The sequence below is a fragment of the Rhododendron vialii genome, chromosome 6a (assembly GCF_030253575.1).
Source record: "Rhododendron vialii isolate Sample 1 chromosome 6a, ASM3025357v1".
NCBI classification, from domain to species: Eukaryota; Viridiplantae; Streptophyta; class Magnoliopsida; order Ericales; family Ericaceae; genus Rhododendron; species Rhododendron vialii.
Window position 1 is genome coordinate 12,269,711 of NC_080562.1, and position 71,641 is coordinate 12,341,351.

The following is a 71,641-nucleotide window of genomic DNA, read 5'->3' on the forward strand; positions in this document are numbered from 1 at the left end:
AACCAAACTGGTGCCTTCGGCCATTTAAAGGAAAGTTCCAAGCCAAGCACAAAAAAGAGAACAAATTTAAAGTTATTACAAGCCCAAGTCAAAAGAAGGAAGTTAGTTCTTAGAAATCAAGACCTACAGAAGGCCTCCAAGACTGTTTTTGAGACTCTCCCAAGAAGTGTCAAGGCTAGCCAGTTGAGTTTCAAGTGTGTCCCGTTGTCCACGGAGACTTGGCATTTCTTCAACCAACAGGTTCAGTTTCATCTTCTGGCTTTTGGATCCAGCTTTCAGATCATTATGGTGTTGGGCCAGAGTTTTGGATTTCGTCCGAAGACAGTCCAGATGACCTTCAGCTTGTGCCAATTTGCTCTTGAGGTCTTGGATCTCTGTGGAGGTAGTAGTGATGTTTGCTTCGTTGGTCTTGATATCCTCCTTCAGCTGGATCCATTCAGTGATGAACCTGGTAAGCTCCGCGTCAACAGCCTCTAGCTCTGACAGCTTGGAATTTATCTTGCTAAGCTCATGGGTAAAGGAATCGTAGGACTTGACCATGCCAAGGAACTCTTTTTGAAAGTGTTGGAGTGATGCCGCTTCTATCCCTAAGGCTTGGGACTTTACCAGCACGTCCATGGCCTTCTTAACATTGGAGGTTTTGGCGGGATGAGCTATTGCTTTAAAGTTCTGAAGTAAGGCCATTCTGAGGGCTGTCTTGGCCTAAGAAACTTCCTCCGAGGAGAATTGGGATTGAGAGGTCGAACCAAGCCCACTGCCTGAGGTGCCAGAGGTAGCTGCTTTCAACAGATCTTGGGCAGATTTGAATAGAGAATCCAGGTCTTCATCCTCATCTTCCTCTACCACATTGACAAGCTCAGGCTCAACAGGAGGGTTGATTGATGGAACGGACTGGATGATTGGGGATCTAGGCTTCTCTGGAGTCCTCGAGGATGCTTCATGCTCAGGTTCTTGGTCGGACAGTTCGAGTTTCTTCTCTTCTGCCTCTACTTCTTCTTCAAAGTAGTCGTCAAGTTCCTGGGGATCGAAAACAAGGGGAAGTTGATGATAATACGGAGCCATAAACATTTGGGATTTCATGTCACATGACATCCTTACGATTGGGTTATGTTCAGTGGCAGACGTGGCGTTCTCAGAATCGATTGGTGTCGAAACTTTCTTTCTCAACTTTTTCTTCTTGGAGGGAGCTGATTCTGCTTGCCCTTCTTCACCAATGGAGGTGGCTTGTGAGAAAGAAGGTTAGAAGAACATTTAAATAGAGTACAAGGGGAAGAGCCAAAGAAAGCTCAGACCTTGCCCGAAGGATTGGTTTCGGGAGAACTGGTCTTAGCACTACTTCTTGTCCTGCCAGCAACTACTGTTTCAGAGGCCTACAAAAGAGATCAAGGCATGATTGCCTTATTCTGAAGGACCAGGCAAGGGGCTAAAGAGTTCATACCTTTGGCCATTGTCTCTTGGCTGTGGTCTTCACCTTTTTTGACTTCTGAGTAGGAGGGTTCACAGAGGCTTCCTTTGGATCATCTTCTGAGCCTGTCAGCAAGGGAGGAAATTAATTCAGATTTTGGGAGGATTAGAGAAATTAACGTGTAAGTAGACCTAATGTTACCTTTTCTCTTGACGCTTGAGACCAGAGCAGGACGGAGTTGTTGCAAAGGGACAGTTATGCCAGGTTCAGGGACTCCAGTTGGGTGCGGCAAAATATTTATGAGAACATCTAGATATGGAGTGGAAAAGTGCATCTTGGTGTAACCTCCCCACCAGCTATCAAATTTTGCTCCCTTATCGGTACGCTCAACATAGCGATGAAGGGCAAAGGTCTTTCTGAGCTCAAGAAGGGCGTTTCTAACTTTTTCCAGGTCCCTGGGCTGGACCACGGGCCTATCAGTAAAGTCCTCATTCAAGGACTGATATGGAGGCACAGGGGTGAGTTGACACAATCCAAACTGCCTGGCGAATTGGGCTGCATTGTAATACTCGACTCCGCATTTATAATTTGTTGGGGCAAAAGCCATTCCATACATAAGGTCTCTGGAGATCAAGAAGCTTGTCCAGATCTCCATGTGGTCATCAAAGTCGTCCCCCGGGTCTGACGCACCTCTTTTTAACCACCAAGGCACGGTGTCTCTCACAAAAGGCATCCAATTTTTTCCCATACTCACAAGTTCGTGATAGAAAAACTTAAAGTAGACACTGAAGGCATGTCTAGGGCCACGGGCATCAACATAGTGAAGTCCGTAGCAGGTGTTTTCTGAGGTCTTGTTCATGGGTGGGGCGAGTTTGGGAAAATAGGACCACAACCACAAGGTGATGATCCACAATGGATCGGGAGCAAAAATGAACTTGTTACTTATCAACTCTTTCATTCCACGATAAAGATGTGCCAAGACTAGAGGGCCTAGTGCCAGTTTCTGCCCTAAAGCTAGGGCACAGGCCAGATCAATGAAGTCCTTGGTAACCCTATTGGCAGAGACACAAAACACAAATTTGTTCAACCAGTAAAGAAGGAAAGCGACGTGTTCGCTATCCTCAACAGGACCCTTTTGGGCATAATGATTGATGAAAGGGGAGAACGACAGGGGCTCCTTGTACTCAAAGTAGGGGGTTTTTTGGGACAGAAAGTAGTTGGCCTCAACCCCGTGAGGACGGAGGCCTCTTAGAAAAGCAATGTCCTGAAGCGTAGGACTCATAAGCCCTACCTTGAAGTGAAAGGAATTGGTGGTTACTGACCAAAATTGAGAAGCAGCAAGAAACAGGCTCTTGTCCATGTCGATCAAGGATCTACTGAGCAGAATAGCGTCCCTAATTCCAATCTGCCTCCATAGATTTCCCTTAGCTTCCATCACTCGATCAAGCCACTCCACGTATTTGGCATCAGGTCTGTGCCAGAGTCGATTGGGAATATCCGTAGAAAAGCGAGTCCAATCGAGACATGGAGACTCGAATGGTAGGGTTTCCTCTGCCAGAGGATACATTGGGGCAAGTTGGGAAGGGAATCCTAGTTGGAAGGCTGGGCCAAGACCGACTCGATCAGCATAAGCAATTACCAAAGTGTCGTTGGTGATTGCTATGTGTTCGTCGGCCAAGATCTTGTGGATCTGTACGGCGAGACTGTTAAGGTTTGGAGGCGGTGTGTGAGCTTTATGGGTAGCCATTCCTGTAAAGGATCAGAGGCGAGATCAGAGGCTACGGAAGGAGAAGGTTTTTCTGGATTTCTCTCGAGCGAGCAGAAAGAAGACAGAAAGAAGGAGGAGAGAGAATGAAAAGCAAGAATGGGGTTTTGTGGGTGGCGGCACAATTGAGGCCGTTGTTTTTTCCCTTTCTCTCTCTATCTCTTTGATCGAAATTGAAAAGGCAACTCAAAGGTTGGACTCTTGATTGACGCAAAGAGTCCTGACGGTTTGGAAAGCTGCATGGCAGCCAATGCACGGCCTGGGGTGATGACACGTGTCCTTCAGGCCTAAAATGGTGATAGTTGTTGCTGCCAGCAGGACTCCTTAAGGGGTTATTTATCTCGAAAATTGTTGAGATTCAAAATGAAGGGATCCAAACCCAATTAAGGAGATATACTTTGGAACTCGAAAAGTTGTTAGGCTTATTATGGCCTGATTATCTTTTTAAGTGTAACCATTTGAACTTTTGAAAAATTCTTAGGCTAAATAAGCCTGATTATTTTTTTTCAAATCTAGCGATAAGGACTCGTTTGGTTATGCCAAAAACTGTACTATGTCCTAATCTACACGCCTAGATCTTGAACAAGATCAAGGCATGAGGGGGCATTGTTTACACCCGTTTTTGGCACCCAGTCCTGGGCAAGCGTTGGAATGCCATTTAATTATCTTTTAATTAAATTGAGCCAAAAATAAAGAGGTATTGGGTTAAAATTAATGGGCCAAGACAATATTTATTGGGCCCGATTAATTTTAATTTAATTCGGCCATGGGCTTAGTGTTTTTAGGCCTATTGGCAAGAAAGAATTAGTTGGCCCATGACCCATGGAAGTTAATTAGGTGTTTTTGTGGGTTAAACATATAAATAGGCCATTTAATTTAATTAAATGGGCCATTACCCAAGAGTCCCATAAAAAGTGGAAGGCGGGTAAATGCTTAGTGCCTTGCAAATAGTCGCTCCTGTTGATCCACAGAAGAAAAGGAAACAAGTTGGTGGGAATACTTGCCACATGGCCATTTGACTTGGTCAAATGGCCCACTACTCTTTGATACCCACGAAAAGAGGAAAGAGGGTGGCCCATTACTCTTGTTTAACTTCCAGTAACTTCTCACGGTAAAAGGAAACATGTGGGTTTTTCTTTTAAACCTCCAATAACCACCCATGATCCCACTAAATATGTTAATGGGTAGTTATTTTGGACACTTGGCAACATCTAGAGCCAACTCGGGACACATGTCAGCTCATGGTGAAGGCGGAAAACTTGGCTCAGATCTGGACCAGTGCACTATTTGCCCATGATCTTTTGTAACTTCCAATAACTGCCCATTATCCCATGATCTCATGAAGGGGAAGTTACAAAGGACACATGGCGTTACGAGGAGAAGCCAACAAATCCGTTTGCATGCAAAATCGAAGACCCTTGGCCTATAAATACTAGAAGACAAGAAGAAAAAAGGGTTCCCACACCAATCAAGCTCAACGCTTAAAACCAAAGCCTTCCCAGTGAAGCAACTATCTCTATTTTCTCACCCTCACTCAATTACTTCACCAAGTAATTCGGGTTTCTATCTCTCTTGTACCCCAACTTTATTATTACGAAACATAATAAAGTTATTCATATCTCTCTTCATCCCTTACTTTATTATTACGATATAGTAAAGTAATTCTACGTTGTTACTTTCTTTCCTACACGGTTAGGAAATTATTAAGTCCTTGCACGAAGAGGCAAAACCATGGACCTTCACTGCAATCCAGCCCTTAGGTTGCAGCACTATCGCCCTCTCAGATCTAGAAGTCAGAACAGGGACGCTCAGCCCTTTACGTTAGACGCGACAAGTCTTGGCACGCCCGCTCAGTCCTTGAGCCATTTCGGAGCCAAACAGTTGTCCAAAACACGTTTGGACGGTTGGGATCACTAACGAGTACCACAACGTGGTAACCGCTCGGCACCCAAAAATTTCTCGCACGTGTGACCACAATGACGACCAGGGGACGGCTCTCTCATTTAGGGGCTGTTTGATAAAACTGAAAACTGAAACTGAAAGCTAAAAAATTAAATACTGGAAACTGAATGCTGAAATTTTTAAGCTGAAAAGTTGTTTGATAAATATATTAAGCACTAAATTAAAAAAATAATGAAGTAATTTTGTTCCAATTCTCTCTGAATTTTCTAACAGTCACAATATACTTCTGGTAATGGTAGAAGAGTGGTAGGAGTGGTGGTGGTGAAGTAGTGGTGGTGGTGGTGGTGGAGTGGTGGAGGTGGTGGTGGTGGTGGTGGTGGTGGAGTGGTGGAGGTGGTAGAGTGCTGGTAGTGGTGGTGGTGGAGAAGTGGTATGGTGTGGTGGAGGTGGTGTAGTGATGGTAGTGGTGGTGAGGAGTGGCGGTGGAGTGGCGTTGGTGGTGGAGGTGGTGAAGTGGTGGTAGGAGCGGTGGTGGTGGTGTAGTGATGGTGGTGGTGGTGGTGGTGGTGGAGTTGTGGTAGTGGTGGTAGTAGTGGAGGAAGTGGTGGTGGAGAAGTAGTGGTGGTAGTAGAGGTGGTGGTGGTGGTGGAGTGGTGGAGGCGGTGGTAGTGGTGGTGGTGGTGGTGGTGGAGTGGTGGAGGTGTTGGTGGGAGTGATTGTGGTGATGATATGGTGGTTGAATGTAAGTACATAAAAATTTAGCTAGAATTAAGTAGTTCAAAACTACTTAATTTTTTTCAACTTTTTAGCCTATTTTTTTAATTGGTACTTAATTTGTTAAGTAATGTAAAATGTGATTTTCAAACCTACTGAATCACGTATTACTTAATTAATTCAATTTTAAGTACTGAATTTAAATTATCAAACAAGCCCTTACTCTTGGTCTAATTAGTAAGTATGGCCATATTGGCCGATTCGACCCCACCCGCTCTGAATGGGTAGTGGATTCTGGGATTTATTTGGAGATCGGATAGGATTGAGAGGTGATTTTTTAAAAATTCGGGAAACGGGTGGGGAATGGAAAATTGACCTATAGAATTACTTTAAAAGATTGCAATGTAATGTTCCAGCGGAAGGAATTTCAAATAAGGAAGATTATCCATTCCGACTACATAGTAACATCCCAAAACTTTAGGTGAGTTCAACATATGCCTTCAGAACAAAGCCGTCAGAAACCGATTGATATCTCTCTACCATTGCAACCAAAAGAAGAGGCAATAAGCACACAGTCATACGCATTTGCATATAACAAAACAAAAACATGTAGATATAGCGGCACAACGGTAACAAATCATATCAACAATAGGTCAAGGACATACATTCATTAACCCACCTAAAGGAGCATGCGTCATATATTCTACGGAACGCCGTTCTTGCCAAGGTTGTATGTCGTCATATGAAGAACAAAAATTCGAGTGTCTCAGCTCTCCCTTATCCTCAAGAAAACTAGGCAGGTAATTATGCTTTCGCGCTGAACCACCATGATTAACTTAAGAATTCTATTTTCAGGGGCTGGGGGGAATCATCATCAACACTAAACTAGACTTGTAATGAATGAGTATTTGCAAAAGCAACTCTTATCAGTACATTTTTGCCCTTTAGATCATACTGGTAAATCCAGTTTTTGCAGTCAGAAAATAGGTAGCACATAGAAACCTAAGGTTTGTTTAATCTGAAATAACTGTTTGGATACGTTTACCTAAGTTAAAATGGAAGAATCAACATGTTGCCATGCTGATGGGCCTAAATTTTCCAACTGAATGCCTATAACAGGGGTTCAAATTCAGCTACAAAGGAGATTTATAGTTACTCTAACCTAGGTTAGCGAGCTACGTCAAACACCCCAAGGGAATTGGAACCAAGCCATCATGTGTACAATATTTAGTCAAGAGGATCGTAAGGAAACTTCAAGTATCAACTTGTCCGGAGGCACTCTGTGAGTGTGAACGGCCATTACTTGGTGAAGCCATGTTACTTCTTTGCCTCTCTTCTAGCATCATCAATCCACCAACTGTACTCATCCTAAACCCTCCTCTTCTTCATTCTCTCCATCTAAGTCTCTCTGGAAGAAAATTTGGAGCCTTCTCTATATTCCGAAGGTGAAGAATTTTATGTGGCACGTGATAAAGAATGTGGCTACTTCTATGGAAAATCTTTTGAAGAGAAAGTGCACTAAAGCCTATGAGCCAATGTGCAAAGATTTGTGTACTGAAGTACAATCGATTGAACATGTATGTAGTTGTGACGGTCCCTTTCTCGTAAGACTCAGGGAAAGTGGCTTTCACAGTGGTCCAAGGGGCTCCAATCTCCACAACTTTGACAGAATTTGGGTTTCCTCAGCTCTTGCTCTATGGCAAAACTTGCTCTTTGGTGATATGGTATTGTTGTGGAACTTCCCATCATGGATTATAGAGTCAGACTCAGAGCGGTTGGTTTATCTGAATATCCGATTAAAGCTTAGACACATTCAGGCCTTCCAAGATGATGTAATTCAGTTTTCTCAAGATTTCAATGCCAGTTACAGTTTGTGAAGTTCCAATGTCAAAAAAAAAAAATTCACTTGGTGTAGCATTTGGAAAGCACATGGATTTGCCATTTGTTGACTCGTAAAGCCATGTGAAATTCCCTTCCCACACCACCCCTAGTTTCTTTTCCTCCGACCAGCAGCGGCTCGGCTTGACCCTTTGATAAGGGTAGTCACTTGAAACCCTAAATTTTTTTTTCATAGAATCAATGTAATATTTTTAGTTTTATTTTAGTTTAGTTTAGACTAACCACCCCCAATAAAAAATAAAAAAAAAATCATAGAATAACTGTAATATTTTTAGCTTAGAGCCTTAGACCTTCTTGAACACCTTACCCAAAAACATTTGAACACTCCATTGAAAAATCAGCCCAATAATTAATTAAATGTATACAACCCAAGTACTAGATAAACTTGTGTTTATATATAGTTGGGGTTTGTAGGGACAGTGGAAATTTCTGAACACCTTTACTCAAAATTTCTGGCCGCCACTGCCTCCGACAATTTCAAGAGCAAAAAGGAAAGAAAAATCAATGACTACCTGAGAAAATTCCATGGAGCTGCCAGGGGAAATTATCAATCTAATTTTTAGATACTCTATTTTGGAAAAGAAGAAAACGTTTGAAGTTATAGAATGTTCTAGAGGAAGGGATTCCAGAGAAGAAAGAGAAACAACTCTGGCTTTAAAACCCCTACACCTTAGGAGTTGAATGTATGCCACTAGAACAAAGCCGTCAAGAAATCGATCGCTAGATCTCAGACTCTTGCAGCCGAAAGAAGAGGCAATAACTAATACTACTGTACATTAAAAACAAACACAGGAGTAAATAAATAAAGGTAAATCAGACTGGTCATTTACCAGTTACGAGGAGGATATCTCTTGAGAGAGAGAGAGAGAGTGTGTGTGTGTGTGTGTATTCCTCCATTTTAGTAGGTTAAGTCTTTCTTCCTCACGGAGGAGGGAGGGAGGGAGGCTACTTGGCGTTTACTATTAGATTCATCTTCGTATATATAGACGGAATGGATGGGCTGAAAACCCTAGTTCCCTTGATCCGTTGGATCGGTTACAGTAAATAAAGTATGGCAACGCAAATCTCTTTGCGCGCCCCCCTGACACCACCCCCGGCCGACCCCACCCCCGGACCAAAATGCCCCCGGCAATAATTCAACCACTCAACCCACGGCATTTTTTTTTTATTTACTTAATAACTTTTATATCTTTTTTCATTTTTATTTATTTAATATTATTTAAGTGTTCCAATTTTCAATCCGGTTGAATCGATACAAAGATTTTGTTTTTTTTATCATTTTGTCTTCAATGATCATAATGAAATTTTGGCTCGAAGGCCTTTCAACAAGTACCCTAAAACTTATTATTTAGTTTCAGGTCTCTCTTAGGGTGCTCATTGAAAGGCCTTAGAGCCAAAAATTAATTGCGACCATTTAGGATGAAATGATAAGAAAAATAAGATCTTCGCACCGGTTCAAACGAATTAAAAATCGGAACACTTATTTTTTTACTCTTTATATGTATTTTTAAATTATTTAATATTATATACGTGAGTAAATTTCTTTATGTTATTGAAATTTTACTCTTATTTTTTTACCTTATTAAAATTTTATAATTCCTTTATGTTATTAAATTTATTAATTTTGTATTTATTTATATCTTTTATCTAATTTATTTCTAATCACTTATTCAGATTTTCTTTTATCTTCTTATCTTCAACTATAACCACTCATTTAGATTTTCTTTTTATTTTCAATTACAACCACACATTCAGATTTTTTTGTTATTTTCTTATTTTTAACTATAAACATTCATCCATCACCCCTTATTCTTATATATCCAGCACTATCCTTCCAAAATCACCATCTTCTTCTCATCACCTCTATCTCCCTGCTTATCCCTCCAATATCACCATCTTTCCATCATTTATCTCTCTCTCCCTTCCGCTGTCACGGTTCCTCCCTCCTTTTCCACACCGTTCGTAAAATATAGAAGAATATTATGGATAACTACAACTTGTCATTTTCAGATAGTTGGTCCGTTGAGAATGATGTTCTTAGTGGGGAGGGCGTCTCCCATAATTTTCGTGACTATACACCCGAATTCACAACTCACCAGGTTAGTTATTACTGTTGTTCTTATGCATATTAGTTATTTTATTTAAAAGTACAGAAATTATGCATATTAAATTGGATCATGTTGCACTTATACATATTCTTTTTTTCTTGCTTATAGATTTTTCAAAGTAGAGACGACATGGTAACTTGGGTGCGAAGAGTCGGTAAAGACAATGGTATTGTTATTGTTATTAAGAAATCTGCTAGTTTAATTGGTGGCAAGCTGCCAAAGTGCATTCTTAGTTGTGAAAGAAGTGGAAAGTATAGATCGGCACGGAATGCAGTTGAAGGGCAATGCTCGCAAAAGAATACTCGGACAAAAAAATGCGACTGCCCATTTGAGCTGCGAGGTATACCAATACCTCCAGCGGGTGTCATGTGGGGTGTAAGGGTTGAATGTGGTATCCATAACCATGAAACAGTAGAATATTTTGATGGGCATGAGTACCCGTCAAGGCTAACACTAGAGGAGAAAGAAATTGTGCGCGACATGGCGGACAACACAGCACCTCGTGAAATTCTTAGTGTTTTAAAGAAAAAAAATCCGTTAAACACTACATGTGCCCAAAGCATATACAACCTCAAATATACGGATAACATAGCTTCGGCGTACAACCTTGTTCTGCATACATTTGATGGGCTTCCTTCAGGTTGTTTTACTCACTTCCCATTGAGATCCCCTCCAGTTCCAGCCCAAGAGCGCATTGAAATAGCTATTGCCCATGTTGGGAACAATCACTTTGTGCAACTTTTCTTGCAGCCTCATTATCCTGTACGACCCTATCCAATATGGTGGTGGGACAATTCATCAGACGAAGCTAAAAGATGGGCTGCTCGTTATGCAACACGAATTAGTTTGTGGGAAGAAATAATGGAGACAAGACCAAGAGGGATAGGAGCAGAATTTGGTGGAAACATTGATTAGAAATTGAATTTTCATGTATTTTCACTCTTCAATGAAATTAGTACAAGTTATGTTTGGTTTGATTAATTAACATTAGTACAAGTTATGTTAGTATAAGTTATATTTTAATTATTCATTTATTAATTAAAATTATAGTAAGAAGTCTTTTAAAAGTAAAATAAAAAACTACTAAAAATAAAACAAAAAAAGCTAGTAAAAGTTTTAAAAAAAACAGTAATTAAAGTTTTTTATAAGTAAACAAAAAAATTAGGAAAAATTTAAAAAAATTAAAACAGTAATTAAAGTCTTTTAATAGTATAAAAAAATTAGTAAAAGTAAAAAAAAAAAACAATAATTTTTTACTTTTAAAAGTAAAACAAAAAAAAAACTAGTTAAAGTGAAAAAAAAAAAAAAACAGAAAAAGAAGGGGCAAGGGTGGAAAGGTAGTGGGGCCGGGGGGAAGGGGGGGTGTCGGGGGGGCGCGAGAAGAGGCTCTCATAGGCAACTATGCAAAATCTGTTTACTTCGTCCCTCATCTATCTATTTTGTTTACTTATGCTTGGATATACTATTCTACGGGGCCTACAAAATGAACGGTTCAGGTTATAACAATAAATGCTTGGTGGGACCCGTAATAGGCAATGCTTGGATATACAAAAGGTTTCCACCACAAGTGAAAAGAATTTTAACTCTTAAAAAATCTTAGCGGTCAAGACGAATTGAAAAAGTAAAAAATTATGACTTTTATTCAAATATTTTTTAAAATATCTAAGATAAAACTCAAAAAACCAAAAAAAAAAATTAAATAAGGACAAAACAAGAAAAATCTCCAAAATTCCAAGAAAAATCCTAGTGGATAGCCTAAGGATAGTATATTAAAGCAGCCCATGAAATGAACGGAAGCTATCCTATGTAAGCTGTATATCCGTGTGGGCAGAAAGAGGGCATAATTGACTTCTCATATTTTATAGAAGTGGTAAGAAACCCATCATTTTTCTCTGCCATACTATAGAAGTACTAGCGGATGAGCCTGTGTTTGAAGGCACTCCACAACAAAATCTAAACTAACAATGAATCAATTTTCCTCTCAACTAATCCAATAAGACTCCTTCCAGCCGGGATTATTTAGCCAAGTCGACTCTTGACAAATTGCATTAAATTGTGAAAAAGAAATCATATTAAGAGTCAAGACCCACCACAAAAAAATCCTACAATAGTCAAGGCTAACCAGTACTAACCACACCTATTAAAAAAAACAGTAACCACACAAATTGAGTCAAAAAATTGAAACAAATTTCAATCATACCTAAATTTACCTAAATTATCCTAACCTATTGGACAGTTAATTAGCTCTGTTCCTAAAGAATAGAACATCTATTGTGTAAGAGCTTCTAGAGAGATCTTTGATCATGTGTGAGGTTGGGGGGCTTTATATACTTGGGTGTGTCAGCAAACTATTTTCAATGGCATAAAAACACACAAAGAAATAATATTTTCATGAACCCAATCCAATTCGATGACCAGAAAAATTTTCATCAAGAAGGAACTTGATGAGTCCATCTTTTTTTAATGTAGAAGGAACTTTATGTATTTGCTTCCAGTTGCGATTTAGTTAACAACAATGCAGAGGGTATAGTAATCACAGAGCAGCGTTGGATTAATGTTGTTGTATGAGAGAGAGAGAGAGAGAGAGAGAGAGAGAGAGAGAGAGAGAGAGAATTCTTTCCAAATAATAGGACAACTTTGGACCATTGGACCAATTGGCAATAGCTTTGATACCATGTTAGAATATTATATCGTATCATATCATATCATACCATAATGAGACGATATTATATGATATGATATCATTGAATGATTTATTGTAATCATGTAATTATTCTCTTTTCCTTTTCTCTCCATTCCACCTCTTGTATAAATGGGTGGCTTGTTTATTCTTGTAAAACATAATTTATCGAATACAATATTTCTCTATTCTAACATGTATCAGAGCTATGGTTGCTCTAACCTAGCCTTCTCACCACCGTCATCCCTCTTCCGCACTCTAGTCACCATCTCTGTCAAACCCAACCAAAACTCTTAAACTTCCTAGAAACAAACAACCAAATCCCCACTGTTCCAGCCACCTTGCACCCATCCAATCCCACCGCCTAAATCAAGAAATATTTCAGGTCTGCCATCAGCCACCTCTCGGCCTCACCAACTATTTTCTGTCACCAATCGTTTTCCCTGCATCGCGCCGCCCCTTGTCGGTTCTCGCCGATTGGGCTACCTCCTCCCAGCTCGCCACCCTTACCGCGCCTTCGCCCGGCTATTTCGCTCATTACCATTTTGCCAATTGCCGTTGCTGTTTTACAGTTTGGTGAAAGTTCCCATTTGTTGCTTTTAACCAAAAAAAAATACAGTCAAGGTTATAACGAGGCCTTGACTGGTTGACCATAATCCTTGAACCATCATTACCTTATCCTACTTTTTCACCCGAACCATCTTATTGGGCTACTAATCCACACTAGCCCACTGTCCATTCAGCCTTGCCTTGTTACCAAAAGCCACTTTCTCCTTATTTCCAGTATCATGGAGCACTCGGACTTGATACCTTATGTTCGTCTGGTCTTGGAATGTCTCAAACAGTACCCTCCTTCAACTCAGATCACCAAAAGTGAACTGTCATCATTATTTGCGGATATCCTCTCCAACTCTGGTATTTTATTCCAGTCTGGCAAACATTCTACTGCTTTGTCTGCTGCCACAGGTACATCCTCATGATTCTTTGATTTAGCATGTTGTAACCATATGACATTTGATTCTGCCATTTTTTCCTCAAAATCGCATGCTCACCATACTCCAACCATCCAAACAGCTGATGGTTCTAATATACAAGTCAGTCACGTCGGTCAAGTCTCTACTCCCACCATATCTCTATCTGATACATATTTGATCCCTAAACTCAGATTGAATTTAATATATGTTGGTCAATTATGTGAACTTGGCCTTAATGTTACTTTTTTTGCTATTGAATGTCATGTGCAGGATCCTCAGACTGGAAAAACTCTTGGGATAGGCCGTAAGGTTGGATGCCTGTATGAGCTCATCAATTTACTTATTCCATCCCTGTCCTCATCTCCCAAATCTACACTTCGTCAGTGAGTCATTAACGATGTTCGGTTACGTCTAATTCTTCTAATTCTCTTGGTATTTGACATTCTCGTTTAGGTCATGCGTCTTTTGGTCGAATACGTATCCTCGTTTCAAGTGGACATTTAGGATCTGTTAAGGATGAACACATAGATTGTCTTTCTTGTCAACTTGCTAGACAACTAGCACTGCCATTTCCTCACAGTGACTCTGTTTCTTCTGCTCCTTTTGATTTAGTTCACTTTGATATCTGGAGACCTTCCCCGAACACCACTATGGGCGGATCCCGATATTTTGTTATTTTCATTGATGACTACTCTCATTTTACATGGTTATATCTCATGAAGAAAAGATCTGAATTGCCCCAAATTTATAATGATTTTTCCAAAATGGTTCAAACTAAGTTTTCACGACCCATCAAAGTTTTTCGGGCCGACAATGCCATGGAATACAAGGAAACTAATTTTTTGAAATTTTTAAGTCAAAATGAAACTTTACCTCAAAGGTCTTGTTCTGGCACATCTCAACGAAATGGTTGTGCCGAGCTTAAGCATAGACACATTCTTGATACTGTCTGTGTCCTCCTTATAGATGCCTCTTGTCCTGAGCGATTATGGGGGGAAGCTGCTCTAATCGCTGTTTATACCATGAATCGTGTTCCCTCTCCTGTCATTGGGAATCAGTCGCCCTATGAACGATTATATGATATATTGCCCACCTATAGTCTTCTCAAAGTTTTTGGATGTGCTTGTTTTCTCCTATTACAACCCCATGAGCGTACAAAGTTGGAACCCCGTGCTCGTCTTTGTTGCTTCTTGGGATATTTGATTGAGCACAAAGGATATAAATGGTGGGATCCCTCTTCCCAACATCTCTGCATTTCTCGACATGTCATTTTTTGGGAACATAAAATGTTTTCTTCTATGTCCAAGTTTCATTTACCGGCTGTGTCTACCTCATCTTTCTTCAATAATCCTTCTGTAGATATATTTCTTGATGATATTGATACAGGTTCTTCTGAGCGTCCTTCTACAGTCCATCCCGAGGCGTCGATTTTGTCGGATTATCCTACTTCTGCACCTCCTGGCCCTCTCCCAATGAGCCACCCACACCCCCTGACTCATCTCATTCGGCATCCCTCCCATCCACTTCTACCCATGATGTTCCAGGTACTACTGTCCCTCTTCGTCATTCTGATCGAGTAAAACAAACTCCGGCTTATCTTCGTGATTTCATTTGTTCTTCTACTGTTCTTTCGCGTCATGAACCTTGCTCTTATCGTGAGGCTAGTACTAATTCTCTTTGGCAGCAAGCAATGACAGCAGAATTACAAGCTTTGACTGAAACTAATACTTGGGATTTGGTTGATCTTCCACATGACAAAAAGGCTATTGGTTCTAAGTGGGTCTACAAAATTAAGACCCGCTCAGACGGGTCTATCGAGCGCTACAAAGCTCTTCTTGTGGCTAAAGGCTTTACGCAGGAGTATGGCATTGACTATGAAGAGACCTTTGCTCCTGTTGCTTGTCGTACTTCTGTTCGAAGTTTAATTGTTGTTGTTGTTCGCAAGTGGGGGTTGTATCAGATGGATGTGAAAAATGCTTTCCTCAATGGCGATCTTATTGAGGAAGTTTATATGCAACCTCCCCCAAGGTATGATCATCCTCCACACAAGGTCTACAGACTTAACTGTGCTATTTATGGTCTCAAACAAGCTCCTCGCGCTTGGTTTGCCAAGTTCAGTTCTACCATTCAGACATTCGGATTTTCCTCTAGCCCTTATGATTCAGCGCTCTTTATACATCATTCTGCACAAGGCACCATTTTGCTTCTTTTATATGTGGATGATATGATTATTACTGGTGATGACATAGCTGGTATTTTCGATCTCAAACTTTTGCTCAGCAAAAGTTTTGAGATGAAAGATTTGGGTTCCCTTAGTTACTTCTTGGGTCTTGAGATCTCTTCAGACACCATTGGATATTATCTCTCTCAGGCTAAGTACGCGTCTAACCTTTTAGCACGTGCTGGTCTCATCGATAGTAAGACGGCTTCAACCCCACTTAAGCCTAATGCTCGCCTCACTCCTTTGGATGGCACACTACTTTCTGATGCCACACTTTATCGCGAGCTCGTTGGCAGTCTTGTCTATCTTACTATTACTCAACCAGATATAGCCTATGCTGTTCATCTCGTCAGTCAGTTTTTGTCTGCCCTTCGGTCCACTCATTATGTTGTTGTACTACGCATTCTTCGTTATATCAAGGGCACCATGTTTCATGGACTTCATTACTCTACCAACTCTTCTCTTGAGTTGCATGCTTATTCAGATGCTGATTGGGCCGGTGACCCTACTGATCGTCGGTCTACTATAGGATTTTGCTTCTTTCTTGGCAATTCTCTTATTTATTGGCGTAGCAAAAAACAAACGGTTACAGCACGTTCCAGCACTAAGGCTGAATATCAAGCTCTCGCTGATACTACCCAAGAACTTCTTTGGCTCCGTTGGTTGCTTACTGATTTGGGTGTTACCCACTCGTCGGCCACAGTCCTACATTGTGATAATCGCAATGCTATTCAGATCGCTCATAATGATGTCTTCCATGATCGCACTAAACATATTGAGATTGATTGTCACTTTGTACGTCAGCATGTTGTCAGTGGCACTATTCACCTTCTCTCTCTCTGTGTCCTCTGCCGTTCAAACTGCCGACATTTTCACCAAGGCACATCCTCCCGGACGTTTTCACGACCTAGTTTCCAAACTCAAGTTGGTTTCTGCTTTACCTCCTTGAGTTTGAGGTGGGCTGTTAGAATATTATATCGTATAATATCGTATCATATCATACCATAATGATATGATATTATATGATACGATATCATTGAATGATTTATTGTAATCATGTAATTATTCTCTTTTCCTTTTCTCTCCATTCCACCTCCTGTATAAATAGGTGGCTTGTTTATTCTTGTAAGACACAATTTATCGAATACAATATTTCTCTATTCTAACAGAATTTATGTAGTACATAAGATTTAAATGCTGAGCTAACTTATTAAATAGATACAATCCGAACCAAATCTCCCTTTGGGAAAGCAAAAACGGGGGAAAACAGAGAAAAAAGGGGTAAAAAAAGAGAGGAGAAATGAAATATGATATCAACTTAATAAGAATTTACCTTTTGAGAAACCTGAACAAGCATGGGCAAAGTAGTTCCAATACCAATTCCAATAAGAAAATGGTAAGAGAATTATGACACACAAATTACTTCCCAAGGCACGATGCAAATAGGATTCCAATCACAAAATCAGAAGAATGCATTAATAGGTTTTCTCAAAATATAAATCTTTGTTATGTTATATGTTGTTACCATTATTCGTTTTTCGTTTTTCCTCTCTTTTGTACTGTTTTATCTTTTCCAAGAGAGGTTTGGTTCTGTATGTGTGTTGTGTTTAATGGCGAAAAAAAGAGAGGATGGGCTTTCCTTTATTACTACGAAGGTGAGAGGTCAATTATGCCATATTTTTTACAGTTCACACTGACATGCAGCTCACCTAAGACAGTTTTCGTTCACTTTTAGGCAAGCTATATATTGTCCTTAATTGCCTTGCCGAGGTATGCTACTAACACAACAATGTACACAACGTGCTTATATGATACTGTATCATTAGACAATAGATGAGATCATATCTTACATTGTCCATTGATACAGTGCCACATAAGCATATTGTGTTACATTGTGTAAATTTTGTTAATAGGCTTTCCCTTGCCACAAATCTTACAGTAGAAGGAAGGATTAAGCAGACAAATTTGATAGATGAGAGACAAAATAAACAAATTTTGCATAGTTGAATGGATAAAAAGTATTAAAAAGCCAGAAAAGTATGAGGAAATTTTCTTTTACAATAAACCAGAGAACTTCTGAGGTTTTTTAAATAATGCTGTCCATTTTGTATTTTTAAAACTAGGAGAGTGATTTTCACACTCCCCTTTTTTATTTCAACACTCCATTTTTTTGTTTTTTTTTTGGTGTTGAAAGTGTTTGTATTTTTTTTGCTAAAAGACAAAAAAAAAGGTCCCTTTGAAAATTAATTCCCTAAAATCATTGTAATACTTTTTTCTTTCATTACCCAACCTTAATAGGTATTGGAGAGTGATTTTTGCAAATTATTTTATAACCACAGTGTTTTTTTTTTTTTCCCGTCTTCCTATATGCAAATTCGGTCTTACTATTGTCAGCCCACTAAGGTGACGATAAGCACACTAAAAAACAAAAAAAACACATATTTTTCTCTACCTTTTATACCCTTTAATACGCATTCACACACTTAGTTTTGTCAGCCCATTGGGCTGATTTTAGAATTTTCCATGTAAATTTATATGATTAGTCTTTTTTAAGTAAATTTTGGACACTTGGAAGGATATTATTGGAGTCCATCTTTTCATTTGTTTAAGAATACAAGTTCGCCACCACTAAGATAAAATCTTGGCTCCTCCCTTGACAAGGGGCTAAATTTCTAATCTCGTTTGCCCATTGGAAGCATTAAATTTTTACTTGGGAGAAAAAAATTATTACTTATTCTTGGAGCACTGATCTTTTGCATATTGTCTGCGTCGACTTAGAGTCTCACTATTTGGTACTGCAGCTTTTCCTTTCCAGTATGAGAAAACCTCTACTAATTTTTATTATTACTTATTCTTGGAGCACTGATCTTTTGCATATTGTCTGCGTCGACTTAGAGTCTCACTATTTGGTACTGCAGCTTTTCCTTTCCAGTATGAGAAAACCTCTACTAATTTTTAGTGATGATAATCCTTACTGCTATATACTTGGAAACAATCAACTTTCTTTTTTATTTAGGAAGTCACCTTTTTCTTGTTCTTTTGAGTCCAAATCTTTCATCCAATCCTGCAAGATGCAGAGTTTTGGGCGAAAGACTATTCCCCAGGCTCACCGGATTTGATAAATCATGACACCAAAAATCTGATATTTGTTACTGACTTTTGAAGTTATCCAACGAGATTTCAGATTAATTTACTTCTGTTACTGGAAAGGAGCAAGTACGACGGATCGTGGACAGGTTCATTCGTCATGAAAAATCATTCAACTTCTGGGATTTGAGAAGAGAGAAGTTCTTACAAATGTATAAATGTACGAGTACTACAACCAAAAGGGTACAATATACTTTGGCTATGAGAGTCTCAAACACTTCAGGGGTTCGTGGCACTCATATGTAATGGAATTCAGCAACAGATGACCCCTAGAAGCACACCACAATTGACAGAATTCTCATAGAAGATTACAAAACTAGGTGGGTTTTGATAAATTCAAGCTCTGACATGTATCTCTGCGTCAATTCCTTTAGGTTGTATCTGGATATTGGATATAGGAAGGATTTGAGAGAGAAAAGAGAAGGGCAGCTTGGGCACAATAGTAAAGCTGCCCAATGTGATCTGATGGCACAGGTTAGAGTCAAGAAAACAGTAAGACAGCATAATCTAACCCTTTCTGAGACCCTGCAGTAGCAAGACTATTTTGCACTGGATAACCCATTTTGACGTTGGCAGAGAAAAGAAACTCGTGATGCAGAAAAGTTTCCAACCGCCAACAAATTCAGGAATCAGTTCCAAAGATTTGACACTAGAAAAACAGACTAAATTAAAATAAAAGTAAAAATGAGACACAATACAAACAGACTACATTAGGAATGGATATCTACACTTTCACAAGTCATTGAAACAAAGACTTTAAGGTTTTTAGTTTAACTGCAGGTCCTTAAACGGTACAGTACAACGCAAACAGACTACATTAAAGCTATGTATCAAGCGCTGAAGGGAAAATGAACGAAAAATGCGACACTATCTAAACATGATTGCAGCTATATTATTGTCTACTAAATACAAAAAGCACAAACCTGGGTTTATTAGAGGATTGCATATCTCTAAGTATGCTCCTTTCTTCCCTAAAGAAAACAACATTCACTATACAGCAGAGCTACAGATATGGTACATCAGGACACAGAAATACGACAGGGACGAGCCAGAACATATTCAAAATTTCATATTCATGGAAACCAACTGTTGGTCTGGTCACACTGATGGAGGAGTGTCATCACAATTGGCAAAGGATTAAGCTACATTGTATTATCCACCTCCCAACTTCGTTGTCCAATCTGGAAGCAGTCAATGGTTAGCAAAGATAAATGTAGAACTCCTTGAGGTATTTATACACAGCCATACTAATACTGTTAAATAATAAATATCTGGCGAGGAACATTAATATTTGTTTTTTCCTAGTTTTCGAATGTTATCATTCCCTTCGTCCCATATTGCTTGTCATGTACGCTAAACTCAACTTTTAAAGGAGCATGCCTCCGTAGAAAGTTTAAGGAACTTTCCAAAAGTATCCATTATTTGTCTATTTTTAAAACTACTTTTAATCATTTACTTATGTATGAGTGTTAGTTTGTAGGAAATCGACTTTTTCCTTTCACTTTTCAAACAGGACAATCATTCTGGAGCCAAGCAACATGGGACATAGTAAGTACTGTTTTCTTCTTTAAATTAAAAATGTGCAAGTTCCAAATTTCCAATACATAGGGGGGGGGGGGGGGGGGGGGGGGGGGGGGGGGGTGGGGGGTGGGGGGTGTGTTTGATGCAACTTAAGGTCAGCTTTAGCAATTTTTTTCCCCTTTCAGAAATTTGTGCTAGCTTGTGGCTGCAAGTTCTACTTCAGTATATAGAGCAAAAGAGAAACAGATTAAATAAGTTGGAAAAGCCAGGCAATGCAAAAGCTCCATTTAGAAGCTTTTGGCTTACACTTGTAGCAAAATCAACTTCAACCATAATCTCCGTTACAAAAAAAAAACTTCAACCACAAACTAAGTCGCAATAACCACCCACTAAGTAACCTAGTAAGTGATGTTTTGGTAAGATAAAATCCTTTTAAACTAAATTTTAGAAGAAAAAACCAAGACAAACTACTGATTGCAACAAGTCCAAAAACGTTAAGAATTGTGATTCCAAACCCAACTTACTGCGCTTCAAGAGTCATTGTGTGGTTACCCAGTTTGAGAAAGCCGTCTCCAGTTCATCAATTGGTGAGACTGTTGCTGCCTCTGCAAGTACGAAGAACTAGTTCCAATACCACTTTCTTCACCCACAAACTGCTCCGAGTAAGTAGAAGCTGAGGGAGACCATACGGGTACTATGCCTCTCCCACTACTACTACTCGAAGATTCTGCTGTTGAATCCTCACCATTTCGCATCCCTGTTGAAACGTTAAATTGTGGCAGAGTCCCATTAATCCGCCCCATTTGCATATTCCCTTGGTTCACCGCTTCTCTTCTCAGTTCTTGATTTACAGTAAGGTTTATCGGAACTTCTGCCCTACTATCCGCTGCAGAATTTTGGAGATCCAAAGACGCTTCTTCATCTTCAACCCTAAAAACTGAAGAAGCCATGCTTGGGACCATCTGATCCTCATAATGCCTAACTGTGTTAGCATTGTTCCTCTCAGGTTCATAATCAATGTCCATTTGTAAGTCATCTGGAAATGCAATTGGGATTGACTCAGAGTCTCCAAGCCCTTCATCAGATCCATTCTCAAGTGCAGCTCTAGAAGCTGCTTCCAGTTGCCACATCTCAGAAAGTGCTTCTTCCAACCGCGCTTTCGCTGCATCTATTTCTACTATTGGACGAGGGTAGTTAGAACCTAACTCGATTCCGGCGGCTTGGAGTACGGATTCTGGTGCGTTCCATGGGTGGTGTATCCATTCTGTGGGAAGTCTAGCAAGTTCAGGTAGCCAACGCCGTACGTACTCTCCGTTTGGGTCAAATTTGTAACCCTCAAACTGCAAAAAAAAACAACGGATGGAAGTGAAACTTCATCAGCTGAATCTTATAGCCTACTGAAGATCTTGGACTATTCTAAGGTTGTCTTTGTGTCCATGTATATACACATCAAATTGGATTTCATAGTCTGAACTCTTTTTTTTTAAGACAAACTTCATGTGCAGGTAGAGAAATTCTCTATCAATAGGAGAACTTGAATAGCTGTTTAATATTATTAGAGCTTGTCCTACTATTACCTCCCAAACTAATATATGAGCATGGACAGCCTCTCCATTCATAACCTGTTGGTTTTGAATTTCAATGCTTAAACATGGTGTTTGAGCAAGGCTTTTGGACAAGACTCACTTGATTGATTGCCACGCTGTTAATGCCTTAACTGGACCTTACTTCTTGTTTCCTTGTGATCTCTATGTTAGGATCTCGTTTACCTCTCCACATGCTAGGTAGGGGTCGCACACGCAGGGAGTGTTGAGCTTGTGCCACATTTATTAATTATTACCTCCCAAACTAATATATGAAAAGCCGAGTAACCTCTCCTCTCATAGTATCGGTTTTGAGTTAGATACTTAAAAAAAAATGACCTCAAAACTTTCTTTGAATGTGTAAATGTTCTTTAGCTTAGATATTTAATCATGCTCAAGGTGTGAACTTTCAGGAAACTGAAGTATGAGAAATGCGTTAAGAAAGCTATAAAAACAAGCACTTTCATAAAGCTATTATGACAGACATGTCATGATCAGTCCATCTCATTGCCCAACAAGTGAGTTTCATCTCTCAAGGACGGACTATGGGAAATGAAATAGAGTTGCGGAGGAGTGAACAAAAGGCACAGTTACAGTTTATTGTTGATTAACCATGATTGATACTAGTAAAAGTGGAAAACATATTGTGCTTCATTATACTACTATCTTACAATGACAACAAAATCTTCAGATGCATCTTGCCTCTAGATTGATGCCGTAAGAGAAAAAAGTGCAGGCCAGGGAAAATATTGCAAGAGTACACTGTAAGCCTGTGAAACCCTTGATGCTGGATATCACTGCTTTCACTTGAATCATTCACATAAATGTGGAAGGCAACAAATGGGGGAAATAAACAGAACCAAATAACATACAGAAGTCACTAAATATGATCTAGTAACATTTATCAATTATCACTAATATGATCCTCGAGTTGGAATCCAACGCCACAAATGCTGCTGGCATATCCCATTCATAGGCTAGCTCAATTACGAGAAAATCGCACACGCATGTGCGCGCGCACACACACATACTCAAATTCAATTATAGATATATTGAAAGTGTGCTTCAGCATATCCACAAGCAAAAAACAGAGCCACAACCTCAGCGTAAAGCAACCAACTTAACTACTCTAAACTAATGTGTACCTGTGGATTATCTATTCGATCAACCTCACGACCATCGGGGAGAGTGCCAGATATGTACTGCCAACCCAGAGCATCACTCTCCAAATCTGCATCCAATAAAGTATCCCAGAAATATTTCATCCCCCATCTCCATGGAAGCTGTAGAACTTTCACAAAGAAACTAGACACCACAACCCGTATACGATCGTGTAGCCACCCAGTGGCCCACAGCTCTCTCATCCCAGCATCCACTAATGGATAACCAGTTCTGCCTTGTCTCCACACCTTAAAATATCCTTCATCCACCACCCAAGGGAAAAACTTAAGGTGGCCAAGAAGAGGCCTTTCGTGGCTGTAAGGGTGATTAAAATTCATGTATCTTGAATATTCCCTCAGACCAATGGACTTGAGAAACAAATTGACACTCTCCTCCCCGGCTTTGTTTGCTTCGTTTGCCCATAGGACTTGCTTAATGCGGACAAGATGGAAAATTTTTCGCACACTTACTTCTCCGAAATGTAAATGCGGAGATAGAAATGAGGTTGCAGCACTATCGGCCTTTCTACGGTTCTTTGAGTACTCAAGTAAGGGTCCATTAAGGAAGGTAGTTAGAGCCTTGTCAGCATTGCTCCACCCAGGTGACCATGCTCGAGCAAGAAGTGCATTGCTTCCTTTCTCCGATTCATCCTCAAATACAAGTTTGTCTGAAGAGCATCTGGACACATCACCTGAAAGAGAGCATGCCACGACAAGTTTATCAAGAAGATGCAGAAGAAATGGAGTTGCGGGAAAATAGTTAATTAGATTCAACTAACTACTGTAAGTAAACAAATTGATACTAAATTACACAACTGCACATTCCTCCGCCTACATGCTTTGGACAAACCTTTTGATAATTGCTTATTATCGTCCTTAATGGACCTTTTTTTTTCCAGTTTTGGTCAAACGAGTCTTATAATCCAATTCTGTCTTGACGGGAAAATGTAAAAGTAAAAATTTGCAAATCCTATTGAATACAAGCAATTTTTTGGACTTATTTGTCTTTTCAGTGGATCTTATTCAAATTTGATTCATTAAGGTGATAAAAACCATATGAGGAAACCTATGACAACCAGTTCCACAAAAATCCTCCTCTTTTTTGTTTGATGAATGGTGTGATGGCAGATGTAGACAGCAGAAGCAACATTCACGTGATCCTTAAAGTCACTATTTGTATAAAAAAAGGTTCAGGTCTTCATGATCCTCACCAATGTCCCCTCCCCATAAATGGGACACATTTGCAGCTCTTCAATATGTTACCCGTACTTTTACAAGAGGACAAAAGATCTAACTTGTAAATTAGCAATCTCCTTCCCCTTCGCACCATAAAAAGTAGCATACCAGTTCTTTATTATCAGTAAAAATATGTACTAGAAGGGATCCTTACAACTCTTACCTTATATTTTTCTAACTGTATGTGAGGTTCTATATTTTTCTAACCGTATGTGAGGTTCTATATTTTTCAGTGGTATCATTCAGGTGCCAACTGATCAAATTCACATTTCCATTTGAAATCTTTTCACGCATAACAAAGGGCCAAAGCTATAGCTCCTGAGTTAGGGTCTATTCATATTTTATACTACGTCTATGTTTACAATTTCGAACAAACTGTTAGATTTCTTGGAGGGTTCCAACCTAAAACCAATTGGCAATAAATGGAGTAGCCTCTAGAATATATTAACCAAGCTTGGATGGCTTAAATGAACGATGTGGGACAAGTTTAACACTCCCCCTCATGTGCAACCCGGATGCACGTGGAGGTGACAAACCAAGAGACCAGGAGCTGAGCGATTGACTCGGGCGATGGAGATGACAAAGACTTTCCCACGAGAGGTGAGGCCATCCAAGACCTAGCTCTGATACCATGTTAGATTTCTTGGAGGGTTCTAACCTAAAACCAATTGGCAATAGGTGGAGTAGCTTCTAGAATATATTAACCAAGCTTGGGTGGCTTAAATGAGCGATGTAAGACAAGTCTTACACAAACATGCTCTCATCTAGTTCATTGAGATGCCATTGCTATCTATGCATTTGTAGGTTCCATTTTAGCCTTGTGCCTACGTATTCAGCCGATTTGAGTGCTCATCTAGACGGGCCTTCATTCTCCCTGAACATATCATACCACAGCCTATATTCTATTTTGTTCTCTTAGAGCAAAGAGAGTAAAATACGAATATAGACGGCCTACCCCCAAGTTTACATAGCCTTGAAAATATTACTACAATAATCCTTGGCTCCATGCACAAAATCGTGCTAACCATGATTCTTCTAGTCTTAATTACTCAACAATTTCACTAAGATTGAGTAGGAACATTGGTTAATTTCCTCAGCAAATGTCAATATAGTACGACCAAGTAGTTGAATTAAGAGAATAATTTTTAAGAAGACTTCTTGAACAAACACACCTGAGGTTATCCTCATAGGCGGGAGCAGTGGAGACTCAGGATCATAAGGCATACTAAGGCATCTCTCCCAGAAAGCTGAAAAAGCTGTGAATGGGTGACCATGGTCATCATTGACTTCCCAAGGTTCGTAGAGCAAATCTGCGTTGAAAGAATGCACTCGTATTCCTTGTGCAGTTAAAACTTCCTTTGCCCTGTGATCCCTAACAAGAGACAAGGGATCTGAAAAAATAGAAAACAACTGAGCAAAACCAACATTTTATACAAAGTTTACTAAGAAGACAATAGTTTAGAGTTTATGAAACAAGAAAAAGCTCATTTGCTAAGACGTTATGGCTTTTGTATTCCTTTAAATCCTGAAGTAAAAGAAACTTCCTTCCCTCTATTTCTGCTGAAATCCATTGTGAAATTCAAATACTTTATGTATGAATTATAGGAGGAAGGATAAATTCAGAGACTGATGACAATCGCAAAACATTATACAATCATAGTTAACAGATGTACATAGTTACTTTAATGGAGCACAATTGTGTTTGTAACTAGGCAAGGCTAGGCACCCCATGGCACGAACGGGGCATGCTATGACATGTTTTCGCGCAGGCCCGGCCCTGAGATTTTTGAGGCCCAAGGCGGGATTTGAAATGGGGCCTCTCATTTTTTAGTATATTTATTAGTTGTTCAAAGTAGGAAACAAGGTAGCCTTGTGGTTCAATGGCAAAGTGGTTGTACTACTTTTAAACTCATAGGGAGGATTCGAGACTCCAAAGCTTTGTTTCAGCAACCTTTTCGTTGTACAGATTCCAAAACTTTTATTAGATAAAAAATGAACCAGCCAGGGATCAAACTCTAGATCCCGTGCCTCATACGAGCGCGCCTTACCACCAAGCTACACTAACTTTCTTGTAAAATTGTTCAAACACATAATATTTATTATATTCTACCATTTTGGGGGGGGGCCCTATTATTTGGCCCAAAACGGGAGGCCCTAAGAAATCGCATGGTGAGTTTATGCCCAGGGCCGGCCCTGTCTTCGCGTGACAACGGGGAAGGCAATCCCAAGACAATAAAGATTCTCCCTTAAAACAACTACTCCCATAAAAGAAAGGCTTATCACCGGGCAAGACACAAGTCATGGTGTGTCACGGAGCAACGCGCAAGAAACAAACATTAAAATAAATAACCCGAACTGCCATTTAAGAATCCAAAATCTTGAATATTTAAAGCAGGCTTAAAAAAAACAAAGGCGAAAAAAGAGACCAATAAAGAAAGAAGAAATTACTACTTGAAGAGACTCCTCCATTCCACATAAGAAGCACCAGACCCAACAATCATGGAACCAACAAAACTTAAATATTATTAGATTTCCAGACAAACTGAATTAAAAATGATAAAGTAACTGAACAGAACCCTAATTACAGGAGAGGTGAACTATCGTATGATCAAAACATTATTCAAAGGACTGGAGAGACAACTGACCATATAAGTGGTTGAAGAAGAGCTGAGTTGCACCAGTAGATTTGACAACATCAAGGAGAGAAGAAACAGTATCAGTGGATCTCTTGTTGATAAGTGAGGTACCAAGGCTCCTCAAAGAGGAATCAAGTAGAGCCAAACTGTGCTTTAGCCACCACCTGGATACCCTACCGGGGTAATAGTGACCTTCTTCTTCTGGTGCCCATATGAACACAGCAACCACTGCCCCTGATCTCACCCCTGCTGCCAGTGCTGGGTTATCTTCTACCCTCAGATCTCTCCTAAACCACACTATGCTACACCCACCGCTTGACATCTCCCCAAATTTCCAAAACCCAAATCCCAAAACTCAATTGGAACTCTCTCTCTCTCTCTCTCTCTCTCTCTCAATAGAGATCTCCCAGGGGTATATAATTTTAATCTTTTTCAACTCTAGTGCCAATGTTTTTCAAATCTGTTTCGAAACTTAAAATAAGTATTCATTTTTAAAGAAAATAATTTTAAGTTAAAAAATAATATATTTATACAAATAATTTTTCTATTAATATGAATTTTATTTAATAAATTTCATCAAAATCTTTAATACGGTATAAAAAAATAAAAAAATTATTTTTTATTTATATTATTTTTAAATTTAAAAATATGGAATAAACTAATTATTTTTAAATTTAAAAATATAAAATAAGCTCCGAAACGGAGCCTCAGTCATATGAGAAAGGAACTTTCGGTTTATAGACTTATAGATTATGTAGCTATCTGTTAGTCTTTTTTCCCCATTTTTGGGTGAATCACTTTGGACTAGAATTTGGGTTTTTTAAGATCATTGGCAGCGCGGAAAGGACTCTTCACGAAAGAGAGAGAGAGAGGGAGTGGGGGCAGCAAGAAACTGACAGGCAAATTGCAGCCACAACTTTACGGGTTTTCATTGTAAGGATTTTATTTGTCCTATTTTTGTTTCTTATCCTATACAGCAGAACAAATCACACCCGCCTCTCTCCAAAAGTTTTTTTTTAATATATATATATATATATATATATAAATATATAATTAGATGTTCGGCTAAACTTGCACAATTTTAACTAATTTTGATGTCCTTAGTGAACAACCAGGACAAATCCTCCAATAACTATGAGACTTGAAAAATTTGATTTGAATACACGACTTTACAAATACAAACACTTGTTTGTTTTCTCATGCCATCCAAGTCAATGGGCTCCTCCCTCCAAAGTTTCCCACTATCTAGTGCCTTCTCTGATCCTCACCCATTTGACAGGGTGGAAAGGTTTGGAAATATATGCAACCTGGTTTGATTTCTACGAATTATTGTTATCTGAAAGGGATCGGCCTTTTTCGTGATTTTTGTTATCTATTTTTGTATTGTGCTGTGTGATGAAATGACAGTATGACACTACTATTCTCTACCAAAGCCACGGATTTCATTCTTAAAAGCAAAGGGCATATCTGGGTTTGATTACTCTTTCTGCATATGATTTTGGGAACGTTTTGCCAGTTGAGTGCTATTCGATCTTTATCGTGTCATTATATCAAGTTGCCAGGGGAAAAAATAAGAAGAAAAATGTCTAGCGAGCGATAGCTCTTAAATTATCATCATTCAATAATGTCGTGCGGAGTTTAGAACTCTGCCGCGCAAAACATCTCTGGACTACCTGTCAGGTTTTATTATCACAAAAATATCACTGAGTTACCCGCCAGTTTCAAATAACATCACTAGACTACCAGCCAGTTTCAAATCACATCACTGGACTACCCGCCAGTTTTGAATCTCTTCACACAATTCACCTGCAGGCATCTTCTAACATCTCTTTCTCCTAAATAACCATGGCCTAGTAACGTCTAAGTGAAATCCTACTTGTAAGTCACCCCATGCCTTTAGGGTCTAATCTAGCACAATGAATCAAGAGTTGGAGCAGTATACAAATAATCACAATGATAATTGAAATAAACATTAAGCGAAGAAATCACGTAACTTTTTATGAATAGGTCGTTGCTCTTAATCTTGTATGGCCACGATGTTAATAATAAAGTAAGAAATTTTTATCAAATAAAATTTTTAATAAAACAAAAAGAAATAAAAAAATTATAGGCTCTCATTAATTATTTTAAAAATATTAGATTGATTAATAACTAATTACGTACATTAAATAGGTAAAAATATTAGAATAATTAAAATGACCTTAATAGGAGTCCTAATGGTCCTACGCAACATGTTCAGGTATCAAAAGTTGGGTCCGGAGGGTCACAGGATTATTTTAAATAAAGATATTACCAAAAATTACCGAAAGTAAAATAATTAGGTAATAAATAATCTAATAAATAAAATATGTGGAGGTTAACAAGGTTTTATCCTAGGAGTGTAAAGAGTCTAAAAAAAATTATTTGGGCATTAATAACATGGTTTATAAGGTTGCAAAGTTGTTTCGATTGAAATTTTTGTAAAATAAATAATAAATAGATAATTAAATAAAAAAAATTTGATATTAACAAGATATCATCTTTGAGGTGCGAGAAGTCTAGGAAAAATAGTTCGAGTGCCAAAAATGTTGTTCGGAAGGTCGCAAAGTTGTTTCGAATCATTTTTGTTAAAAACCGAAAGGAGTTTGAGGCCGCAAGGTTTGACCCGGTCAACCTTGCGGTGGAAGCTTCCACCGCCATTTTTTCTCCGGAGCTTGCGGCCACAAGGTTGGCTCGGGAATATTTTTTGTTGTTTTGCTTTGTTTTTTGTGCATGGGACCACAGGGGAACCTTGGTTAGGCTTAAAAATATTTAAATATAATTAGATGAGAGTTGGATAGGATTTTAATACTTTGGTTTGATCAAATTGGATTGAAAATCAAAAACTTGATTTTGGGGAAGATGACTTTGGTTTTGGCAATTCAGGAACTTTGGGGCCGAATTGAATGTTGTTTTGGGATGCTTGGGGTTTTAAGAAGTGATTGGGATGGTTGGATCGGATCTTGGTTGGGTTTACGCATGAAACCCACTTTTCTCACTCTAACTTTCTCTCTCTAAAACTCCATGGATTGGAGCTTCAATTGGCCACGTTTTTCTCTCGTTTCTTACTCAGTGGGGTGTGGAGGGGGTAGCGGTGTGCTTGTGGGTTGAAGTGGTAGGGTATTTATAGAAGAATTTCGAAGAAGGTTATAAGATTGAATTTAATGAAGTTGGGTTCATGGGACTAGAAAACAAACGGATTGGGTCTGTTTTTGGGGTCAAAGTGGTGGCAGGAATTGGATAGGGTCGAATTGAATTCAGATTTTTCCTTGGTGATGAAGAAATTTTTGATTTGAGCTATGAGGGACAAATTTGGTTTTTCTTGGTTGGAAAGAAAGAGAGAGAGCAGGGCCGGTCCCGGGATAAGCCCAGCAAGCCCGTCAGCATGGGCAACCCCCCAAGCTAGGGCAACCAAAAAAAAAAATTCCATGTAAATATAAATATATATGTATGTATATATATATATATATATATATATATATATATATATATATATATATATATATATATATATATATATATTTGGACCGAAACATAGCATAAATGATTGTGCTGGTTTGTTGGTTAGTATGGCATACTTGAGGTTCCTCAAGTGTACGTATGCCCAGGTTTGCATCCCGTCCGTGTCCAGCATTGAGGTTTCTTTTTTCCAGTCTGTTCCTTCTAAATTTCTCTCTCTCTCTCTCTCTCTCTCTCTCTCTCTCTCTCTCTCTCTCTCTCTCTCCGTCCGTTCACTGCACCCACTATTCTCTAAGAGAAGGGCCATTTTGTTGTTGGTGTACATTTTTTATTTTGGAAGATACTTCTTCTACATCAACAATTAGGGTGTGTTCAACTTACTAAAATAAGTATTTATTTTTTAAATTAAAGGTGATGTATTGTGAGAGAATGACCTGTCTTATAAAACAGAAAATAAGTACTTAAAAAATAAGAACCTTAACGGAACGTGGCAAACTCCTCCAAAAAAGAAGAAGAAACAACTACTCGCATTCGCATACTCACATAGTGATGTATGCAAATATGAAAAATATACATGTATATGTATATGTATATACTGTATACACAGAACTCACCAATTTAAAAAACTTCAATAAAAAAATTAACCATTTTTAAAGTCAGGTTTGTATTTTTTCAAGTTGGTCCATAATATTTTTTTTTTTCAATTTATCATTAAACATAGAACAATGATCAAAATAAGAAAATAAAAAAAATGAAAGTTAAAATAAATAGAAACCCAACATTTTTTTTCTTTGAATCGAATCATGCTAAATCATAAAGCACCATAACCCGAATTCCATTCTAATTTTAATTTTTTGATAGAATTCAAACTAAAAGCACATTGTGACCATAATTTTTTTGCCTTGTATTTTTTTAAAATTTTTTATGACTTAATAATAAACGGGCAACCAAGCTTGAGGTTGGGTTTGGGGAACCCAAATGTCGGGACCGACACTGAGAGAGAGTTATGGCTGGAGAGAAAGGGAGCCGTGGGAGGAAGAGAAGTTGCAGGAGGGAGAGAGGGAGGTATGGGACATGCATTCATGCATGCATGTGCGTAGGGAAAAAAAATGCATGCAAGTATATATATTTGCATGAATATATATATATATTATGAAAATAATAATAATATTATGCTACTATTATTACTATTCTAAAAAAAATATGGTCGAAAATCTGGGTCGTTACACTATTCAAGCCCATCCATGGGCCGGGCCGATTGGGCCTTTGGGCGGGCTCACGGGCCGGCCCTGCAAGCGGGCCGAGTAAAAATTCATAGGCCCAAACCCGTTCATTACAAATTACAGGCTGTGCTAGCCCGCCCGTTTCACAGGCTCAGGCCGAAAAAAAGCCTGATGGGCCAGGCGGACTTTGGACGAGTCGTGGGCCTCTGCGCTAAATACTGACCCTTAGAGGTTTTTTTTTTTTTTTTTTGAAATCAGGCAATTCATTAATTCATATCCGAAGGCAAATATTACATTGCAATAACAGGATTGCACCAAATTACCTAATCCGAGACACGAGTATTGTATTAAGCACAAAGGCTACAGACTCAAGGACACCCTGCAAAAGCACCCGGCACAAATGTCGGCCTAGAAATCCCATCCAGGACTGGGCAGAGAGATACCAAAATGGGATCCCAGCACAAACCATTAAACACTAAACACAAATGTAATCACACTAACAACAGAATACAAGCGAAAACAAATATCTGCTCCCAAAGACATGCCTCAAGGGCCGTCGGCTGGAACTGGATCAGGAGACCTAATCCAGAGCTGTGGAGTCCTCAGGGGGATCCGAGGCAAACCTTCACTGACACGCAAGGCTCCGGGAGCGAAGGCCGAGGCAATGCCGATGAAGAACTCCGGCAGGCCCAACACGCCCACGGTGGCCAAAGAATAAATACTCCCTCTCGTTGAACCTGCTGTTGACCACCAACCAAAAAGAGAGAAGCAGTCAACCAAACGAACCGGAACAGATCTCGAAAAACCCTAACACAGCCACCACCTACCACCGCTGCCGTTGCTGGGAGAAACCCCAATACAATCCACAATTGCCGCCGCACCACCAAAACCCTAACCAAAATTATTCACCCACCATCCAAAAACAAAAAAAATTATTTACCCACCACCACAACCTCACCAGATCCGGGGGAGACCCGAATCGGCACACAATCGGACTGGGAAACCAGCCGGTAGAAGAGGCGGAAGACCGCCGGAAAACCAAAACCTAACTCCACAAATCTCACCTTATTGAACCCTTCTATCAACCACTAGCTACCGGATCTGAGCTTCCACCGCGAGGACGAAACGAAAAGACCAACACGCTATGGCCGGAGTCCCCGCCGGACTCAACAACTGGAAAAGCTGAAACCGGAGAAATGGAAACAACAGAAAGGAGGGGGGAGATTAGGGGGAAAAGGGGGAGGAAGGAGGGGGAAGAGGGGGGCGGCAGCCCCTCCCCCCAAACGAAACCCTCGCGAAAGAAAAGTCTAGAGCGAGAGAGGATTTAACCCTTAGGCCCTGCTTGGATGGAGTGAAAAGAGGGGAGGGGGGAAATAAGAGGGGGTAAATGGAGAGGGGCTCAGCCCTTTTCCCCCCATTTGGCATCCGAAATTGGTTCCCCTCTTATCTTTGACCCCTTCATCATTTTGGCCAGGATTAGGGATTGTCCGGTATTAAATTTGGGCTCCTCTTGAGGTGCCTAAAAATAATCCGGGTTTGGAGGGGTGATTTGTGGACGAAAATACCCCTTGTTATCCCCTTTCCCCATCCATCATTCAACCAACTTTTACTCTCCATTCTACCTAAAATCATACTTTCCATTCAAACTTATCCTAAGACTCTTTATTTAGTATATAAACTGTCTAAAAATGTTTAAAAATTAAGTGTTCCAAATTTCAATCTGTTTGAACTGGTGGAAAGATTTTTATTTTTTGATCCTTCCAAATTTCAATCTGTTTGAACTGGTAGAAAGATTTTTATTTTTTGATTAGTTTATTCTAAATGGTCATGTTTTTATTTTGACTCTTGAGCTCTCGTTAATTAGCCCTAAGAGATATTTGATTCTACGACTTTCTTAGAGTTAATCAATGAGAGCTTTATAGTCAAAATTTAATTATGACCATTTAAGATAAAATGATAAAAAAACTAAAATATTTCCACTAGTTCAAATAGATTGAAATTTGGAACACTTAATTTTTTAACCATATTTTTTAATATATAAACTATCTAAAGAGGTTGAAAAATTAAGTATTTCAAATTTCAATCCGTTTGAACCGGTGGAAAGATTTAGTTTTCTGATCATTTTATCCTAAATGGTCATAATTTAATTTTGACTCTACGGCTCTTGTTGATTAGCCTTAAGAGATATTTGATTCTATGACTTTCTTAGGGCTAATCAACGAGAGGTATAGAGTCAAAATTTAATTATGACCTTTTAGGATAAAATGATCAAAAAATTAAAATCTTTCCATCGGTTCAAATGAATTGAAATTTTGAACACTTAATTTTTTTTCCTTTTTAGACAGTTTATATTTGCAAATGTGAAAGAATAATTAAATTTGCAATTACATATAAAACGTAATACATAATTAATTTAGGGACTGCACAAGGACAAAAGGGTCATTTGATAACTTTTTATATCATCCACCTTTCCTTATACCCCTTATTAATCCTCCATCCAAATAAAGTATTATTTAATCCATATTTTTTAATACCTCATCCAAACAACATACTCCGTCGGTCCCTTTTTAAGTGTCCTGCTTCGTAACTCCAACTTATTAAAAAGACATCATCATTACACCTTTCACATCAACTTTTTCCTCCACTTTCCCTACTTACCCATCATCATTACACTTTTACTCACTAACTTTTCAAAATGAAATCTACTTTTAGGGACAAAATAGACAATGCACCAACTTTTACCTCCCTAATTTTACAAAATGGACACTTATTAAAGGACAGCCCAAAAATGGAATACTGGACACAAAAAAAGGGACGGAGGGAGTATTATTTAATCCATCCTCCATAAACATTACATCAATGTAGACCGTCTCTTATTAACTAATACCCCATACTATCTTATCCCCCTTATTAACTAATACCCCTAATTTTTCCCCCTCATCCAAATGGTCCCTTAGAGGTTGAGGAATAGGAATTGGCCTATCGTTCTGGCCAGCAAGCCTGCCATGCCTTCTGAACGTGGCTCATTCTGATTAAGTTCCGAATTCGATCTGAATAGTAGTTTGTTATGCGGAGATCGACGGTATGACAGCTCATAGAAAAATCAAGTCAAGCAGATGTCATTAGCTATATGATCAAATGAATACTTTTATGATGAGGTGCAATTTCGATTCATAATTGCCATTCAATTTTTCATGAACAAAGGACTTTGGTCACTGATTTAATGATGTCAGATAGGCCTGATTTTTTGTATCAATGTTCTAATTATCGTTGAGCTTTATATGTGCATTTTCCTTACCTTTATATGTGCATTTTCCTTACCGACTAGGTCCGGCCTCAGCATTTTCCTTACCTTTATATGTGCATTTTCCTTACCGACTAGGTCCGGCCTCATGCAAAGCACGAGAATCGTGCCCGTTGAAGAAATCGTTCTTTGCCCATTGTAGATGATGCCTTGTTTTGTTTTTTGTTTGTTTGATTTGGGGAAGGTGTGGTTGGCAATTATTTTGTATTTTTCATTATTTGGTGTTGTTGGTTGAAAGTTCTTTTGATGATAATTAAAGTAAACGGGGAGAGGAAAGATGCATGAAGTGAGAATTTAGTGTGCATCGATTTGAAATTAGAGTAGAATCAAATTGAATACTCTTCCAATCTGGTTGTCTTCTATAACAGTTCAGCAGTGAAGGCAGAGGTGGTGTAAAGATGTGACAAACCTGAATACGCATACAACAAAGAAAAGCTGACAAAGAGGATAAAAAAAGGTGTTTCTCGTTATGCAATACTCTTGGATAACAAAGAGGTTGACACTGAGATATAGCACAAGAAAAACTTTTTCTCATCATGGTTGTCAAAACAGTTTTTGCATTGAGAGAGGACCAATTAGCCTACCTTTCATAGGTCCTGAGATCTCTTAAGCTAAGAAATGGGTGCGTTTTGTTAACAGACATAAATTCAAGATATGCATATCATTATAAGCTGGCATAGGCTCAAGATATACATGTTTCATTACAAACAACAAGAGCATGCAGCAGCAGGGAAATGAAAACTTGAAATATCTGACACTGAAAAAAAGGAGTATGAGTACATGAGGTTCAGCCTAATTGATTAAGAAGGCTGTAAGAAGAAATTCTGGATTTGCGTATCTGAGGACTTCTCCAACAACCTCTTCTAGTAAACTCAAACTTGGAAGTCAGCAATGTTAGCTTTTTGGTTTCTGGCTAATACGCGCTCTTCCCTTTTGAGAAAAATTATTCTGCCATATTCATACACCACCTGGCGATCAAACAAAAAAGAAAGAGGACTGATCAGAGATCACACAGACAGAGAATTAGTGTACATTAATTAATTCCAAGAAGCATTTTACATGCCTGGGTAATTTTTTTATGGTAGTTGAAACCATGGAGATGAAATCTTACCCTGCGTTGTATTCGACTAAGTGTCCTGCCTATATCAAGATAGCCATCTGGAGTAAATGCAGCCTGCCACTTTCGCACACTAAGAGTTCTGCAAGCCTGATGAAATATTTAAAATCAGTAAAATCATTACAAAGTAAGCCATAGAAAATTAAATCAATATGAGTTTTTAGAAGTGACTCATGATACTTAAATCAAATATAGTAACTTTGTATGATCAGGAATCATTGTAAAGCTCCTATTGAAGAACTTGTCTCTACCATTTCTATTCCCCAAAGTCTAAAAGCTACACACTCGCATAGATCAGTGGCCATCTCACCACAGGTCCATAACTGACATGAGGTGCAAGTTGTGATCAGGAATTCCTTTGTTCAAAAGTTTCTACTTTTCTTTTTCGACAAGTAACCTGAAAAGTTGTCTTTGCCGAGTAAGTTTTGGGGCAATCATTCTAACCCGGGATAGAGAAAGAGTAGTCCTCATTTCCCATAATCTAATCCAAATCTCACCAAATTACTCCTAAAGCACGTTTATACTTGCAATTTCTAGAAAAGGGAACTTAAATTCCTTTCCTCTCACCTTTGCCTCATGGGGTAAAGAACAAAAAAGAAGAAGTATAACACTTATTTTTTTTGTCTATGCTGGAATTTTGGTTCTTTGTTTTAAAGGGAGCAAAGATTTATATGTCAGATACTAAGGAAATCAATTCTTTGGTTAGGAAGTGAGTTTATACTCCAAAAAGAAGGATGGGAAAGATACACAAACAAAGCAAGCTTAGGCAACCAACCAAAGAAGCACAAAATGGAAGTTGGAAGGGTTCCATTCTCTTTGATGCCACCTGTTTGCTTAAATGTCTGCAATATTCTTCAAGTGCAAAGTCTATTCCGAACAGGCAAACACTACCAAAATTTTCTGAGGAATTCAAAAATACACAACACCAATAGATATTGCCAGTTCCTAGGGATTTTTCCTCACTCAATCAACAATAATAGAGGATTCAATGAGCTATATTAACAAGTATGAGAAGAATACGATGGCACTGCAATAATGCATGGGGATAGTACTGCTTGACAACTTGACTAATCAAGAACTTGACTAATCAAGAACTTGACATGTATTCCAGTATCTAATTTTTTTTCCAAATTCTTCAGAATAGAATGTTTCCCATGTTAAGAGAGGTAAAAAGAGTGCGATTTAATAAAAAAAAATTGGAGAACAACAAATTAAATGCTTCAGTTTAATACTATACTGAGGAGCTCTCTTACCTATTTGATTTATTTCTTGGTCGGCTGATAAGAAGGAATTCTGTTGATAAGTGTTTTGCTTCCTCAATTAAACCTATCCCAACACTGGAGCTAAATCCAACTCTTGCCACCAAATTCACGTGGAAAATTTCAGCCTCTTTTAGCATATGTATCGGTCGATTGTAGAACATTGCAGAAGTTGTATCATTAACTTTACCACATTGTAGTATTGGAGACAATATACCTGTTTAGACTGGCACATTGTGGCAAATTCACCCATCACTGGCATAACAAATGCTTTTGCTCGGCAACAATGCGTTTGACTATTTGCCATTAACTTGTTCTTCCTTTGCTCCCTTACTATTCCACCCAAAAACATCGTGTGTTACACGCTGTGCAAGTAAGCAGAAGTCTTGGCGCTTGATAATTGTTACGTGATTCTATGCAAGGGGTAAAAAATCAAACTGAACAGAAATAAGGGAAAACTTTTGCTTTCCTCCTCCTTTGTCCTCTGAAATTCTACTTTCCATGATCGAATAGAGCCTTAGATAACAATACCCTATCGACTAATAACTGTCGTACGAAACAACATTTTCATTTGATATAACAAACATTCGAGAAGTATTTGTGATCCAGTTGGTCATTATCGAGTACCATATCAGAGTGAAATGACTAACTAACAGATTCATTGGGATTGAAGTAAAACTATGGTGGTAGAATGAAAAATGCTAACCAAGAACGTGCAAGGCCACCATGGTGTCGTTCGGATGAGCCAGAGTCTCAATTGTCCGTCACAAAAGCTGCGCAGGAGGTTGAGACATTGTTTCTTGGATTCTGGTATAAAAAAAGGATATTTTCGTTTATTTTAGGCTTGTCACCATCTAAGATTGGAAGTATTCTGCTGCAATCAAGAAAGGCATAAAGAAATGCAAAGAATCCCCCATATGAATAATTTCATGATGACTAAAGGCAACTAAGTTAACCATATTGCCACAAATAAGGAGTACCAATCTTCATCAACTCATTTCCATTTTGCAAGACTGAAAACAAGATATGCTCCAACATTGATGACCCTTAGATAACATAGATTAAATAATCCAGTCTACATAGATTAAATAATCTAGTCTTGGCATTCTCACTACACGCAATCTTATTTGCAAAAGTTACTTTCCTTTGGAACTCACCTTGGTTGGATCAATTATTCCGGCAGCCATTAAATCCTCGTATTCTCCCGTTCCAGCATTGGATCGAAATTTTGGGTTATCATTGGAAAGGAACCTGCCAAAAATACATAGAATGTTATCCCACAAATACAACACGACAGCACATACACATGTTAAGTACTGATGTAGTTAACTACCTTCTCACTAACACCACTTCCATCAACACCAGCATTCTTGCAATCAAGTTCAGGGGGTAACCCAAAGCTCACTTAACTATATCTGCTCCAACCTGCAGCCCTGTTGAGATTAGTTAGCAAGAATCACACTCTAACCATAAATATTGCAGTCAAACTTGTGTCTGACTTTCTAACTGTATTCTATTATTGGCAATTCGTTCCTCATTGTTTCATTCAATTTGACCTCTATTTTGATTCCAATCTATTGCATGTAACTCAGATGATGAGACATCAATGATATCATGATGATTTTATCCAAATTGTATCAGGATATCGGAATTCAAAAGCATTAAAATTGCACACCCATAACTGCTAGAAAAAGTTATAGCATGAAATTACCTTTTCCTCGTCATTCTCAAGGCTATCCTTGATGGCATCAACTTTTGATACAAGCCTAAGTATGGTGCATCCACCACCACGAACAATACCTTCCTCAACAGCTGCATCAATATCAGTTTTACAGTCAAATGCTAACAAATCTGACAAGGAACTACTATCTCTATAAAACAGAAATCAGAGTCCCATGAAATGCTTACCTTCGTTGCATTGAAAGCATCCTCTACTCTCAACTTCTTTTCTTTTAGCTCTGTATCAGTTTATCCTTCATCCTTTAAAATTTCATCACGTTTAGTATGATATTGAGACCATAAATAATAAGTCAATTTCATATACCACCAAGCTATATTGTATAGTTATATGATGCAAGGTAACCTGAAATCAAAAGGTTCTAACTTTTAGATTGTTGGGAATAAGTTCATATTCATAATCTGTTTCACCTTTAGAAAATGCAGGCACCATATAAACATGATGCCAAATGTACTCTGTTAGCGAGTGTGGTACCAGAGTTCAAGTCTTACTATTAAAACATGTCGCATGGATTAAAGAAAAGAAAAGAAAGATAAACTCGCAAACACATTTATCATTTGAGAAAATCAAGATTATTTTCCAATATTTACATTTCTTCCAAAAACTAACTAATTCATCATCATCCATTGCTTCAGAAAGGTAACAGCATGCCAAACAATTAAGTCAAATCATCACCGTTCGACAAGGCCACAGTAGTACAACAAAAATCCCTCCAAAAGATAATATTCACCAATGGGGGGAAGGGAAAATAAATATAACCGTGAAAAAATACTCAGTAAGCCAACAAACAGGGCCTATGGATCACTTGTTTTCTTTTCGTCTGTTTCCCTAATGCACAATCACGCAAGGGTACCTCGCAAAAGTTTTCCGTCCAACGCTGTGTTGAATCTTAGGTACAACGAAACAGGCGTACCACACCATTTTCCTCCGAATGCCGCATCCAACAGTTTAAATTGTGCGTGTGGCTCTAGGACCAACAATCTGAATTGTGTGTGTGGCTGACTAACAGTCAATTGCTCAGGCAGAACCTAAATCTGTATTTGTATGTGGATACTATAACGGACTAACAGTCTATTGCTTTTAACCAAAACAAGCAGTTTGTGTAAACGCACACCCACATTTATTTATTCTTAGAACAACAACACACATGCACAAATAGATTCAATCAACCCACACCAAAAAAAAGAAGAAGACAAACTTGTCTGAGTAAAGTGGATATTTACCAACCATCTGAACCTCATGCATCCCACTTCCATCGCTGAAGGGTCAGAAAACACGGGAAGATTCAAGTGAATGGAAGAAAGTCCGGAACAGAAGCGAACTCAGCGGTAGCGAGGCCCAAAAAACCGTCGGGCCGTGTAGAGATTGGAATCTGAAACCCTAATCTGCTTCTGGACTGTGTCCGGGTCGAGTCCCAACCGAGCCGTGGGGCCAAGAACCAAATCCGTCGGCGGCAGCCTCAGTTCCTCGTCTTGCTTCAGGATCTGTCCCATGACGGTGTTTTCTGGCCTCAAATCTCGCGACCGAAGCCGCCCTATGTTCCCGTGTACTGCACCAATCGCGGTTTATGCTTTCAATCGTTTAATGGTGTTGAGAGAGAGAAAAGAGAGAGAGGTGAGAGAGCGCTGCCTACTGAAGAAGAATGGCAGTAGACAGGCGGTGAGAATTTTCGGGAGGGAGGGAGAGTGCAGCAAAGTAAAGTAGGAAAAATACTTGGATGGGAGAAAACCACGTGTACTCCCACAGGAATGATAAAAAGGCAGCGTCTCAATCGCCCCCCAAAACACTCCTAATTACGAAGATAGAACCCAACGAATTGACCAAACCACCCACGGGCTAACCACGCGGCCGGGAGGTTGGGAGGGACCCAATTGGAAAATTGGGACCAAAATTGGACACCGAAAGCCTCCCCTTATTATTCACGGTAGGAGATTGTGTACGTGAACCATGGGACGAATGTTGGGATTAGGGCTGCAAACGATCCGAGCCGCTCGCGAGCGGCTCGGAGCTCGGCTCGATAACGGCTCGGCTCGGCTCGGTTCAAGACAAAAACGAGCCGAGCTCGAGCTCGAGTCCTGAGCTCGTTTCATAAACGAGCCGAGCTCGAGCTAGTCGAAACTCGGCTCGAATTGGCTCGCGAGCTCGATTATATAATATATTTATATATATATTTATATATATATATATATTTTTACATATTTATATTTATTTATATATATATTTATATATATTTGTTTCATAAACGAGCCGAACGAGCCGAGCTCGAGCTCCGAAAATACCAATCGAGCCGAGCTCGAGCTCGAGTTCTGCAGCTCGTCACGAGCTCGAGCCGAGCTCGAGCTCATTGTTTTTGAGGCGAGCCGAGCCCGAACATGCCGAAACTCGGCTCGGCTCAGCTCGATTGCACCCCTAGTTGGGATCCATGTTGCTAGTGTTTTTAAAATTAGTTAATCATGAGCAATTAATATTAATATTTAAACTCTTGAAGGCTTCACACTAAAATATTTTCGGTTATGCGATGGCCATTGATGCTCCATTCTCGTAAAAAAAAAAAATTTATTTTTTTATTTTGTGTGTTTTGTTCGTCTTTTTTAATTTTTCGTTAGATTCAGATCATATTTTTTAGATTAATTATCCATTTTGACGAAAAAAATTTGAAACTAAAAAATTATTACCAAAAGGCAAAAGCAAAACAACAGTTCACTAAAGATGAAAGAATATCAAACAACTGTTTTTTTTTTTTTGTCTAAGGTGTTGTTTTATATGAACTTTTTTCAACATCCATCAATATTTTTATACTTTTCTGGTTCCTCTTGTCGAAACAAATGATTAATCCCAAAAATTACGCCGAAAAACTCAACAAAAAGTTGCTAAAAGTAAAAAATATCAAAAAAAAAGAGACAAAAAAAAAAAAAAAATACACGAAATACACAGTGACCCACCAACACTGCCATCAAACATCCACCTCTTGCCCTTTTTTGCCGATCAAAAAGCATCCACCTCAATGTAATCATATTCTTCATCACCCCAGATTGAGTTGATAATCCCTTTCCCACAAAGATTTATGTTTTGTTTCTCGCAATACCAATTCTGTTTGGAAAGGAAAGGAAAATAAAGGAAAAGAAAAAAGAAATGAGAGAAAAAATTTACTATTTATTAAATTTAAAATTTTTATTTTTTTTCTTCCAACCAAATAATACTAGAAAGAAATTTTTTTAATTTAATTTAATTTTCTTTTCAAACAGAGAAAGTCCACCCCTCTTTTTCTTCGTTTCCAATCCAAACCTGTAGCATTTGAACTCGAGAAAGATCTTCATTGTTCTGGAATGGTAACGCCCAAACTTGTTTCAAGCAACAGATGCATGGTTCAGAGCGATACTCCACAACGCTTGACACGCCTCTTGTGAAAGATTAGGAATGGTTACGAATAATTACCAAGTTGCCGTGTTCTTATACACCCACCATTGGGTACCAGAGATCTCCCCGACGACGAATGTGGTCGAGATCGATTTCAATTATTCTTGTCCAATCCTATAATAGCATTATAAAATATAGACGTATACCTACCACAAAATATGCATGCATACACAAATACATATACTATCTCGCCGCCGTCTTCGCCTCCCAACGCTTCTTCTTCTCTTCACCGGCCGCTCCAACTCCGGCTTCGAATCATTGTCCCCGTCTTTCGTTCAATTTGTGATCGGGTTTAATTTTGGATTGGGATTTTCGACTGGGGATCGATGAATTGGTTAAATTCAAGGAAGAAGATGATTGACATATTGGATTTTTCTGCAAGGTGGATTCTGTATTATTTCCCCTAATAGGGTAAAAATGCAATTTTTTCCAAAGTACAAAGCTCAAAGTGAAAGTGAGACGGTGTATCCGGCACATCGCCTAACTAAAGGTGCTACAGGTGAAGTTTACCCTGGAAGATATATAGAGAGTAAATTATACGTATCGAACGGCGGCTTTGCGGGATTCCGAATCCAACAAGGTAACCAACACCATGGCTATTGTCACGGGGCTGTTTTTCGCCTAGAAATCTGTCCGTGATGGCATCAAGTTTGCCAACAATTTGGTCTCAGCCAACTAGTGTTTACTCACACACCCGATATGTTTGAACGTCTAGAAACACACTCAAGGGTTACGGGAACCGTCCCAACCTTTATTAAGCACCAACTTACAAAGGAATACACTCAAGAACCTAGACAGAACAACCCTCTGCCTTAGGCTACGAAAATGCTTGCCTAAATAGGCTTACAATCTTAAAAACGTGGCCACTAAGTACATGAGTGATAAGCACCCAATTGTGTAGATATTTGGTGCACCTAGCCCGTTTTACGTCATTTAACTTATGTTTATTTACTGTTTTAAGTGATATTGCGCGTAAGGTTTTCTGTTGAGCATTTCAGGCAATACGCATTAAAGGGCCATGTTTTGATGTGTTGAACAATCTTTGAGAGGAACCAAGTGGCGATGCTTATGAGCGTAGCCGTCGGCCTACGGGAATGAGCAAACGGAAGGTCGGGAAGATTAGAGGGCCATCGGGTGTTGAGTCGGGACACGAGGGGCTTGATTCTGCCAGCAAACATCTCGGTATCGATACGGTTATTGGAGTATCGATACTTCATTAGAACAGAAGGAAATCCAGCTCTCAGCGTATCGATACGGTTCCTCTTTGTGAAATTCTGGATTTCAGGCCAAACAGCACGGTATCGATACGGTTCTCTGCGTATCGATACAGTTCCTTTACGGGAAATTTTGGAATTAAAGCAAGGCTGCACGGTATCGATACGGTTTTGGAGTATCGATACGGGTGACTCACCGACATGCTGTTTGACAGATTTTAACTTTCCATTTGTGGCATGTTTCTAGTTTTTGGATATTTTCTGATATTTTTGGAAGAGAGAGAGTGCATTCTTGTATAAATAGCCATCACTCTCTCTCCCTCCATCATCATCTAGCACATTACTACTTTTAGGTTTTCCCCATTAATGTCTTCTTAAGCTTTTCAAGTTGTAATTTCTCAAGAACCATTAAGGTATTTACGTTACGTTAATTTCTCGTGTATTAAAGTTGTTCATACCGTTTGGATCCTTTATAAAATCAAGTTTATTTCCGGTTCTATTGGTTAAAAATGTTTGTCAATTCTAACATGCTTTCTAATCTTCTTAATATGCATGAGTAGTTGCTTAGGCTTGGCCACGGAGTGATTAACGTCATGTGACTTATGTTAATCTTACCTTTCTCAACTAAATACTTGAGGTTCGGTATGGGAAATGAGCGGTGTTCACTTATTAAGTAACAAAACTTGTCAATGTTAACCTCCGGTGACCATATGCTTGCACATATGGTTCCGTGAGCTATGTCTCGCCTCGTGTTTGCCAAGAGGAAAAAAAGAGCTCGCTTGTTCTCCATACTTAATTTCTCGTCTTTAATGGTTTCTTAGCAAAATCTTCCGGTTGATAGCCTATGCCGTGCGATTCAACCGTGTTTTCGTTGAGAATGGTTAGTTAGCCTAAGTTACGGGCGTTATGAACTCCAACGCCTTGCCGCTTGTTTTAATCTAGTTAAAACTCATTTCTAGTCTTTTTCATAAGAGCATTCTTCACCTTTCAAAGCAAAACCAAAAGTTGGCCGTCTAAACGCCGCAAACCCTTACATCTAAAAATCCTAGCAAACTATAAAGACCATCTTTGTGGGAACGATTCCGGACTTCCGGATATTATGCTGACAATGACCTAGCCCTACGCTCAGGGTAATTCAACCTATTTCGACGGTTAGGTTGGGACGAAGCATATTTTGGCGCCGTTGCCGAGGATTTTTCTTATATATATAGCTTATTAGGAGGTTCTACAAACCATTGTAAGTATTCCATTAAATTTTCCTTTGTGCATTGTATACTAATTCTAGTGGATACCTCTAACCGATCACACTATCAACTTGAGGTGTAACGAAGCTAGTGTTGGTATCTATTGCCTTTTGTTTTCTTTTCTTGCATACATACATATATATATATATATATATATATATATATATATATATATATATATATATATATATATTGAGGCGGCGGCATAGCCCCTCAGAATTGTCTTGAGAGAGAGGCGCCGACATAGCCCCTCCAGTCTATTTTTCTTATTGCAGAGCTGTCCCATAGCTCTTAATCGGTCAAAGCGAAGGTTCATGCTTGTGGTTTATCATAGTCCTCGCTCAAATCGACTGCATCGCTCTAGCTCACCACCTCGCGTAAGAAACAGAAATCTCCGAGCTTACTCTCCACCAAGTAGATATTCTCGGCCGTATTCTCCATCAAGAACATCAATGGCAGATGAGGAAGCTGCTCCAGTTAGGACCCTTCAGGACTATTTGAATCCGGAACGGGTCACTCAATTGTCACCGATAGTTTTTCCACGGCCCACCACTGTTGCAAACACATTCGTGTTCAAATCAGAATATCATCGTTGCATTCCATTCTTCCACGGTATGGAGCGCGAGGATCCGTACCAACATATCAGGGAATTTGAGGAAGTTCTCCAGTCGTTCGTTAGCGGGGAGGTGCTTCTCAACCAAGCAAGATTGAGGCTTTTCCCTTTTACTTTGAAGGATAAGGCTAAGACATGGTTTCACTCTTTGAAGCCTCAATCTTTGAACACATGGGGGGAAGTGCAAGATGTTTTTCACAAGAAATTCTTCCCAGCGAGCCGAACAAAGCTCTTGATGGATCAAATCCAGGGTTTCAAGCAACGTGAGGGAGAAGCTTTCCACCAGTATTGGGAGCGTTACAAGGATTTGCTTTCTGCGGTTCCTTACCACAACTTTGCTTTGTATCAACTGATTCACTACTTCCATATGGGCTGCACGCAACAAAGCAAGCAACTGCTCGACACCATGTGCTCCGGAGGATTCATGAATAAGTCACCCGATGATGGTTGGGATTACTTAGATGAGTTGGCTAAGAAGTCTTTGGCTTGGAATTATGAAGATGCTGGTGATAGAGCTATGGCTAGCCAAGGGCCTGGTGGATCCGGAAAGTTCTCCATAAATGAGCACAATGCTATCAAAACACGGATGGAGCAACTAGCACAAAAGTTAGAGAAGTTGGAGTTGAAAGGGATAAAGGAAGTTAAGGCAGTGCGAGCGGTAGAGGAGATGTGTGCTATATGTGAAACATCGGGCCATTCCACCGACAATTGCTTGTCTATTCCCACTCTCAGGCAACATTACAGTAACCTCAACCTCCCGCTCGAAGAAGTTAGTGCGGTCAACCAACGGTTTGAATCTTTTCCCCAAAACTTCAACCAAGGTCAGAGACAACATCCGGGATTCCGTTGGAACAATCAGATTGAAGGCGGACCATCTCAAGCCCCTCCCAATTCTCAAATGCAACCATGGCGGCCTGCTCAAGGCCAAGGGCAGCCTCGTTTTTCCCAAGGACCACCAGGTTTTGCACCGTTTGGACCTTTTCAAGGATCTAATCAGTTTCAACCCCCGCAAAGGCGATCTTTAGAGGATACTCTCCAATCCTTCATGCAAGCTCAATCGAATTACAATGAGAATAACACCCAAATGATGGGAGAGTTGAAGAACCAAATGGGGAAGATAACCACATCTATCGGGCTTCTTCAGCAAGAAAGGGGCAAGTTTCCTACTCAGCCATAAGCTAACCCACAAGGCCAACTCCTCATTGGTAGTTTTTCCATACCACCGCCCGAGCAAGCTCAAGCAATTATCACTCTGAGGAGTGGCAAGGCGGTTGACAATCTCGTTGTCAATCCGCCGGCTACACCTATCTTAGAACCAGCTTCGACATCAACAAGTTCTACAACGCTTGGGGAATCTCCCAAGTCATCTCCGGAAGAAGACGGGGAATCTCCTGTGCAAGGTTCAAAGGAAGCTGAGACCACTCCAAGCCCACAGGATTCTCCCGTTCCGGCACCCTATCCTTCCCGATTGAAAAAGCCGGTTTTCCCATCCAAGGATGCCGATATACTTGACGTGTTCAAAAAGGTCAATGTGAACATTCCTTTAATGGATGCCATTAAGCAAATTCCTTCATACGCTAAGTTCTTGAAGGATTTGTGCACCCAAAAACGCAAGCTTAATGTGCACAAGAAGGTGCTTCTTACCGAGCAAGTTAGCCAAATTTTCCAAACGAATCTTGCACCTAAATACAAAGACCCCGGATGTCCTACAATTGCAATTACTATTGGGGGTAAGAGAGTAGAGCAAGCTCATTTGGATTTGGGTGCGAGTGTCAATTTGCTACCTTATTCGGTGTATCAAGAGTTGGGTTTGGGGGAGATGAAGCCTACGCGGGTTACTCTTCAATTGGCCGATAGGAATGTCCGAATTCCTCGTGGTATGGTGGAAGATGTATTGGTCCAAGTTCATCAATTTGTATATCCGGTGGATTTCGTTGTATTGGATACTTGTCCGTCGTCTTCATCACCATTGTCTACTCCCGTTATCCTTGGGCGGCCGTTTTTAGCAACCTCGGATGCCGTAATCAACTGTCGGAATGGACTATTGAACATGTCTTTTGGCAACATGAAGATGGAGGTTAATATGTTCAACGTTGGAGTCCAAATGGGTGACGATGACGATTGCCAAAATGTCCATCTTGTGGATACATTGGTTCAAGAGCATGTAGATGAATTCTTGTCTAAAGACTCTTTGGAGGTGGCTCTTACCTCCGAAGAGACCGCTTTTCTTGAATCCGACGAGATGGAGTCCCTCTTTTCCTTACTTAACGAAGGAGATGGCGATGAGGAAATTTGTGGAGTTGCACCGTGGTTCCCAAAGTTTGAAGAGTTACCCCCTATTGAGCGGAGAATAGTTTCGTCTAGTGTTGAGCCGCCTACTCTTGAGTTGAAAGCACTACCGGGCACTTTAAAATATGCGTTCCTTGGCGAGAGCAATACATTTCCGGTAGTAATATCGTCTTCCCTTGAGAAACTCCAAGAAGAGAAATTGTTGGTAGTTTTGCGGAGGCATACAAAGGCAATAGGTTGGACTATCGCGGATATTCAAGGCATATCTCCTTCTCTATGCTCTCATCACATTTACTTGGAGGAGGATGTCAAACCGTCGCGCCAACCTCAACGCCGGCTCAATTCAATTATGAAAGATGTTGTCAGGGCGGAGATTCTTAAATTGCTTGACATTGGGATTATCTATCCCATCGCCGATTCTAAATGCGTGAGCCCCATTCAAGTTGTCCCTAAAAAGGCGGGGGTAACCGTGGTGCAAAATGACAAAGGCGAACTTGTCCCGACTCGTGTGACTACCGAGTGGCGGGTATGCATAGACTATGGCAAGTTGAATGCAAGCACACGCAAAGATCACTTTCCTCTCCCCTTCATTGATCAAATTTTGGAGAGAGTAGCCGGTCATGCCTTTTACTGTTTCCTTGATGGTTATTCAGGCTATAACCAAATAGAAGTGGCCTTGTCCGACCAAGAGAAAATAACGTTCACATGCCCATTCGGGACCTTTGCTTATAGATGCATGCCATTCGGCTTATGTAATGCCCCTGGCACCTTTTCTAGGTGTATGATGGGAATTTTCAGTGATATGGTTGAAAAAATTGTCGAAGTCTTTATGGATGACTTCTCCGTGTTTGGTGACTCATTCGAGTCTTGTCTTGCCAATTTGGAGAAGGTCTTAACGAGATGCGAAGAAAAGAATTTGGTTTTGAATTGGGAGAAGTGCCATTTTATGGTCACTCAAGAGATTGTGCTCAGGCATATTGTATCGGCCAAGGGTATCGAGGTAGACAAGGCCAAGATTGACCTCATTTCAAACCTCCCTACCCCAAAGTGTGTCAAAGACATCTGATCTTTCCTTGGCCATGCCGGTTTCTATCGGCGTTTTATCAAGGATTTTAGCGCCATCTCAAGACCGCTTTGCCACCTTTTATTCAAAGATGTTCCCTTTGAATGGACTGATGCATGTGAACTGGCGTTCAATAAGCTCAAAGCTAGTCTCACCACGCCGCCCATTGTTCAAACGCCCGATTGGAATCTTCCATTTGAATTGATGTGCGATGCAAGTGATTATGCCGTCGGGGCCGTTCTTGGCCAAAGGAAGGACAAGCATCCGTGGGTGATTTATTATGCAAGCAAGACATTGAATGATGCTCAAATGAACTACTCCACTACGGAGAAAGAACTTCTTGCCATAGTGTTTGCCTTGGATAAATTCCGTTCTTACTTAGTTGGTGCCCCAATCACAATTTACACTGACCACTCGGCACTGAAATACTTGTTCACTAAGCAGGATGCAAAGGCACGTTTGATTCGGTGGATCCTTCTGTTGCAGGAATTTGACATCACCATCAAAGATAAGAAAGGGGTAGAAAACGTGGTGGCCGATCATTTGTCACGCTTGGATTTTGAAGACCGTACTTCTCACATACCCATTGGAGACACTTTTCCCGATGAGCAGCTTTTTAGTGTATCCCAAGCCCCGTGGTTTGCTGACATTGTAAATTACTTGGTTACAGGCTTGATCCAACCCATTGGTCCTCTCATGAGCGCCGGCGATTCCTTGCCGAAGTGAAACACTTTTCTTATGATGATCCATATTTGTTCAAATACTGTCCCGACTAGATCATCCGCCGGTGTGTTCCTGATTCTGACCAACGTGGAATCCTACAATTTTGCCATACCGAAGCATGTGGAGGGCATTTTTCTGCAAGGAAGACCACCGCCAAGATCCAACAATGTGGTTTTTATTGGCCAACTTTGAACCAAGATGTTTATGCCTTCTTCAAATTGTGTGACCGTTGCCAACAGTTGGGCAGCTTGACCCGGAGGAATAAAATGCCCCAAGCCAAGTTTCTTGTTGTAGAGGTATTTGACTGTTGGGGTATCGACTTTATGGGGCCGTTTCCGATGTCTTTTGGCAACTTGTATATTCTCTTGGCGGTGGATTATGTGTCAAGATGGGTTGAGGCCATTGCAACTCGTACCAATGATCACAAAGTCGTGCTTGACTTTCTTAAGGAGCATATCTTGTCTCGGTTTGGGGTCCCTCGTGCCATTATTAGCGACCAAGGTTCTCATTTTTGCAACCGGCCATTCGCCGCGTTGATGATGAAATATGGTATAACGCACAAGGTCTCCCTCGCATATCACCCTCAAACCAACGGTCAAGTCGAGCTCGCCAACCGTGAGGTAAAACGTATTCTTGGGAAAACGGTAAATCCTAATCGGAAGGATTGGTCTTTAAGGTTGACTGATGCTCTTTGGGCGTATTGTACCGCATACAAGACCGTTTTGGGAGCTTCGCCCTATCGGCTGGTATATGGTAAGGCATGCCACCTTCCGGTGGAATTAGAGCACAAGGCATATTGGGCAATTAAGCAATTAAATTATCGTTTGCCCGACGCCGGAGTTCGTCGTAAACTCCAATTGAATGAGCTTGAGGAAATCTGTCGAGATGCATATGATAACACTAACATTTACAAGTCTAAGGTAAAGGATTTCCATGATAAGCACATTCAAAGGAAAAATTTTGAAGTTGGTCAAAAAGTTCTTTTATATAACTCCAAACTTCATCTTTTTCCGGGCAAGTTGCGTTCCCGTTGGATTGGCCCGTACATTGTGCATCACATTTTCCCGCATGGGGCCATTGAAGTTGTTAATCCCGTGAATGGGAATATTTTTAAGGTCAATGGGCAAAGGTTTAAGCCATTTTTGGAAAACTTTCCGGTGGCGGTAGTTGAGGAAGAATTGGTTGCACCGGTGTATCCGGTTGACCTTGTTGTTTGATTTGGTTGTTTTATTTATGTTTGCACGGGGAGCGAAAGCGTAACCGCTGAACTTAACTGTTTGTCGGACCTGGCCCCCAGGTAGGGGGTACCCTCCATTGACTTGGGTATATGTAGCTTCGCACGCCGCTACTAAAAAAAGGATCGTGTGCCCAACTCCGGTTAGTAAGGGCAATGTTTCGTTTGTTGTACATATTTGCATGCTTGTTTAGTTTTGGGATTTTCACACCAAGAGATTTCACTAATGCATCATGGTATTGGGCTTTCGTTAGTCCTTCTTTGTTGTAGTTCGCCGTTAATGATCCATGCTCACCAGATATGTCCCTATCGGGGGCAATTTAGGTCTTTGGGTGAGACTTGATATTCCCTTGCTTTGGCGCTAGGCTCTGTCTTGTCTCACTTTGTTTCGATCATAGGGAACGCTGGGCTTAATTGCTTAGCGAGGTCAGGCGGTGAATTTTACTTCGGGCATGATGTAACAAGTTTCGACGGTCTAGTATAGCCACCCGTGTTTTGTCTACTCGGTGAGACACGGGAAGAAAAGTATGACTCGTGAGATTGCGTGAAAATTGGGTGGTGTTCTTTGATTTTTCGTTTGTATATATGTTTGTTTGGCGCCCGGATAACACGAGCCGGGTGGTTCTAATGTCATTTGCTTCTTAGTAGGTAGTTCGAGCTTCAGTCTTTTATAGGGTGTACATGCTACCGCACCAGCCTTGGTGGTTTGGATCTAACGTTGGAGTGATTGAGGCATTCAAGAGCCCTAAGCAGGGGTGCGATTACGCGTCGCGGTTGTTAGTCCAATAAAGCTTTGGCCATGATCTTGTGTGACTAGCTATGGTTCTGTTGGAAGAGCCGAAGGAGTTGACCTTGGAAGCAGTTCGGATGACGAAAGGAGGTAGTGACGCAAAAGCCTCCAACTTGGTCGAGGTATAAGGGGGTTGACATTCCCCCATTGGTACACTCTTTTGTTCCTTTTTTCCTGTTGTTGCTCTATATGCTATGAGGGCATAGCATATTTCAAGTTGGGGGAGGGATTTATATTTATATGTTCGGTTAAATTTTTCTTTTTTAGTAGTGCAATCCTTCCGTTATTACAGCATTAGTGGATTAAAACAACTTGGCTCATGCTCATGAATATTATTCGGAAGAGTTCGTTAACACAAATTTTGTATGCTACAACTTGCATGAATGGACTAAGGTGGAATTCACGACGTTTGAGTATGTTTTGGTCAAGTTTTACCCACATCCCGCTTTTGCTCTCTTTACGTTCGTAGATGTGTAGATCATCTCATGTTCATACTTAAGTGTGTTTATTGTTTATTTTGAATTAATTGGGAATCTATGGCGCACTTAGGATATGATACAGGGCATTTTTGTATGATTAAACCACATATGAGTCTCATTGTCCTATAAAAAAAAAAACCCAAGTTCGAGTCGTTCCTACTCTTAACCATAGGAAGCCGGATGTTTGGTTGGATTGGGTTGTTTCTCAACGGCTGATTGGCAAGTTCTTAAGGCTCTGGGTGACGTTTCGGGAGTGTGTTAGGTGCATATGGGTATTGGCATTGGCAAAAAGGACTGGAAGTGAGGATTGCAGGGGAAACAGAACAGTATCGATACGGTTATCTGCGTATCGATACTTCATTGAAACAGAAAGTTTTGCGAGCTTCCGCGTATCGATACGGTTTCCAGTGTATCGATACGGGTAACGATAAGATTTCAGAACAAACGGCCTCGGTATCGATACGGTATCTGCGTATCGATACGGTTTGGAAATCTGGATTTTTAAAAAGAGATCGGGGGCGTGACTCTTCACTTCCAAACACCCCTCCACCTCTTTTCTCCTCCATAACCGCCCACCTTCATCAAACCATACTCTCTAAAACCTCCAATCCATCACCAAATCTCACGAATCCTTCACCAAAACCACTCCAAATCACTTTCTCTCCAAGTTTCAAGCAAAAATCCGTGGGTTTCAAGTTCCAAACACCATATCCAAGGTAAATTCGAACTCTCCCTCTCCCTCTTCGTTTTTTCCGTTGATCCACCATTAAACAACCCCAAAACCTTCGTATTTCTTCTACATAATCTATCCTAACCCATTCCTAGCATAAATTTCATCCCTACCTACAAAAATCCGAAAACCCTTACCCCCCCCCCCCCCCCCCTTAAATCCGAAATTTTCAGAAATTTATCATAAGTTCGGAAATGCCTCGACTTAAGTGTGCTGCAAACAAACCCCCGAGGGTTCGGGGTCAGAATGTGGCTTCTTCCTCACGTCAACCCGAAGCTGAGGAAGGGGACGAGGTTCTTCATGACATTGAGGAGGAAGAGGAAATGATGGAAAATCCGGAACAAGCGGCCCAGGTTGGTTCTAGGCGGAAACGGACTTCGGAAGAGGTTAAAGCTGATAAACAGGCTAGGTGGGAGAAGAGTTTTGTGAAGAGGAGAGTTAAAAATGAACGCCACGTCGACGTGGAGAGCATTGGGCCGAACCACATTTGTGTTCAGAGAATCGCTGCTCAAGGTTTGGCTTATTTCTTTCGTGGAAATCCTGGTTATATTAAGGATTTAGTGTCTGATTTTTATAAGAACATGAAAGTTCCCGAGATGGGGAAAATAGAGGAAAAGGGGGCAAGAATTACTTCAAAAATTGGTCGGGTCAATGTTGTGGTAGACCCCGATGTTATTGCTCGGGTTTTGAGCTATGAGCGCCCCCCTGCTGCGTCTGTTAATGTGCTGAGAGAAAATTTTGCCTCGAGGGATGAGGTTAATCAAGCTTTGTATACTAATCCGGCGGAAGCCAAGCTTCCTCACATTCCGGGAAAGTTTAAGGATGAGTACCGTTTGATTAACCAGTTTGTTCATCACAATTTGAACCCGAGGGGTACTGAGAATAAGCCGGCTAAGATTGAGGGAGAAATGCTTTACTTTTTCATGGAACCAGGGAATGTGTATGATTGGGCTAGGTATATCTTCCGTCAAATGGTTGAATTTAAAGTCAATGTTCCTACCTATACAAGGATGCCATACCCGTGCATGGTTACCAAAATTTGCTTGGAGAAGGGTGTTCCGAGAGATGCATATGGGGAATGGGGTAAACTCGAGCCGGGAATACTTAATAGTAGCATCCTAACTAGGAGTGCTTCACAGTCCCGAGGAGCTTTGGGAGAATAGGGTATTCGCGGTGGTAGCTATCTAACTTCAATGCCGCCTAAACGTGCCAAGCAATCGGTGTGGCAAAAGCTGCTTTTCTGCCAAGGTGTGGCAACCATGAACAGTCACCGCAAGCTTAAAAGAGAAATTCGGGAGAATACTAGGAGGCAGGAGAGGATTGATTACAAGCTGGATTATGTACTGAGGAGGCAGGAGGGGTCTACTAGAGAGCCTTATGCACCGTTGCTTGTTGTTGAAGCCGAGGATAGTGATGACTTTGCCGGAGAGGAGCCGGAGTCGGGTGATGAGGAGTAGTTGGTGGTTTAGGTTGAAATCCCTATACTTGGTCGGGGTGCTTGGTGGTTGACAGTCCACCTATCCTATCTTGTTTTACTTTCATTAGTGAACTCGTAACTTGTAGTTTAGAAGGTTTTTGTTTTGGCCGGCATGTGGCTGTTGACTTGGTAGTTTGGTATTGGTGGCGGCCATGGGGTAGATAAACCGAGCTAGTATATAGCTGCCACCCTTTTTGCTAACCGTTTTCTTGATAACCAAGGTCAATTTAAGCTTAAAGAAGTCCTTAGTTGATTCGTAGTGCACATTTATTCCTTTTTGATTCATTTTGTTGATGATGAGCATATTTAATTTTGGCATGCTTTCTCTTGGCACTTTAGTTCTTGGCTTGTAGCTCCTATTTCTGTTTAAAGGTGCTTTCTTCATATTTGGCATGGCTCTCCATTGTCTTGTTCCGAGCCCTTTTTCCTTGGGATGTGGTTTCGTAGCGTGCAGTTGCATTTGTTTTGCATGTATCCTCCTTCTCGTTAAGGGTACAGATTTTTTGTACTTGACTTAGAATGTGCTCAATGCTTAGTTATCCATTTTAGTTTTCAGCTGTTAGTTGTGAAATGTGAATAAATTTGTTTTCTGGAACTCTTGCTAGATGTTTTCGGAGTGCGGATGTGCTAAGTTGTTTTAAACGGAAGGATTGCATATTTAGTTTAGTGGTATGTTCTTGTTGCTTGGGGCTAGCAACGTTCAAGTTGGGGGGTGTGATAAGCACCCAATTGTGTAGATATTTGGTGCACCTAGTCCCGTTTTACGTTATTTAACTTATGTTTATTTACTGTTTTAAGTGATATTGTGCGTAAGGTTTTCTGTTGAGCGTTTCAGGCAATACGCATTAAAGGGCCATGTTTTGATGTGTTGAACAATCTTTGAGAGGAACCAAGTGGCGATGCTTATGAGCGTAGCCGTCGGCCTACGGGAATGAGCAAACGGAAGGTTGGGAAGATTAGAGGGCCATCGGGTGTTGAGTCGGGACACGAGGGGCTTGATTCTGCCAGCAAACATCTCGGTATCGATACGGTTATTGGAGTATCGATACTTCATTAGAACAGAAGGAAATCTAGCTCTCAGCGTATCGATACGGTTCCTCTTTGTGAAATTCTGGATTTCAGGTCAAACAGCACGATATCGATACGGTTCTCTGCGTATCGATACGGTTCCTTTACGGGAAATTTTGGAATTAAAGCAAGGCTACACGGTATCGATACGGTTTTGGAGTATCGATACAGGTGACTCACCGACATGCTGTTTGACAGATTTTAACTTTCCATTTGTGGCATGTTTCTAGTTTTTGGATATTTTCTGATATTTTTGGAAGAGAGAGAGTGCATTCTTGTATAAATAGCCATCACTCTCTCTCCCTCCATCATCATCTAGCACATTACTACTTTTAGGTTTTCCCCATTAATGTCTTCTTAAGCTTTTCAAGTTGTAATTTCTCAAGAACCATTAAGGTATTTACGTTACGTTAATTTCTCGTGTATTAAAGTTGTTCATACCGTTTGGATCCTTTATAAAATCAAGTTTATTTCCGGTTCTATTGGTTAAAAATGTTTGTCAATTCTAACATGCTTTCTAATCTTCTTAATATGCATGAGTAGTTGCTTAGGCTTGGGCACAGAGTGATTAACGTCATGTGACTTATGTTAATCTTACCTTTCTCAACTAAATACTTGAGGTTCGGTATGGGAAATGAGCGGTGTTCACTTATTAAGTAACAAAACTTATCGATGATAACCTCCGGTGACCATATGCTTGCACATATGGTTCCGTGAGCTATGTCTCGCCTCGTGTTTGCCAAGAGAAAAAAAAGAGCTCGCTTGTTCTCCATACTTAATTTCTTGTCTTTAATGGTTTCTTGGCAAAATCTTCCGGTTGATAGCCTATGCCGTGCGATTCAACCGTGTTTTCGTTGAGAATGGTTTGTTAGCCTAAGTTACGGGCGTTATGAACTCCAACGCCTTGCCGCTTGTTTTAATCTAGTTAAAACTCATTTCTAGTCTTTTTCATAAGAGCATTCTTCACCTTTCAAAGCAAAACCAAAAGTTGGCTGTCTAAACGCCGCAAATCCTTACATCTAAAAATCCTAGCAAACTATAAAGACCATCTTTGTGGGAACGATTCCGGACTTCTGGATATTATGCTGACAATGACCTAGCCCTACGCTCGGGGTAATTCAACCTATTTCGACGGTTAGGTTGGGACGAAGCAATGAGATCATGGGGCCAACCCATGATCTTGCAGTTGACACCCCCAACTGCCCTAGGGCTGTGCTGGCACTGCCAGAATCTGCCAGCACACTGAAACATGAAACTGCCTGCAAATTAACTGCCGATAACTGCCCGTTTCTGCCTTGGACACCTGTCCCATGCTGCAAGCAACACATGCAGCCCGTTTCTACCTTGGACACCTGTCCCAAGCTCCCAGCAACATGTGCAGAATGCTGTTAACCGTCAATAACCTTTTTGCCCGAGTCAACTCAAGTCTGCCCCCGTGTTGCCCGAGCCAACTCAAGGCTGCCTGGCCAATTTCGTGATCCAACCCCAGCTCCCAATACTTAGCCGTTTTTCTCGATTGCCTTGTCCTACAAGCCTGCTTCCCGTTTAGCATCCCTGCCTCGATATCATCGGGCCATCACGTGCATCACGACTGCCACTTGCCTTAGGGACCAGTGCCGACACCAACCGACACCGTCGGGTCACCTTGTAAAGACATGCCTGCCTCATGCCTTCGTTTCCACTGGTTGGCTAGGGTGCAAGGTGCCACCGCTGGACAAGCTTAGCAAGCCTTGGAAATCAAGGTGCTAACAAACCACCCACACCAGAGGAAGCCGACGTCCTCATCGATAAGGCCCATAAGTACTTCAACACTTGCTTCTCAGACTGCCACAAAGTCCCATCCGTTTCCCATGTAGCCTCCGAGTCTTGCCTATTTTCACACTTCGCCAAACAGGAGGTTCTCCCATTTGCCTCGCTCTGCCCTTTCGCCTTATCATCCATAATCCCGTGCATCTGAACTGCGAGAGAAGCCCGTTGAGCTTGTTTTCTTCCAGCAACTACCAAGTCTGGAAAATTCTGCAATTGAATTGCCGATAGCCAGCCACCCGTTCCTTCCCTTCCCCGCTTTCCCTTCTCCGCCTTGGAACAACACGGTACGAAGCAGGGCCATTTCTCATTAGCAATCAAAATCCCACCAAGATGTGGCATCACAGCCACTTTTGCAGCCACAAAGAACTCATTACCCAGTATAAGTTCAAAGTCATCAAGCGGATACACCATCAAATCCACTTGCCCGTTCCAGTCCCCGATCCTCAAAGCGACATTGCCCGTCATTCCATGCCCCACCTGTGCATTGGAATTTACTGTCTTGATCCGACTGAAACTTTTCACGACTTTTAAACCAAGCGACTGCACCACCCGTTCTGAAACAAAGTTGTGTGTGGCCCCCGTGTCCACCATGGCCAACACTTCCATTCCACAAAGCAACACTTTGACATACATCAAACCCGATCTTTGCAAGGTTACTGCCTTGTCTGCATGAATCATGTTGAGCAATTGCATAGGGTTGACCCGGACATGCACTTCCGAGTCTGAATCACCATCTTTCCCTTCATCCACGCAAATAGCATTCAGCTTTTCACGCTTTGGGCAATCCTTTGCCCGATGAGGCCCATTGCAAATGAAACAACCCTTGCTGAAATTCCCTTTGCCTTGCCGTTTGTCCTCCGCAACCGATTCAGATTTCTGACCCTTTTCTTTCTGACTCTTATCCCATTTCTTTGAACCAGATTTTGACGTGCTGGATTCAAAAGAATTGGATTCGCCCGTCAGTTTGAAATCTGCCAACCCGTCGGCAGCAGCAACAGCCGATGGCAAGTCCTTAATTCCCAGCCTTCGTAGTTCCAACTGTGCCCAATTCTGCAAACCTGACATAAAATTGAAAACCTTGTCCTTCTCTGACATGTTCTTGATATCCAGCATCAAAGAACTGAATTCCTTCACATAATCTCACACTGAACCCGTGTGCTTCAATTGTTTCAGCGACTCCCTTGCAAGCCACGAAGAATTGCAAGGCAGGAATTGATCCTTCAATTCCTTCTTCAGTGTATCCCATTGCTCGATCTTTGGAGGCCCGCTGTCCTCACATCGAGTTCTCCACTAGAGTTTCGCATCGCCCATGAGAAACATCGTGGTGATTGTCACACGATCTGCCTCTGGAACACGAGCAGCAAAGAAGTACTGCTCCATATCCCACAGAAAGTTCTCCAACTCCTTGGCATTTCGGGCACCACCGAAAGCCTTCGGTTCAGGGACCTTTACACGAGTCTCGAATCCGTCTGAGCGACCAAGGAAGGCCCTCTTCACAACCAGCAATTCTGACTCCAAGTTAGAAACCCACTCCTTCATGACTTCTGAGAGTTTGTTCAAGTCCGCCAGCATCTCTGTAAACTTGGTTCCCGTCTGACCGACGTGTGTTTCGTGAGCCTTTTTCTGTGACTCGACCGAAGCCAACACGACGTCCAGGCGTTCAACCAAGGTAACGCCCTCGTCAGAATCATCATCACCAACGAGCTTTTCCAACTGTGTAACTCTAACCCGTACCGCCTCGAGTGCAGCATTTGCAGCCATAACTCCAACCCGAAGTTCTGCAACTTTTGCTCGCAACCTGAGCTGCTTTGATACCAATTGTCACGGGGCTGTTTTTCGCCTAGAAATCTGCCCGTGATGGCACCAAGTTTGCCAACAACTTGGTCTCAGCCAACTAGTGTTTACTCACACACCCGATATGTTTGAACGTCTAGAAACACACTCAAGGGTTACGGGAACTGTCCCAACCTTTATTAAGCACCAACTTACAAAGGAATACACTCAAGAACCTAGACAGAACAACCCTCTGCCTTAGGCTACGAAAATGCTTGCCTAAATAGGCTTACAATCCTAAAAACGTGGCCACTAAGTACATGAGATCATGGGGCCAACCCATGATCTTGCAGTTGACACCCCCAACTGTCCTAGGGCTATGCTGGCACTGCCAGAATCTACCAGCACACTGAAACATGAAACTGCCTGGAAATTAACTACCGATAACTGCCCATTTCTGCCTTGGACACCTATCCCATGCTGCCAATAACACATGCAACCCGTTTCTGCCTTGGACACCTGTCCCATGCTCCTAGCAACATGTGCAGAATGCTGTTAACCGTCAATAACCGTTTTGCCCGAGCCAACTCAAGTCTGCCCCCGTTTTGCCCGAGCCAACTCAAGGCTGCCTGGCCAATTTCGTGATCCAACCCCAGCTCCCAATACTTAGCCGTTTTTCTCGATTGCCTTGTCCCACAAGCCTGCTTCCCGTTTAGCATCCCTGCCTCGATATCATCGGGCCATCACGTGCATCACGACTGCCACTTGCCTTAGGGACCAGTGCCGACACCAACCGACACCGTCGGGTCACCTTGTAAAGACATGCCTGCCTCATGCCTTCGTTTCCACCAGTTGGCTAGGGTGCAAGGTGCCACCGCTAGCCAAGCTTAGCAAGCCTTGGAAATCAAGGTGCTAACAGCTATTGATTTAATATGATTCGATTCGATTCTGATTTTATTTTTGTTTGTAATCGTTCTCCTTCCTTAGCCTATTTTGGTAATCGTTTTAGTAATGATAAATAACTGTGGTTAATAATTGCGAAAACCCTAGGAAGGAAGAGTTGACGCATGAGACTGGAGGGACAAAAGGGGTGCTAGAATGGTTCTACTCCCTTAACCCTGAACAGCACGGGAGAAGTATCAAGTATCTGCTTTCGGGCTGCCCAAAAATTACGACGAAAAACTCAGCAAAAAGTTGCTACTTCCAGTTGATGATGATGATTTTGGTGCTGCGGACGGCGGCCAGCCTCCTCCTGAACTGTTGTACGGTATGCCACTAAAGCATATTTCTGCGTTCCTTAGTAGCACTACTATGTCCAGATCGTCCATCTTTGCTGCTGTGGGTAAATCTATGTATTGTGTCGGTGGTCACAAGACGAATGGCAAGGGGGAAGAAACGCCTGCCATCTACCGTTTTGATACCACGGGTGACAATAGGGGTGGTTGGTTTCATAATTCCTTCGACATGTGTTGCCCTAGAGTGGGCCCGAGCACTATAGTCATGGAAGGGAAGCTCTTCGTCATTGGCGCCCAGGTGGTGTCTGATGGTGCTCCATTGGCCGAATTTTTTGATCTTTCCTCTGAATCCTCTCGCATTGTTGAATCGCCCCCGGAATCCCTTCGTGAAAGGATGATCTTTGTGACTACAGCCCTACCTAATAGAAACCAGATTTTGGTGGCTTGCACGTATGAGAAGGTTGCTTATCTGCACAGCTGGCCTAGGCACGTATGCTCAGTCCAAGTTTCAGAAGCAAGGCCCAGTCTCTTGTGCATTGATAGGCAGGACTTTCTACTTTTAAAAGATTCTTTGCCTTCATTGTTTCCTTCAACTAGCAATGTGGGACTATAGGTGGGAGGCTTTGTTTTGCAACTTGTTTGTCCCACATCGACAGAGGAAAGGCTCAATTGGCAAAGTGGATTTAATACTATAGTTTTGGCTTTCTCTGACTGTTTTTTTTTCCATAAAAATTGTCAAGCATTTAGGGCACCATTCTTAGAATAGGCCTTCGGCACCCAAATACCTTAGGCTGGCCCTGCTTATTTGTTTGATGTCAACACTGGAGCTTGGGTTCCGTTCGATTCCAATGTAGACTTTGGTGCTGTCGTGGGTAAAGGAGCCGTTGTTCTGAAAACTACTGTGTTGGTATGATGATAGCCTTTACCTGCCTGCTCATGGCCTATGATTTGAATCTCAAAACGTGTTTAAAATGCCTATAAAGGGCTTGAAGAGGGTTGGCAGGCGAGTGAAGGATGGGGGCTGAGCCTATTTCTCATTGTTCCGTTTGGATGAAAACCACCTCTGCTTGCTTTGGGCCGATCATGTTACCCAATACCTCCTTCATTGTACCAAAGTTAGCGTTTCCTTATCCGACAACAGATTTCGTGCCGCTGTTGCCTCCTCCAGCTCTTATCTGCTAAGAGAAAATTCATTCTTCCTTGATGGCCTGCTCCTGTGAGTTATTACTTTTCTCCACTTTTGGCTTTCCATATCTTCTAACCTTTATGGTTGTAGTGTTTTTATCACCATCATTTCTTTGGGACTGTATGTCAGCTGTCACTCATTTCTTGAAACCAACACGTCTCTTTGGCAAAATGATCTTCCAAGTGCTCTTGTATTTTTGTTTTTTCTGGTCTCTTAGCCTCTTTGATCACATCAGTTTGTCGGTAATGGTGGGGTGGGTGTGAAAAATCCTTTTTCCTTTAAGCCGTGAGATTTTTTAGACTGGTAAGCTGTATTTTAGGTTTCATTTGTTCAAATTGTTCTACAAATTCATATAGAGTATACATATATTTTGATGCCTTGGATAAAACCTAAGTGGTACCTTGGTTGGATATACCAATAACAGTATGCTTTGTTGAAAAACGTTTTACTGAGGTAAGTAATAGATGGCACCAAATTGATCAGTGATGCTTGTTATTTGACTCATTTTATTCGAATTTTTTTCCATGTTGGCGTTTTGTTCAATGCCTTGGCTTGTTAGCATCTGGTTCTAAGTGTCCAAGAATCGATTTGGTTGATAGTATCTTTTGTTGTCCATCCTCGATTTGGAGTTTGAAAGTATGATACTTTTAGATTGTTGTCTTCTAATGGGTCAGATGTAGAATTCAGCTAAGATCTGAAGTTGGGCAGACGGAGTAACTGTCTCTTCTTTTTTACTTTACGTAGCTGAAAGATAATTAGCTATTGAAACCCTTTGACTCCTGAGAATGCGTTGCAATGAGTCTGACCTGCCTCTCATGGCAGCTTGCTTTTCTTGCTACTAGTGTCACCATTCGTGCGTTGCACGAATCGCGTGCTCATTATAATGTGTCAACTTTGAGGTTTTGATATGTGTTCTAATTTTGTTTGATTTGTCATTAGAAATTTATTAATGGTACAAGAAAGCTATGTTGTAGGGCAAAACTCAGCTCCGAAGCCTAAACCAAAGAACTCTCAATTCCAATTACCTTAATCAAAAGTAAAGATTAAGGTCTTGACTTCTATCTTGCGAATACAAGACTTGTTATAGAAAAAGATGCACACCCAAAACAAAACAAAACCAATCTCCGAAAACCCAAAATTACAGAACAAATCTCTATCGCAACCAACTTCATTCATCATCAAAGGTAGAAACTTGGTAGAAACCAAGTCTCTGAGCCATGTCTTCCAAGAATAGCTCCCTCGCCTTCAGACATGAAGGATGAATACGCTTGCAAGCATCCCTCGAATAAGCCATACTATGCATAGAGCATTCTTGCCTGCACCAAAGGACAAAATGTCACAAGCTTTCTTCATATGCCCATGAACACAAGAATTCCAAAAAAAAATTCTTCAAAAAGAAATAATGTTGCGTCAAACAATCCAAACTCTTTCCCTAGTTATCAAAGGACAACTTTTAATCCCATGTGCACTTGGAAACTTGCCTAACCGTATCAGGCAGTTCCTTAAATTTTTTAAACAACTAACAAATACAAGAATAGTATTAATGAGAATTAATACCACTTTTCATAGGGAACATCCTGTATTCGCAAGATAGCATAAGAAGTATTACCACAACCTCAATGAATTCAAAAAACATGCTATCACTAACAAAGGTAGGAAACAGAATAAAAATCCTTGATAGACATCCCTATATGTATACCATAATCTCTTTGAAAGACAACTAATCTTATGATATTACATCTAGTTAAGTGGCGTAACACACCAATTATGTCAACCATCCGCCCAACATGTTTACAGTACAATTCATACCAGAATCCAAGAACTTTAGAAATACCCAGCTAAAGTTGTCTTCAAATTCATTCTAACATATATTAAGTATCATAACAAATTAGGCCGTGGAAGAGAGCAGGCCTTGACCTAAGAAGTTAGCAACCAATTCCATGGATGAGAGGTACACAAAGAGGCTTTCACCACATTGAGAGTCTTTCAAAGGAAGCACAACCTAGTAGATTTACAGGTAAAAATCTGCAAACCAATAGAACACACATCGCTATCTTAGGGCTATAACTCTGAAATAAACAATCAGATTCTGATGCAGTACTAAAATAACATATATCTCCGTTTTAGGGTGATGACTCTGAAACAAACAATAAGGCTCCAGCAAAACTTTGCGGCATTTATTTCTGGATAAATCTCTTAATATCTGCCTCCGCCCATAAATCTCGATCAGAAAATCAGAGAAAGGAACTAAAAATATGATCCACTGCTTCTAGATGTTGCAGCACACACTTCTAGTTCTAGAAGCTAAAATTACTACTATACTGAATGCCTATCCACATTTTTCAAATCCTTGCTCACATAATAACACACACAACTACTAAAAAATTACTGCCAAAACACATTATCTCAGTTGATAAATTGCAAAAACATCTGAATTACTATTCTAGGTTTGAAAGTTGTCTTGAGTTCAACCTGAATTATAAAGGCAACTTGTTCCTGCACAACTTGACTAATGGTCGATTCGAACTCATGTATTTTCAGATTTTCAGTATTGCTTCTGACCCAAATCAATAGTGTACCACATCCGGCGACCACCACAAGAGGGGAAATCTGGTTGGCCTAGCATTGGCGAATACAACCGACGCCACACCAAGGTCTCTGTGTGTGTGTGTGTGTGTGTGTGTGAGAGAGAGAGAGAGGTAGATGAAAGCCAAAGCCTGATACGACTGTGCTTTGCCAAACTGCATGATCACAAAGACCTACGGCACGAACTGAATGTGAATGAAGAGGAAAAAGGATGTGATTCAGTATACCAAATAAAGTGAAGCTTGGTTATTGGAACCCTAATTTAAAATAAAAAAAAAAACCAAATTCACATCCTCTTGGAACTTTAATTTCAAACAAAATCCCTAATTTTATGTCACCACAGAAGCCGAGTCGTTCCGTGTCAAAAATAAACTTGTGAAAGCTTGAAGTTAACTACTACTCCGTAGATTAGTGGTCAAGATCCTGTGGCTCGACAGGTTGCCTAAGTTACTATAATTTCAATCAACTTGTAGATTGGTTTGGAAAAGTGAAGATTTATTGATTGGATTGTTTTGAAGACCTAATGAAACCAAAGAGCATTTTGATATTATCGTATGGCGAACAAGAGTGGTTATACTATTTGTATTGATGATTTGTGATTCGATCGGTTTTAATCAAACATGAAGGATGAATACACTTGCAAGCATCCTTCAAATAAGCCATAGAACATTCTCGCCTGCACCAAAGGACAAAATTTGTATGAAGACAAGATTGGAATTGACAATCCACTGGAGCCCCCTATGCTAATTGTAGATACGTCCTTTGATCTGATTCCCTGGGTATCATCTATTAACATACTTAATACCCCCCAAAAATACCCCCGTTCTAAGGATAAAAGTTCATAATACATAACAAACTACATATTTCCATAGGCTAATCACTTGTTAACATACTTGATGCTTGAAAAGTAATACAAGTGTTCTGTAGAATAATGCTATTTCTTTTTCTGCAATACATGACCTTTTTTTTTCTTTTGACCTGGGGCTGGAGGTGGCACGTGCCACTCCCCCCCTCTTATTGCTTCCGCCACTGTAAACCTTCCGACATAGAAGAGAACGCTTTCGATCAACAAAACTTAGAGCATGTGAATAGGTGGGGCAAGGTATGACATTTTTTGAAGCACTTGATGCATGACCATAAGTGAGGGAATAAAAAAGATTTTCACCTCCTTGTTAAAATGATTTTGAAAGAAATTCCAAGTATGATGAGCCGATAGATAATAATACGGCAGTGCACACAATTGTCAGATAGGTATCTGCTCATTTTTTGAAGCAAAAATTGCAGCCAACTGGAAAGAGATTAGTTTTACATCTCATAGAACTTCTCATACATGGATTCCTAGATATCAATGAATAGTAATTTCAAAACATGGAAAACCATGGGGTGTGGTATATATGTGTTGAATGCAAACAAGTTTGGTGTATCTACTAAAGAGAGTAACACCCTATCAGTAAAGAACATTTCTTCTCGTTATTTAAGGTCATCACGTCAATAACTCAGCAAACTCATGCACCTTACATAATCTAAAACTTAGATACTTGCTCACAAGTCAGAACCAACACTTCTAATTAGTCTACCCAAGAATTTAAATTTTGTGTTGAGTATGACTCACATCACACCAACTTTGAATCTTTCCAGTGAACCTCATTCTCTGGAAATTATTAGGGAAAGTTTCCACGCAGTTAGAATTAAGTACAGAAACCCCTAAGCTTGTGTAAGATTCTTTTGTCCTTCAGGTCCTGCTTGCTTATTTAAATGACAGAAATTAAATCTTCTTTGTCCTTTTTGCAGTTCAACCCTTGGCCTTTTCATCAGAATTGTCAAACAACATATAGAGCATCCAATGATTGACTACTAAAGACACATATGAGCTAACCTGGAGAATTTTGAAGTTGACCATCACGCAATCTCTTTACATTGGTTGAATTACCATTTGCAATTGCATTAGGCCCACCTTGAACTACTGAGCCTTCATTAATACTACTACATTTTCGGTCCTGCAGCCAGAATAGAACATCAACACTGTACAATTGAACTCTCATTTCCAATGATAAACGATGGCACGATATGCATTTTCCTCAAAAGAATTTCAAACCTTGAGCTTATATTGTTCCACCCACTTTGACTTTCTCAAATTGCCCAATGTAAACCTCTTATGTCCTATAGTCTTCTGGCTTCACCTCTGAATTATGTCCTACAGTCTTCAGGCTTCACCTCTGACAAAGAAAGATCAAAAACCCCTTCCACGTGCAGCTTCTGGAAGGAGGATATGTTCTCTTTCAATTGAGGGCTTGCACACATGCTTTTAAGGCTGTGATATCACCAAAAGAAATCTCAGGTTATGGAATTTTCCATGAAGGATCCAAATGATTTCCTTGCATTGTTAGTCTTGCATTACTACGAAGAAAATCACACTACCTCCGTCCCGTATCTTGGTTTTCCAATATTCTGCACATCTTAAAAAATTATCTTTCCTACTTTATTGTAGTTTAGATGATATAAAATCATTCTTTCCCTCTAGTCCAAGTATTCCCAGGCACGACGCAATTATCAAGGCACCTTTTGCTTTTGGCACAGCGAGTGGGAGGCTCACACGACAGGCTGCTAGCTCAGTGGTTTTTTTTTTCACCGAAGTACATTATTTGTTAATCCGATCAAAAGGCATGACTGCCAAAAAAGACTATACAGCACAGAGGGAGTATTAATTAGTTGCTCCAAAGTTGATCTAGACTTAAACAATCTTTTTGTCCTTTTGATGGGTAAAATAAGAAGAACGTAATATCCAGTTGGTGGTACTCGAGTCAAAATTAGACGTTGAGGATTCTCTACCTATCAGGAAGTCTGGCAGTATCCACAGAAGGGAGATACTTCGGCAACTGTTGCTGCTCTTCATTCGTCAGGTTACTGGAAAACTGATCGAAGTTGAGAACATCCTGCAATAGATATGGAGAGTGATCAGGATCACTCTGCAGTCTGCACAATTTCAGAGAGAAAATATTTTTACAGCAGTAACAAATTTTGAGTAAGAGTGTCGAAGGTTCCAAAAAACTATTTTACGGAGGAGTTAAGACCCTACGTTTCCTAGAAACCATAACAAATAATCTCGCCTGATATTGCCTTGAGCCACGGAGCTGCCAGGCTCCGGCACCTCCAAAAACACCACTTCTCTGAGATGGTTCTGTATAATTTGCAACTCAACAACTTTTAGATTTCGAAACTTAGTTTGAAACAATTTAGAACCTAAGAAGCAAATTAGACAACACACCAACTTTTAAAACTAACTTCTGGGAACGTACTGATACCAGTGGTATTTGAATTATGCTCATAGAGTCATAGTAGAATATCAGAAAAATGGTTCGTAGATCTTTTGGAGAAAAAGAGATTAGCCCCTGCCTCCGCTTGTATAGCTTATGGCCAATATGTATTCGCTACAACAATTTTCCAGAAAATGATCAACTCTTGTAAGGGAGTAAAAGTACAGTATATTCTGAAAATTGTGTGTAACCTACATGGGCTCATAATATTCCAAGAATAGTAAGAAGAAGATTAAGTTTGACTGTTAATGGTTAATTGAAGAGCTTTGTTTACCATACAAGGTCATACTGCTCTTACCGCTCAAATGCAAAAGATACAAAATAAAACAAAATTGATAATTCTATAGAAAAGGACTCATATATAGTGATACAGATATTTCATGCCCAATGATGGGGCCTATTATGTTCAGTTGGAAATTGAAAAGTTTGTTACTGCGGTTCATAGTTTCAGAAAAATATATTGAAAATTCTCATCAGTTTGTATGAATTTTCTGTTATGGACTATAATTGGCCATGTTTCCCCTATGTAGAATTTTATGCCAATATAGTGATATGAAAATGCTCCCCACTCCATATTTATGATTTGAAATCAAGTACATCAATCAAAAAATAGGCTTGCACTAAAGCCCATGGTTATTAGTCCAGGTAGGAATATTACAAACCTACCAAATTCTAAGAGGTGAAGCAGAGCTGAATTATCAAGACTCAAGAAAAACACACCACGGTACTACACCATGGCCTTATGATAGGACAGCTATATTTATAGTAGTGACTCCATTTGCCTCTACACTGACTGGGCTTTGTAAAGTCTTTTCCTCTAACGTTGCCATTCAAAACATGCAATAGTCTTTCTCTAAAGGACATACACTGGGACAAAACCAAAATCACACATCCCTTTCATGCACCTAAAAGTAATTATTCAATTCCCGCCACTCGCAAGCCTACTCTTTGGCGATCTTATTTCCGTTTATAATCAACCGGACACAAACTAAGTCTGTCAAATGAAAAAGGAAAGAAGACATTCATTCCATATACCACCACCACATACGCATCCTCTTGTGGTTAGGGGAAGGGCGCAAACAACACTTTGCTAATTGGTTCCACAACCAAATAGTCCCCGCATCGATTCCTTCAGAACATCTTACCAACCAAAATTTTCATAAAAGCATTATATTTCTAGCAAAACTTTGCAGAATTTATTTCTGGATAAATCTCTTCATAACCGCCTCCGCCCACAAATCTCGACCAGAAAATCAGAGAAAGGCACTAAAAATATGATCCACCGCTTCTAGATGTTGCAGCATGCACTTTTAGTTCTAGAAGCTAAAATTACTACTATACTGAATGCCTATCCACATTTTTCAAATTCTTGCTCAAATAATTACACACACAGCTACCAAAGAATTGCTGCCAAAACAGATTTTTCAAAACACATTATCTTAGTTGATAAATTGCAAAATCATCTGAATTAACATTCTAGGTTGGAAAGTTGTCCTGAGTTCAACCTGAATTATAAAGGCAACTCTTTGCCGCACAACTTGACTAATGGTCGATCCGACCTCATGTATTTTCAGATTTTCAGTATTGCTTCTGACCCAAATCAATAGTTGGGGATCTTCTATATTAGGCGATATTTGGTTATTGAAACCCTAATTTCAAGAAAATCATAATTTCAAAAAAAATCCTAAATTTAGGGATCTTCTATATCATGCGGTATACAAAATAAAGCCAAGCTTGGTTCTTGGAACCCTAATTTCAAAAAAATCCCTAATTTCACATATTATTGGAACCCCAATCAAACAAAATCCCTAATTTCATATCAACACGGAACCTTAATTTTTTTGGGTTGAACAAGTTATAGTGGGGGAAACTGAAAATCTACCACATACAGAGAGACAAGTTATGATGGGGAAACTAAAAATCTACCACATACAGAGAGAGAGAGAGAGAGAGAGAGAGAGAGAGAGAGAGAGAGACCTTGGTGTGGCGTGGGTTGTATTCGCCAATGCTGGGCCGACCAGATTTCGCCTCTTGTGGTGGTCGCTCGAGGTGGAGGCGCCTCTGGTAGTTGTGGTCGTCGGTGGTGTTGGTTGGTCGACGGTGATGGTGAGTTGGAAGATCTGCCATTCTGCTCTTCCTTTGTTTTTGTCTGAGAGAAACAAAACCCGATTTTTTTTTGTATTTTTTTAACAAGTTATAGTGAAACTAAAGGCCGAATTGACTGAAATAGTAGGGATTGACAACCCAAAGAGAGACAGAGAGACCTTGGCGGTGGAATTTGCCGTCGGTGCTGGTGGTGTTGGTCGCCGGTGGTGTTAGTGTTCGCCGGTGGTGGTGGGTGTCGCCGGTGGGGGGGCTCTTCCTCTTCTTCTTCTTCTTCCTCTTCCTCCTCCTCTCTATCTGCCCGTTCGTTTTCCAGACCTGGTCTGGGGAACGAGTTTGGAATTTGGGGATTTCGTTTCGTTTTTGTTGGGTTAAGTCAGTGGGTCCCACTGATTGAGACAGAGATCCTGAATTCCAGCCGGAATTCCAGTGGATACAGTGGCCCGGGAAGGTGATTTTACCAGAAAGCCCCCAAGGTCAACACCACTACGTGACAAAATAGTGTAAAAAATTCGGGACGCAGACGGAAAACATCGAAAGTCCAAAAACCCGTTAAAGTAATTCGAAAATAACCCAAATAGTGTCTATGGCCCACCACTTTTGAGCGTGAAATGACGAAAACGCCCAAAACTCCAAAGAAGTAAATTCAATCAGCTAGTTTCTGAAGCGAGGGGCATTATCGTCCAGAGATGGCCAAAAAGTGTAAGCCACTTCTAGGAACTCCATTCCTTTATAGGCGCCTGTGGATATGCTGTTGGATGGCTATTTTGTCTCATTGATCCTTGACAATATTTTGGAATGAGAATGCACCTATTTCAGAGGTCTTATGTGGCAACGGCGACTTGCCATATTGCTTTGCCGAGTATTGGACACCGACTTTTTCTACCTCTTTTGATTTGAGAAATTTTAGGTAGACACCCACCAACCACACCCCTCTCAAATGCATGTGGGCCCCACCATGTATGGGTCCCATAATCCTATGTGTAGGTCCCACTTGAATGTGAGAGGGGTGTGGTTGGACGTGTGGTGGGCTTTTATGTCTTGGTCACCACTGCCCATATTCAGGAATATTGGTTATCAGATTTTCATGACTTAGAAGAAAAAAACCGGGTCGCCACTCGTGTTTGCTTGTGAGTTTATCTTTTCGAATCAGCTGATATGTGAAATCTGGTGACTTTGAACAAGCTCAACCAGCAAATTCTACTTATCGGATTTATTTGCCATTTATTTGTAGTTAGTTTCTATTCCAGAAACAAAGACAGCAACATAGGGACAGGCCCCTATGAACAAAAGCAAAACCCCAGCTATAGAAGTCAACTAGAAAGCACCTAAAGCACCTTGACTACAAGGAGTCCGGATCCCCTGTCCTAGTTTGTCTGTCCCACTCCCCTGTCCTAGTCCTCTACCTGCGCCACGTATCCACTTTCCCTGTCCAACTAACAGAGTTACTTGCCCAGTTAAACTCTAACTTCTTTCTTATTCCCTTTTACATTCCCCACTTTCCCTGTCCAATATAGTACTATTCTCCTGTTCCAGTCCTCTGTTTTGCACGATGTTTTTCTCTGATGTGCACTACTCATACTATAAACATAGTATAAACAAACATTAAGACCTAAAAACATAGAATTTGAAAAATCAACGTGATAAGTTAGATTTTTTTTTTAATCGAAGTATATTCCATTAAAATATGAAACGGCACTTATAGCGATTCCATCCGAAAATAGTGACAAGGAAAAACAACACCAACCCATCACAGAAAAATTACACATGAAAAGCCAACAATCTGTCCATTTTTTTTAATCGAAGTATATTCCATTAAAATGCCAAACGGCACTTACAGCTAGGGCTGTCCAGTCACCCGACCCGACTCGAAAATGACTAACGGGCGGATCTGATTTCTCTTTTCGGTCGGGTTCGGGTTCACTCGGTCGGATTTTGAACACATTCGGTCGGGTTTCGGATGCCCATATAAATTTTAACCCGACCGAAACTTACACGTATAAAAGAAAAAAAACCCTACGATCTTTATTCATTTCGGCGATTTCGCGCAGCCCTCAGTTCACTCCTCAGCCCTCTGCCCCTCTCGGCCTCTCCACTCTCCAGTCCAGACTCCAGAGTCCAGTCTCCTCTTCCTCACCCCTTACTCCCGTAGATCTGCTGCTTCTCTCCTCAGCCCTCACCAGTACCACCACCACCAACGTCCATGCCCACCGCCACCGGCCACC

General features: G+C 40.5%; 1 protein-coding gene and 2 long non-coding RNA genes across 8 annotated transcripts; all 3 read right to left on the minus strand.

Annotated features, from left to right (window-relative positions):
* Window positions 1–19,557: 19,557 nt before the first annotated feature.
* LOC131328901 (cryptochrome-1) lies at window positions 19,558–27,843 on the minus strand. Of its 3 annotated transcripts, none has more exons than XM_058361866.1 (5): window positions 26,961–27,843; window positions 25,488–25,706; window positions 23,065–23,771; window positions 20,899–21,676; window positions 19,558–20,005 (listed from the first exon to the last, which is right to left on the minus strand). In XM_058361866.1, the coding sequence occupies exons 1-5, from the start codon at window positions 27,271–27,273 to the stop codon at window positions 19,968–19,970; spliced, it is 2,055 nt and encodes a 684-aa protein (XP_058217849.1). In that variant the 5' UTR covers window positions 27,274–27,843; the 3' UTR covers window positions 19,558–19,967. The 3 variants fall into 3 exon arrangements, with proteins under 3 accessions (XP_058217849.1, XP_058217851.1, XP_058217850.1); XM_058361868.1 differs by having other exon boundaries at window positions 19,558–19,996; window positions 20,861–21,676; XM_058361867.1 differs by having other exon boundaries at window positions 19,558–21,676.
* Window positions 27,844–35,597: 7,754 nt separating this feature from the next.
* LOC131328904 (uncharacterized) lies at window positions 35,598–37,437 on the minus strand. Its single transcript, XR_009200575.1, has 3 exons — window positions 37,326–37,437; window positions 36,067–36,162; window positions 35,598–35,923 (listed from the first exon to the last, which is right to left on the minus strand). It is a non-coding gene; the product is annotated as an uncharacterized LOC131328904 (long non-coding RNA).
* A 104-nt stretch (window positions 37,438–37,541) lies between these two features.
* Window positions 37,542–41,004, minus strand: LOC131328903 (uncharacterized). Of its 4 annotated transcripts, none has more exons than XR_009200571.1 (6): window positions 40,297–41,004; window positions 39,240–39,311; window positions 39,043–39,143; window positions 38,665–38,764; window positions 38,489–38,582; window positions 37,542–37,664 (listed from the first exon to the last, which is right to left on the minus strand). It is a non-coding gene; the product is annotated as an uncharacterized LOC131328903 (long non-coding RNA). The 4 variants fall into 4 exon arrangements; XR_009200572.1 differs by having other exon boundaries at window positions 40,293–41,004; XR_009200574.1 differs by having other exon boundaries at window positions 39,415–41,004.
* Between the last annotated feature and the right edge of the window lie 30,637 nt (window positions 41,005–71,641).

Coding starts and splice junctions, on each gene's coding strand:
- LOC131328901 (XM_058361866.1), bottom strand. CDS start 27,273: ATGTCAAGCGGTGGGTGTAGCATAGTGTGGTTTAGGAGAGATCTGAGG. Junction 21,677..23,064: donor ATCGAATAGATAATCCACAG/GTACACATTAGT, acceptor TTTTTTTTGCAG/TTTGAGGGTTACAAATTTGA. Junction 20,006..20,898: donor GATGAACTGGAGACGGCTTT/CTCAAACTGGGT, acceptor CTAACCATTGAC/TGCTTCCAGATTGGACAACG.